This window comes from Pogonomyrmex barbatus, unplaced genomic scaffold, assembly GCF_055798465.1.
Source record: "Pogonomyrmex barbatus isolate J1 unplaced genomic scaffold, ASM5579846v1 scaffold5, whole genome shotgun sequence".
NCBI lineage: Eukaryota > Metazoa > Arthropoda > Insecta > Hymenoptera > Formicidae > Pogonomyrmex > Pogonomyrmex barbatus.
The window spans coordinates 1816072-1888160 of record NW_028297149.1 but is presented as its reverse complement, the minus strand read 5'-3'; the positions used below and the strand labels follow the sequence as shown (position 1 = coordinate 1888160).

General features: G+C 41.7%; 4 protein-coding genes, 1 non-coding gene and 3 pseudogenes across 5 annotated transcripts; 4 read left to right on the top strand and 4 right to left on the bottom strand.

Annotated features, from left to right (window-relative positions):
- Positions 1–1043: 1043 nt before the first annotated feature.
- On the bottom strand, positions 1044–1115 carry TRNAT-AGU (transfer RNA threonine (anticodon AGU)). Its single transcript has one exon. It is a non-coding gene; the product is annotated as a tRNA-Thr (tRNA).
- A 24744-nt stretch (positions 1116–25859) lies between these two features.
- Positions 25860–26614, bottom strand: LOC148935267 (uncharacterized; annotated as a pseudogene).
- Positions 26615–34098: 7484 nt separating this feature from the next.
- On the bottom strand, positions 34099–35340 carry LOC148935266 (uncharacterized). Its single transcript, XM_089081717.1, has one exon. It carries the CDS (start codon positions 34926–34928, stop codon positions 34104–34106), a length of 825 nt encoding a protein of 274 aa, XP_088937843.1. The 5' UTR covers positions 34929–35340; the 3' UTR covers positions 34099–34103.
- A 726-nt stretch (positions 35341–36066) lies between these two features.
- Positions 36067–39769, top strand: LOC148935265 (uncharacterized; annotated as a pseudogene).
- Positions 39770–40422: 653 nt separating this feature from the next.
- On the top strand, positions 40423–41130 carry LOC148935264 (uncharacterized; annotated as a pseudogene).
- Positions 41131–41267: 137 nt separating this feature from the next.
- Positions 41268–42898, bottom strand: LOC148935263 (uncharacterized). The gene has a single exon (XM_089082220.1). It carries the CDS (start codon positions 42843–42845, stop codon positions 42333–42335), a length of 513 nt encoding a protein of 170 aa, XP_088938346.1. The 5' UTR covers positions 42846–42898; the 3' UTR covers positions 41268–42332.
- Positions 42899–44576: 1678 nt separating this feature from the next.
- Positions 44577–47361, top strand: LOC148935262 (uncharacterized). Its single transcript, XM_089082219.1, has one exon. The coding sequence runs from the start codon at positions 44577–44579 to the stop codon at positions 45393–45395; it is 819 nt and encodes a 272-aa protein (XP_088938345.1). The 3' UTR covers positions 45396–47361.
- A 1596-nt stretch (positions 47362–48957) lies between these two features.
- Positions 48958–49654, top strand: LOC148935261 (uncharacterized). The gene is made up of 2 exons (XM_089082221.1): positions 48958–49019; positions 49090–49654. Exons 1-2 carry the CDS (start codon positions 48958–48960, stop codon positions 49652–49654), a joined length of 627 nt encoding a protein of 208 aa, XP_088938347.1.
- Positions 49655–72089: the final 22435 nt, after the last annotated feature.

The following is a 72089-nucleotide window of genomic DNA, read 5'->3' as shown; positions in this document are numbered from 1 at the left end:
TCAATATCGCCACTTCTTTGACCGCGAATTTCTCCCAATCGATAAAATCTTGCAAATCGACGAAGATTGGTACGTTCGACATCGTTGCGAGACGAGAACACTCGATACATTCGCGCTCCGTTCTTTTTTATACGTTTCGTTTTCGCTAAGAATGATACCGATACTACGCTCTAAGAAAAACCGACATCGTGCTTTCCTGTTATGTGAGATTACGTATAACGTTCGTCAACGGATTGTACTCTATCATTTTATCATGAATGATGAGACAATAGGCCATGGTGTCAGCTGGAACGTTTTGTTTGCATTCGAATTCTATACGAACGTCAATGGTGGCGCTCTTAATCGATTTGTTCTGATGGGAGCAATCGATGACCACAAGCGGACTGTATTGCAGAAATTTGATAATAGTTCAGGAACACAGTTTACGCATCCGTAATACATCTTTCGAAATTTCAAGTACATATCATACAGCGAATTTGTTATGCTCGAAATCTAGGTTCATATTGTTGTAGGGACAGAGAATTCGGGGGCTCGAGCCATGCTTGATGCAATCTCTCCTGTCGTGCTCCAGGAGGATTATTTGTATATTTGCCAATGGCGTTGGAGGGTGTCGCCGCTGCAGTCCGACCTGCATCCATCGAGTGAGAGACCAACATCGCTCTGGAGTACCGGTCGTGGGGATTCGAAAGAATACATGTATATATGTATATTGTAGTATATATATATATATATATGTATCATTGTATTGTTGACGTGTTATTCTAAACACGTTATTTGCGATAAATATCATCACATGCCTCGGTAGTCGAAAGGATAAGATGCCTGCCCGGTAAGCAGGAGATCCAGGTTCGATTCCTGGCTGAGGTGGTATTTTTTCGCAAAATAATTACGAGTTTTCACGGCTGGTTCGTGGTCGGGCCCCGCCGTGACGCACACTCTCCCTTCTTATTTGGGATCTCAAATAAGAAGAGAGGGTGTGCGTCACGGCGGGGCCCGACCACGAACCAGTCGTGAAAACTCGTAATTATTTTGCGAAAAAATACCACCTCAGCCAGGAATCGAACCTGGATCTCCTGCTTACTGGGCAGGCATCTTATCCTTTCGACTACCGAGGCATGTGATGATATTTATCGCAAATAACGTGTTTAGAATAACACGTCAACAATACAATGATACATATATATATATATATATATATATACTACAATATACATATATACATGTATTCTTTCGAATCCCCACGACCGGTACTCCAGAGCGATGTTGGTCTCTCACTCGATGGATGCAGGTCGGACTGCAGCGGCGACACCCTCCAACGCCATTGGCAAATATACAAATAATCCTCCTGGAGCATGACAGGAGAGATTGCATCAAGCATGGCTCGAGCCCCCGAATAAGAAGGGAGGGTGTGCGTCACGGCGGGGCCCGACCACGAACCAGTCGTGAAAACATTCGGAATTCAAATAGAGTTTTACATTGTTCAGCTTGCAGTACTCGAATCTAGAAACGTCCTCCGTCGGTACGTTTTTCCTTCTGATTTGTAATGCAAAAATCGCGATTTTTCCTTTCACCGTCCACGAATGCTTGGTCATACTTTGTAGGGGAAACTCATACAGGTCCCAAGAACGAAAGCCCATGCTCAGATCGTTCGCTCTCCAACATTCGTAGGAACGACAGCTTGTGACGTTTAGTATCACATGCCATATCAACATTCGTCATAGTACTCTCAACATCGTGATCTTCGGTTTCTGATGCGTTACGACGCAATTATTATCTTTACGAGCACGTATTAGAATGAGTTCGAGTCGCGCGTTTATCACTATGCGTTTATAATCTTTATAAATGGCAACGTGGACAGATTCTACTGCTGTATGTAGGTGCTGTACGGATTGTAGGTGTGAGTCCTCACGATACGATCGTCAAAAATTAGTGCATTTCCGATACTTAAAATGTCGGTTGCCATATCGGTTCTTCACGACGAAACCTAAAGATCTTTAAGCGATGTTCGCGATGTTTAACTCGTTCACATTTCTCTCGCGTATCTTTCTCATCGCGTCATCGTTTGACAACCGCGATAGGATCGTGGACATACCGTTTGCATCTCCTCTTCACGTGTACGATTCGTTCAGGATGAGCATTTTTCGCCTGCGCACATCTCTTTACTATTTTCGTTATCGCATGTGGAGTCGCACCGTTATCTTCTCTCCGCGAAAGTCGATCTGTTGTCCGCCTTGATACGCAATTTGGAACGTGATATTGGTAATGTTCCGTGATAATTGGGAAGTAAATGATCGACGTCCGATCGTTCGACAGCTTATATCCCGAATGAACGTTCGAAGCGAACTCGTGTATCGTGAATCGGTTTGTCATTGCTATACACACCCGTGGTGATGTTACATTTCATCCGAATGATGTTCACGCGCATGATGTTCATGGATCAGACATGTACCATTTGTTCTGTCGTAACACGCATGAGAATCCCAGGAGCAAACCGATCTTGTTTGATTTCGAGAAGTTAAGAGTTCGCATATGCACACCTGATCTCGTTTCTCATGGTATTCTTATTGGCGCGAATAATCAGGCGTGCTTCTCTCGCTCTTGTCGTAAATGACATCGCATTTGTCATCGTCACTCGCCTTCCTCGTTACCGTCGACTTCTCTTGCTCTCATCAGTCTTTCCTCTTTGAGAGATAGCGGCATTCAGATATCTGTCTATCGCGCTATTGTGCCGCTCCGGAGGCAACTCGGGAGTGTGTATCGGAAGAGGGGAAAGGGGGCCACAACCACATGTTAATTATCAAATAAAACACTTTATTTAACCGACTTGGATGTTCGCTAATTTCGAGTCACCTACCACTGTCATATCACACTTCCTTACGATCCTACGCGTCGATACTCGTGCATCCGCGCCTCTGATTCTAAGCCCGTACCTGATACTCTCATCGCTCTTTTATTTTATTTTATCCGCTGTTACGCGGCCTCGCGCGTTCTCGAAACGTTGCGTCAGCGTTTCGACACGTGTTGTCGGAGTCAGCGTCCTTGCTGAATTGCACATCGGTTGCAATCGCGCATTATTCTTTATTATTTTTAATTCATATTTTAATTACATATTTTAATTCTCGGGTTAGTCAGAATCCTTGGGATTCTGACTAGTCGGCGATGTCGCGAGGTCAAGTTACTTTATTTAGATTGCCTCGCAACATCCCTTCCTCCTCTTGGAAAAAGAAAACGAAGAGGAGTTTTCTTTTAGTTTAGCGCTTATACTAGTCATACAATAATATTTCACGATGCTTATGTTAATCTTATAGTTAAGTTTTACATGAGATGCTATTTTGTTTTTTACATCTATTTTACATTTGTTTTACATTTGCTCTTAGTACATCATTACTTCGTCGCAAATCTTTGGTGCTATGATGGGGGGTTCTTTATTACATTTCTCTTTTTCCTTACAATTACAATTATTATAATGGTAATGATTACAATTACTATTAATCCGCTAAAGCTAATACAAAATGGCTATTTCTGAACGTATACATATTTTCGTCTACCTGTTTGTTTACTTTCAATATGCTCTAGCGAGTTCGAGTGGATTTTTTATTATCGGTTATAACTTAATATTTTTTATCGGTTAGTTAATTCCGCTATCGCGCGGCGTGAGCGTTAAGTAAATTAAAGTCTGGTAATTATATCTGTATGTATCTCGTCGACAGTTGTCGCTTCGTTACTAATGTTACTTCGGGCGTTGTTAATTTTTAATTTTTAATTTTTAATTTTTATTTTTCCTGTGTCGCTTAGCTCTAATTGTTGTTCCGGTGACTTATCGACTAGATACTTATTTTTTGGTTTGCTATCATCGAATATAGCCACGCTTGTGGTTCCGTTAATGTTATCCACAAGGGTGTATTGAACGCTATGCATCGCTGTTCGCAGTTAAGTTGACCCGGCGTTTACATAGATTTGCACCTCGCATGGTGCGTTCGTGTTAATATGATAGACAGGGAAATCTCGTTCGCATGTATACAGCTGTCCGTCTTGTATACATGTTTGTAGTTCGTTTTCGTCTGGCAATATGTAATGATGATTTTTTATCTATCGCTACTACCGAGTGATGAACTTTTATGAATGTAAAAGTATTGTAGTTGCGTACTGGTAATGATATTCTTATTCGTTTAAATGTTGGAAACGCGATTACTGGGAAACGAATAATCGTGTAAATGTCCGGTTTATTACAATATGCGCTTATTGTTATATATTTTTGGATCATATACCAGTTTTCCACCCGTATTGTAAATGGAAAATGTAGACCTTCAATCACTTGAGCTGCTTCTCGCAACTCTGTTATCTGATCTTATGATCGTTTCCAACGGTAAAGCCGTGAACTATCCCGTTTTCAGTGATAAATAATCGATTGTGTTTTCTACGTCCTTTGTAAGGTCTGTCATTATTGTCCGTAGTATTAATAAGTTTTCGTCCATGTCCTCGCGTTGCATATATTTCGCAAGCTGCAATTCCATCCGTGCCGTGACATTCCGCAGTATTTTCGTTGTGACTAACCGTTTTTTCCAATGCATCCATGTGCCCTATTATGGCATTAATAATTTTGATCTGAGTTTTCGTTGCGTGTTAAGGTCTGTTGGTCTTTTTGCAGCATTTGTATTTCATTGAGATGCTCCTCGTCCTCGGCATCCATGATCGCCCCCCTCGGCAAAAAAAAAAGAAAAAAAACTTTCGAGACAATAATAAGACTGTGCACAATCACGGATAACGTCAGACTGAATTAAATAATTTACTATGCACTCCGCAGAAAAAAACGCACGGGTAAGATTCGCCGAAAAGCAATCCGAATCCCGGTGCTCCTCGCAGGACGCCCCGCGCGCAGATAACACGATTCCCGGCGCACGGATGACAAAGAACCGTTTCGTTTCGAAGAACTTAGATCGAGATTATAATAAACCATGCCGTACTACATGCAAAGAAAAATGCATAAGCAACACACACAAAAAAGGGAGAGATAATGAAATACGCTTACCTTAATGTTATGACGACACCCGACTCACCCCCCTCAATATTCGTAATAATATTAAAGAAGGCCCCGACCGATCAACCGTCGGGGCATCGACACGGCGATCCGTCCGCGATCCCACCGTCATGAAAATCCCGTCAAACAACGGACGCAGCAAAACAGAGATCCCGCGGCTTCACGTGCGCGCTGCGTGGACAAACACGCACACGATTAGGTTACCGCCGCCGGCCCCGCTATCGACCGCGCCACCGAACATCCTCGCGAAATTTCCGAACGCGTTCGGTGAATTATCGCGAGGATTCCGGCAAGGGCATCCCCCGGAACTACCCCGACCCGAGTTCGGCCGACCCGTACCCGACGACTCCCGACCGACGGCCGGCTCGGGTATATTAGGCGACTTCGATAGATAATCGAGACCTATCTCCGGCGAGACAGTAGAAAGTCCAGTACTGCTCTCGATACTCCCAGTCATCTCCAAAAGCGATCTAAGGTGCTACCTATCGTGCCAGGAGCTTCTGGCCGATCGCTCCTTTCATCCACAAGCGCACAAGCTGTTCACAGATTGAGGAGCTTCTCAATCTGGGCTCCGAAAAGTAAGCCCTTGTGCACACCTTCCACCGCTGACGATCGAGAAGCAGGGAGCTTCCTGCATTCTAAACATCATAGCACGAATCCCTGACAAACCATACACAGCTGATCCGTCACAACAAACCGGCCGAAAACCCTGTGCACCGTCGCGCCCACGCCGCGCCTACCGTGAACGCGCCGAATTCGCGGAACCGACCGCGAGCCGAGCGATTATACGATACACAGAAACCGCGCTTCTCTTCACCGTATCAACGGCGAAATTCAGAAAGATACTTGTAAATATTGTACATACAAAAACCTCAGACAGTCAGTCAGAACTGTAAATATAGACTTAGATATATATAAAATAAAGAGGCTCACGATATTTTATTTCTCTTACCAATCCTGACCATATCTGATCGACGCTATCCTGCGAAATCCGATCTACACGAAATAGAGACGTTTTATGGCGCCCGAACAGGGATTCGAACCCTGAACCCTCAGATAATGTTACGGTGGCAACACTTCCATGTCGTACTCCGGAAGTGTCACAAACGATGACCAAAATCCAATCCAGCGGGAATCGCCGGCTAACCAATGGCTCTCGTCTAGAGCACCGTGCCCCGTGCCCCGTGAAATACACATTTCGTCATACACCATTCATGTCGCACGCGCAGAGTCCTAACGCGACACGAAGCCAATAGGCGCGACACAGAATAGGCATATAGCAATGGGTACAGCCATACAACGCGTACGGAACATGACGATAACAATCTGAATAACCGTCCAGTGCGAAAGCTATTGGTGAACTGGCGTGCACCAGAAGCAGAAAAATTAAATAGAATAAGGAAGTATAATATGAGTCCCGAACTTTTCAGGATAATGGCCATACAATGGCATTTATGCAGCGCCGAGGTGAACGCTGCACCGCCATACGTGCTGAAAAAATTTCGAAAACACGCTAGGCATCTATTTTGAAGAAACAGGATCGATGAACCAAATGCAAACGACCTGGAAATTAATAATCAAACTGGACATCAACGCGCTAGAAAAAAGAGCGCAATAGATGGAAAATTACCTGGATCAAACCAGCGAGCGATACAAGAGCATCATCGGACCCCTTTACGTGTAAAAATATAATGCAAATAATACAAAAAGACAATGCAAAATTAACACAGTTGTTAACGCGACTGAGAACTATCTACTACACTAGAGACTGAGAACTATCTACTACACTAGAGACAGCAAACGAGGACTGATAAGCGCGATAAGCAAAACATTATTCGGCATGCGAGGGGGAGTTCACCTCCTTAGTGTGTCATGAGTGCGTGCGTGCCTCATGGATGGTGTCTCAGCACGTGGCCAAGGAAACTGATCGTGGATCGAGGCGAGATACCTTCGCGACCCCCTGGGGATCCGGGGCGGCAGGTTGTTCGCGTGCTCGCCGCAATTAGTATGTTTTCCATTTCTATTTACTAACCTTATTATTATTATATATATATAATTTTTGCTTTTACTAATGCTTCTACTAATTTTCCTCGCGAGTGTTTCGTCATGCGCATCCGTATTCTAATTTTCAATAAATAGTTTGAGTCGGTTCGCGTATACAGTTACGACTCTTCGTTTTAGTTTGATTCTATAATTCACGTCCGAAATTTTTTCGATTATTTGGTACGGACCTATCCATGGTGCTTCTAATTTCTTTGACCGTCCTCGGATGTGTTCCTTCGCCAGTTTCTGTGGCTCGGAGTCGTTCCTTCAATTCTTGCGTGTAGTTATCGTACATGTAGTATGATTTCGGCAGTGCCGTCAATGCCGTAGGTAGGCCTGCTTGGTGCCCGTACAATAGTTTGAACGGCGTACAATCCGTCGCAGTATGCGGTGTCGTGTTGTAAGTAAACATCGCGCATGGAATCCATTCATCCCAATTAGTTTGATCTTCATCTATGTAATGTTTCAAATATTCGGCTAAATTCTATGTGATCTCTCTAGAGCTTCATTACTTTCTGGATGGTATGCGGTAGTTTGAATTTTCGTTATTTTTAAGAGGGTGCACATCCTCAAACATCTCACTGAAATTCGTACCTTGTTAACATTTTCTCTGGTATTCCGAAGATTCGGATTACCGGATTACGGATTAGATTATGGTATTCGCAGATTATCTTTGTGATAAATTTTTTGGCGATTGTTTTTGCTTCCTGGTCCGGTATCGGTATTGCTTTGCTGAACTTTGTTAAATCCTGAAATGTTAACAGGTACTTATTTCCTTGCGTGGTGACCGTGAATGGTCCCACCATGTCCAGGGCACATTTTTCGAACTGTTTCTTTGCCGTTTCTGTTAGTACTAGCGGCATCTTAGTTTTTCTGCTTAACTTGTTCTTCTGGCAATATTCACATTTTGCGATGTAATCTTCCATCTTTTGTTAATCCGTGCTAGTTGTGTGTTAATTTTATTCTGTTTATTGTGCGTGTAGCATCTTGATGTCCTCCGAGGGGGGCATTATGATATTCGTATATTATCTGCTCGTTTTCCTCCTTGCTGTATTCGCGCTCTTCCTTGTTGCGCTCGATGCTATTTATCTGTGTGTCGCGCGCGATCGGATTTCTGCTAAGCGCGTCAGCATTTGTATTGCATTTGCCGGCCTTATGCACTATTTCATAATCATATTCCTCCAATTTGAGTCTCCATCTAATTAATCGCTCGGATTTATTATGCTAAATAACCAAATCAATGGCTTGTGATCTGTAATTATTTGGAATTTTGTATAGATACGGTCGAAAATGTTTGACTGTCTATACTATGGTTAACAATTCTTTTTCCGTCGTATTGTAATTCTGTTCCGCTTTGTTTAGAATTCTGCTCGCGTAAGCAATTGGTCAGTTTTGGCCCTGGTCCTTGCGATAATATCGCTCCGATGGCATAACCGGATGCGTCTGTTGTTAGTATAAATTGTTTTGTAAAGTCGGGGTAACTCAGAACTAACGCGGTCGTCAGCCTCTCTTTTAATCCTTCAAATGTGTTTTGTTGTTCTGCCGTTCAGTTAAATTTTTCGTTTTTTCTAGTTAGCTTTGTTAGTGGTTTTGCGATCTTTGAAAAATTGTCAATAAATCTCCTATAATACTCAGCCAATCCTATGAAGGATTGTACATCCCTCACTTTCTTGGGTACTGGAAAGTTTGTTACAGCCGTTTTTTGGATGGATCCGATTATACCATTTTCCAAAATAATGTGATCTAAATGTCACCTCTTTTTTTAGAAATTCACATTTGCTCGGCTGTTGTTTGAAATTATAGTTTCTCAATTTTTGGAACACTTCGATTAATCGCTTATTATGCTCCTTTAAGTTTGGTCCGTAAACGACGATGTCGTCTAAATATACAAGATATCTTATGCCCTGTTCCCGCTAACACCGAATTCATTAATCGCTGAAATGTGGCGGGCGCATTTTTTAATCCAAAAGGCATTCGATTAAATTCGTAATGCCCGTACAGCGTGGAGAAAGCCGTTTTGCTTTTATCTTTATCATGCATTACTATTTGATGGTAACCCGACGCGAGGTCTAGCGTCGAGAAGTATTTCCCGAGCTAGTCGAAGATGTCCGTGATATTCGATAACGGAAACGAGTCTCCTATCGTTAAATTATTTAGTTTCCGGAAATCTACGACAATGCGTAGTTTAGGTATTCCGGACGCATCGGTCTTCTTCGGGACCAATATTGGGGGTTCCACTACTAATCGGGGGCTCGAGCCATGCTTGATGCAATCTCTCCTATCGTGCTCCAGGAGGATTATTTGTATATTTGCCAATGGCGTTGGAGAGTGTCGCCGCTGCAGTCCGACCTGCATCCATCGAGAGAATAGGACCATCATCTCTCTGGAGTACCGGTCGTGGGGATTCGAAAGAATACATGTATATATGTATATTGTAATATATATATATATATATATGTATCATTGTATTGTTGACGTGTTATTCTAAACACGTTATTTGCGATAAATATCATCACATGCCTCGGTAGTCGAAAGAATAAGATGCCTGCCCGGTAAGCAGGAGATCCAGATTCGATTCCTGGCTGAGGTGGTATTTTTTCGCAAAATAATTACGAGTTTTCACGACTGGTTCGTGATCGGGTCCCGCCGTGACGCACACCCTCCCTTCTTATTTGGGTCTTCTTCGGGACGATCAATATTGGCGCGTTCCACTGACTTGTGCTTGGTCGAATAATTTTTTCCTCGAGCATTTTCGTTATCTGCTTGTTCACCTCTGCCTTATGCTTCTCGGGCAGGCGATACGATCGGACATTGACCGGTGCGCTATCCGTGCGCGTGGTGATCTCATGTTGCACCGCGGTCATGTGCGAGAGTGAGTCATCTTCCAAATGAAATATATCACCAATGAAATATATTATATAATTATTACATATTTGCTCCAACGTTTCTTTCTCTTCAATGTTAAGGTGATCTATGCGTAATTGTCTCGCACTCGTTTTCTTCTTTCGCTTATAGTCTCGGTATCTTTTTTCATATATTTTTTTAATATTGAGCATTTCAGCGCTCTGTGTCTCTATCTCTTCTAAGTTTACCATTGGTGTGCTTATTTTAACGGGTTCTTCTGTTGTATTTATTATACTTATCGGACAGGTGAATTCCTTGGGGTCCACCAGACAGCATTCGATAAATACTCCTCACTTCGGTTGCTCTTGCCTTATTACACCCACTTGATTTCTATTGGTTAATGCTTCAATTATTGTTTAGCTGGTTTCAGCAGTACCTTTTGTATGGTTGCAATTTTAGATTTGTTTTGGCGATACTTAGTATCTTTTTTCCGTGATCGCATCTTGTCTTTTGTTTGGCTAGGAAATTAATTCCGAGTATTCCTTCGTAATCCATAGGGAAATCATCTCTCACCACGTATACTGAGTGGCGAATTTCTTCTTTTCCTAATTTTATTGTTTCACCTATAATTTCATCTTTCCTAGCGTGTGGATCTTATGTCCCGTCACGTCGGTTAACGCAATGCGTTTCTCAAGCATCGGAGTTTCACTTTTGAAATTTCCGATTTTAATTAAGGTGAGGGTAACACCGGTTTCTAGCAGAAAAATTGCCTTACCCTTTTTTACTTCTTTTATTGGTAGTGTTATCAATTCTAGCCCGTTGCACGTTTTTCCTCGCGTTACTTGTGCAACTTGATACTTCCTGGCCGTGCACGTAACCCTGGCCTTCGGTCTGTCGCTTTCTTTACCGCTACTGCTGCTTAACGCTGAGTCAGCGCTCTCTCTTCGCGATTTATCTCGCTTTGTCATTGTATTTTTGTCATTGTATTTATTTGCATTTTATTCACATTATTATTTGCATTACTATTTTTGAATTGACGGTGCCTTTTTCGGTTTTACCGTAAAATATCCAGCATTCTGCACGATTATGTGCTATCCTGCTTTCTAGCAATGCGTACAGTATTTACTCATTGTGTTTATACGCAGCTGTCTGGTTGCGGTATAGGGAATCGATTCGTGTATTTATTCGTTCGGCAATCTCGGTCATAGCCCCGTTTTTCCGCATTTGTGACATTGCGGCAGTCTATTCTCGCGGGCGAATAGATGGGGTATATTCGCTTTCAAACGTCCGAAATTCCCCGTTGTTCCTTAAATTTTTCCTCCGCGCTCGCGCCGGTTATGGCGTCTTGTAATGTCGTGTGATGTTGCGCACTAGTCATTTTATATCGTCTTGCAATCCTAGCTGAAAGTTATATAAAGCATGTTGTTGTATAGTTTCTAAGATCGCTCTCTTCGATTCTGTTTTGCCTTGACACCCTTCGAGCATAGATTCATGTAACTCCATGGCTATTTTATCTGTGCGTAATCCGAACGCTCTTATTGATTCTCCCAGCTTTTGTTTCAATGTATTGAATTCTAGCTGCAAATGTGTGGTGCTCTTTTTGCTGAGATAGCACACTTCCAACTCTCTCGCTTTAATTGTGCAAAGTCGCGTTTGAAAATCGGTCATGGCTCTTCCTTTTAATTTTGTGCATAATATTGTTTCTAATAGCGTGCTTTCCTCTCTTGGATTTGTGTTTTTTATGGCATACGTTGCCGTGCTTAGGAATTCTGGCAGTTTGTGCGAAGCTCCGTCGAATTCCAGAATCATGTCGCGAGCTTCTTTTAATCGCATATACGTTCACGGGATCTCGCGAGTTCCGGACGTCGTTCATCGCCCGTATACAGTTTCTCTCGGTTCATTAATTCCCGCGTCTGTATCCCGATTATAATTTATCATTTCTAGCTGGCTCATACGGTTCTGTAACGCATTCCTTCCAGTATTTCGGTGAGCATCATGTCTCGCGAATGATGCAAGGTTTTTGGATCGGTTTTCCAGTGTGGCTGATTTAAAGTGGCTCTCATTTACTTTGCTTCGTCCACTAACTCTATATCGGTTACATGTCGCTCTTTTGCAATCGGTCGTGCGGCGTGCCTGATGGCTGATTTGCCATTTCTATCTGGCTTGCGTCTCGTGAAGCGATATGGAATTCAGTCGGATCGAATACGCTACTGTCGTAGGATGTCAGCGAAAATTCTCTGCGGTTGCTTGCGTTCATATCGTCACTTACGTCGGATCTTGCGTCTGTCGGGCGTAGTAAGTCGTCGCGTCTCTCGTTACTCGGCAATAAACTGTTATCAATGTCGCTGAGCGAGAATACGCGTTCAATTACAATATTCGGATGTAACTTTGTTTGGCTCTCTAAGTTATCGTTGGAATAATAGTCGTTTAAGTTACGACGCATGTTATCACGTGGATATCTCTCGTATTTTCCGTCTGTGCGAGACTCGAAGGCCTCGGACTAACAATAAATGAGCGGCGGCCTGTATCGCTATGTAACGCGTTTCTCTCGACGGATGTTCTATTGATGTCTTCATTCGACATCTATATTACCGCTTTGCTTAATATCTATTGCGCTTGCTTTTAATTTTCTATGACTTACATTATGGTCGCAATTTGCATGCTGTAGTGTTACTCGCCTATAGGCGGTAGGTCGGCGCCTTCTCCGGTGTCGCTGATATGCTCGCTGGCTGCTCTACCGGGTGTCCCTGCTGGGTGGCGCGACTGGCTCTCAATTCGTGTCCTCTTTTCCTTTCAGATTCCAGGACGTCTCGAGAGGGTTGTAATGGCTGCGTCTTCTTCCAGTTCCGGCATTCAGGCTCACTGCTGCCACTAATTTATTATGCCTAATTTATTTCCGGGCGCAACTCGGGAGTGCGTGTCGGAAGAGAAGAAGGAGGGCCACAACCACACGTTAATTATCAAAATACTTTATTTAATCAACTTGAGTGTTCGCTAATTTCGAGTCACCCACCACTGTTGTATCACATTTCCTTACGATCCTACGCGGTACTCGTATGTCCGCGGTTCTGATTCTAAACTCGCGCTTGATACTCTCGTCGCTCTTTTATCGGTGCGTCAGCGTTTCGACACGTGTTGTCGAAGTCAGCGTCCTTGCCGAATCGCACATCGGTTGCAATCGCGCATTATTTCTTTATTATTTTTAATTCATATTTTAATTACATATTTTTATTCTCGGAAAGTTCGTAGAATCGACGTTCAGTATCATATGTTATACGTCTCGAAGTTCGTGAGATCTAACTTGTAATCATCGTTCAAATCTAAAGCGGGAAAGTGTCACGTCGTGAAAATGCTACTTTTTCCGGTGAACGTGAGGTTCAGTGATATCATGAGCGATCCTAAGAGAAATCGCAGACACAACTGATCGCAGATGCACTGATCGTACGTCTAATACAAACCACGATTGTACGTTATATTTATGTTGCTTCCGAGATACCTCTCTTTGCAATCGAAGATTTTCGAAAAAATCCGTCGAAGTAAATCACGTCGTTGCCTCTCTTCGCGTAGGTGACCCAGTGAGTACTTAAACCCGTCGCGTCATCGAGAGTCACGATACCGTTCTCATTACGCTTTCGACGGATTACGGATAAACATACCTGAAGAAGGATATTCGCATACGACGTGCCGGTTCACTGCTCGTCGTGATACTGAAGAGCGGTTGAGTGATTCTAACATCTCCTTCCACGATTTTTTTTTCATCCTTCTTGTCACGCCACTGCCACGTTTGTAAGGTGCTAGGTGCAATCTGTAATCCTCCATTGCGCGATTATGACGCAATCAGTTGACGCCGAGCGACCTTATCATCATTCACCGCCTTTGCGACGCTCCATCGAAAAAACCGAGCGCGTTTAAAATCGGAGAAATGGGCAAGAAGCCCCAGTGTTTCGCCGTTGGAAGTATCCTTTTCGTTCTCCTTTTCCTCTTTCTCATACTCATGTCCAACTTTGTTTTTGCCTTCATAGCTGCCCATACGACGATTGCAGCGGCTTTCTCGCTAAAGATGGAATCTTTGGCCGTTATACGTTCACGCGGCGAGAATTCGATCGACGGCGCCAATTGCTTTGCGAGATGGGTATCGAGTCCACAAAATTGATACCCGAAAATACGCAGTTCGAAGGGAAGCGCATTTATCACCACGTCGAATAATCCCGCGTTGCTTCGCATCCTGCTGAGCATTCCCTACAGTTTTTGATGATAGACGCTGGACCATCGCTGTGCGTTCGTTGCTGTGGACGATTATAATGTTCCAGACACACGCGACAACGTTGCATCTCGAGGTCCGCTATCGAGTAGTTTGTTTCACAGTAGCTCCACGTATCTATCGAAATCACGCATGAGAACAATCTTCGGGATAAATTGTAACTATTCAACGGAAATCTAGAATATCGCATTTGTTCGTCAATTGAGGAAACATCGATCACTGTGCATGATCGAATCGTTATGGAGTATATAGAGCGACTATCGTGTTTCCTTGAAGCAAGCATATGCGAGACGGGAATAAATACGATTCGTTCGACGGTCGCCGGCTATAGGAATGTCTAATCTTGATCGTAAAACTCAACGAGTCTCGGGCGACGCGGTCGGGAATGCACGCAGACACGGTTCTTTATTATCGAACACGATATGTTGCATTATTTGCGACTCTTTCAATTGCGATAAAACGAACGTGTTGATAAGCATGCTCGAAAGCCCGCGTGCGCTTCGAGAATGTGTACGTCTACTTGAAATCTCTATAACAATCGAAGTATCGATACCTGACAGAGTTGCTCGAGTCGATGGACGAGATCGGCTATCACGCGTTCTCTAACAATAGTGATGTCATACCACCGAGACGCTTCCCGATGCGATATTCATGTTGGACGACGTGGTTTGCGACAAGCAGGATGCGATCAGGGAGTACTTCGCTATGAGTCGAACAGCTGACTGTTTCTATCTCTGTCAGAAATACGCTAAAATTCCAAAGCACCTGATACGCGACAACACGAATCTTTTGATTCTGTTTAGGCATGATGGCACCAATCTGACAAGGAGATGATCCCGATTGTAAAATTCCAATTGGAATGAACCAGCCTATTCGAAGCAGGTTGGGTGTAGTAACACGGTAAAATGATTTATGTATGGGCTTTGATTTCTGAGAAAATTGCAAATAAAGTTTAAAAAATTTTCAATTTTTAATTTTTAGTTTTTTGTTTGGTTACGCATCAAAGCTGGTATCCAAACGCGAAATTTCAATGTAAATCATAATATAAATCAATTATGTTTTCCTTTAGATACTCATAGTATGAAATATATTTGTAAAAATAATAATTCATTTACAAAATGTTCATGGTGTACGTTCTACTTGTGTTTTAAATGGTTCTACATTGATTTTCATCCACAAAATTGTATGGCAATGTCACACATATACAAAGTTTTATAATAAATAATTCAAATTTTTTAAACTCTTGTTATTTATTATTATTCATAACGAAAATTGTGCAACGATTAATATTTTAGCATAAAAAAATTAATTAAAAAAAATTAATTGTATTAAAAAATGTAACGTTTACTTAAAAAAAAAAACTTAACACTGCCCAGATTCGAATTCACGTCGGACGAAAAAAGTATCGCTCAGGTTGCTCAGCTACGTCACTTTCTTGTTTATCGGTGCATGCTTCCAGTATTTACTCCACAGCTGATCGGGTGCCCAACTTTACTTGCAATTTTTTCAGAAACCAAAGCCCATTTACAATTTAAACTATTTTACCGTTACCAACACCCTCCTTCGAATAGGTTATGGTTCATCCCATTTGGAATTTTATAATCGGGATCATCTCCTTGTGAAATATGTCTATAACGAACACTGATATGAACACACGATATGTCGTACAAGGATTTTTGCGTCTTGTGTCGCGCGTGTTGGCAGTGCATACGGTTTCATAATTATCAATAAAAATAGCAATAAATACAGACGAAGATTTAACAATTTCGCTGTAATATAAAATGGTCAGTTGTACGTCAACGTTACGACGATGATGGATATCGCCCAACGAGAAAGAACGCCGCGAGAGATCGCAAAGACCCAGCACTCTGTACACTATATCCAGGCTTTATAATATACAAAAGCACAGAGCGAAAATTGGTAAGATAGAGGAAGAAATTGCGCTGGAGATACGACTCAAACTGATCGTTCAGCCGTTGAAACGAATCGAGAATACCGCGCGAAACGACCGAGAGAATCGACTCGAGCGTATCTATCGGCGCTGAGAGGAAACGCGAGACCGACGACGAGCCGCCGATGAGACCGACGAAATCTTTTAATGAACCTCAATTAGGATCACGGCGACGAGACCCGCGACTAGGAACGAATCGGAGGAATCGACCTCGAACGCGCAACGGGAACCATTAGATTGCAGGCATGTGAGCACTTCTAAGCGGAGACAGACAAAGCGAGATCGATTACGTTTACGGTATGTACTTCGACGAGAGCGATGCTCGGCGACAAGCAATTCAACATGGACGCCGATAGCAGCATAATCGTAGGCGACACGCAATATACGAATATTCCGAAACTTATAATTTGAAGATAAACAAGTTAATCTTCAAAAGACTTTCCGACGTCATATATACGGAGAATGACAAGCAAACGTACAAGAGTATACTGTTGATTACGAACGCCCATCGATGTGATCACAACGCATTTATGCCCATTCTAGGAAACGAAAGTTTTAAGTACAAGCATATCATCGCGCCGCTTTTGCTCGATAAAGATAAAATAGGTGCTAGTACTGGACTGGGTAAGGCAACGAGGAGAAGGATCAATGCTATATCGCGGGCCACAACGGAATCGAATACGTTCACTGGGACGATCCCAATGAGCTAGTCGACCGCTTTCGGTTGCTCGACATCTCTCATTAAGCGGGCAAACGCTCAGGACAACGAGATTCCGTCGAAAAGCTTCGCGCGCTTGACGCAATCGATATTCCCGTTTTCGTGCTCGTTTGAACATTATGTTGATGAACAAATTCAGAAGACCGTTACAGTTGTTCAGCGGAGACGATAGAGTACACTCGCGATCGTTGATCGAGTCCATGCGTCGTTACGTGGGTAACAACACGCTCTGTCTGATCACTACAAGGCGAGGGAAAGAATGATACGGCATCTAACCGCATTGAGGATCGACACCGACGCCGCGAGAAAGAGTTACGTAGATACGTTTCGAGACGCGGAGACATCAACATCGACGAGGATCTCCGAGATGAAGAGAGAGTTATGCGGACGAACTCTCGGTGAATATCGAATGTTGCTATCGGAGACGAACGAAAGAATAGCTAAGTCGATCGGCGAATTAGAAGAATCTATGGCACGTGTAGCCAGATTGTTTTTACAGTACGAAGTTACCGAGATTACAAACGAAATAACTAGATTATCACGCATAGTAGATTCGTTATTCAGAACGATTTGATCGAGCGCGATGTTCGTGAACAAGTTCGGAAAATCTCTGAAAAAGTAGTGCAGCATCGACGATCGTCTGACGAACGAGTCGCTTCAAACATACGTCTGCCGCAACGCATTCTGCTTGAACCCGAATGATTATGACGTCAATAGGCGTAAAATATGACACCTGGACGCCGACGCGACAACCAAAGGTTACGTCGACGATGTAAGGAGAGAAGAGTTAAAATCTTTAATAAACGAACTACAAAACAGCTGGAAAGTATGAACAAACGGATTCGGAATATTTTTCTATAGTATTACGACGTAACAACGGAGGTAGATGTTCTGCAACAAGTCGAAAAAAAGAAAGAGGTTTTGCTCATTGATCGACAAACGGATACAGGAGATGAAAGACGCAATAGAATAAGCGCTCGACGAGCGCTCTCGAGAGATGCGACAAACTGCGAGCGAAAGATTTGAGCGAGATCAGAAAGGTCGTTGAAATGATTGGTGACGTTCAGGAGAAACGAACCTAGAGGAATCCTTATGGAACGACCTTAACGCGTCATCGACGAGCTGCGAGAGGATCTCGAGAGACATGGAGAATCTCGCGCGTAACATGATCGACCGAGGATCGTGAGAGAATTGACGGACAAAGCGATAATGAGAGACACGTTGGACAGAACGATAGCCTCGTTGAACATAGATAAAATGATGACTAAGAAAAGGATAGACAAGTTAGTACTAATCACACTCAAGACGCAAGACATGATATCCTGAAATGCAATTAATGTTTGGAAGAAGGAATAAGAGCGTATACGCAATACGACGAACAAAACTAGCGCGAATCGCATCTCCGCGTAAATCGATCGCGAGCGAATGCGTGAACATTGAGATGAACATTGAGAAGAGGAAACTCGTCAGAAAGCCTCACACGGCCGCGCGAGGGAACTTTTCGCGTCGTCGCGTCATGATGCATGGTTACGACAACCTATGGCAGGTCAATGTAGTCGAAATGCGTTCGTACGCGTAACACAACAAGGGTTACAACTACATGTTGATGGTTATTGACGTGTATGTGTGGGTGATACTGCTGAAAAGTAAAAAAAGGAAGCGAGGTAGCCGCAGCGTTGTCCACATTTCGCGACAATGCTTGATATCCACGAAACCTGCAAACGGACAAGGGCAAGGAGTTCTATAATGCCGCTGTAAAAACAGTTACGAAGAAGTACAATATACGTCATTATATTTGACATTCGGTGATGAAAGCGATCGTGGAACGATTCAATCACACGCTTAAGAACGACATGTGGAGACTCTTTACGCTCAACGGATCGTATAGATGACTCTTTTACCGCGTTTAATCTCGGAGTATAACAATCGCATGCATCAAATGATTGAAATGCGACTGGACATATACCATGGAAAGGAGAGACTCCTTTCCACGGTATACAGCTATGTAAAAATCGCAACTCCGGCGAAGTTCAAGGTGAATGATCCAGTGCGCGTCAGTAAATTCAAAACGATATTCGAGAAGGGTCAAAAAAGATGTTGTAAGAATGTTTCGTTCGGGTGCGACATAACCGCGTTGATCGATTCGGGTAGCGACCTAACATTAATGCGCGAACGGGGTTACGCTAAAATAGGCGCGCCGCTTGTACAAGGCGATGAAACTCGATTTCGCGGTATTGGCTCGGGATTAGGCAGAACACTCGATAAGTTCTGCAGCGAAATAGGGATAGATGGCCATTCGTATCCAGTGACAATACACGTAGTAGCGGATCCATCTACTGATATCGCACGTTAATAATCTGTTAATCGAATTTCTTGGACACTGTAGAGACGAATATTAAGAAAGGTAAAATCACAATTTCAAAGCTCGAAGACGATATTATGCGATTCTAAATTGCCGGAAATTTTTATGATTGATGACGTGCGTGAAGCGAACGAAACTGATGTAGCGTGTGTTGTTAGTGACGAATATAAATGGGATGTAGAACGAATGATGGAAAATTATAAACCGGTTTCGACGTGCACGGTCGATGTAAGCATGAAATTAATTTTGAAAGACGATGAACCTGTATATCAGCGGCCTAGACGATTCTCTGCATCGGAGAAAGAAGTTGTGAATGCTCAAATTGACGAATGGCTGCGCGATGGCATAATCCGGCCATCTCTTTCGGAATACGCTAGCCCGATAGTTTTAGTAAAAAAGAAAAATGGATCGATTAGACTGTACGTTGATTATAAGTTGATCAATAAGAAGATTTTTAAGGATCGTTATCCTTAATAGAGGATCAGTTAGACGAACTGCGGGGAGCAGAGATTTTTAGCACACTCGATTTGAGAAACGAGTTTTTCCATGTTGCATTGGAGGAAAACAGCCGAAAATAAACAGCGTTTGTTACATCCGATGGGCAGTATGAATTTCTGAGAGTTCCATTCGGATTATGTAATTCTCTATTGGTGTTTCAGAAGTTCATACGCGCGGTCTTCAAAGAGTTGATCGCGGCTAAAATCGTGCTGATATATATGGATGATCATACCAGTAAGTATACTAGGCTGGTTCTAACCCAGGAACTCCGAACGGGGTGCGGATGTGCGGAGTAACTCGGGGACGCGGGGGTAGAGGAGAGGGGGTAACTGGTAGGCACGGGGAAGGGGGAATGCTTTGTCGATGGTCCTTTGGAATGTACTTTTGAGGGGGAAGGGGGAAGAGGGTCTTTTATCTAGGAAGAGCTGCTAGAAAAGATATTTTTTGTAGAAAATGACGTAGGAAAAAAAAAGGAAAAAAAAAGCGCCGATATTCCAGCTGCTATGTACCTAAACAAATTGCTATTTGGAAGATTTATAATGATGTTCCGATTTAGAAAAAATGAATGACGACTGTACGTGTCACAGCATGTTAAGAGAAGCGCCAATAATCCGGCTGCTATAAACAAATATACATGTTGCAATGAGTTAATTTCGAACAATCTCGAAAAATCCGTTATTTAATGAAAATAATGTACCTAAACAAATTGCGATTCGGAAGATTTATAATGATGTCCCGACTTAGAAAAAATAGCATTGACGACTGTATGTGTCGTAGCATGATAAGAAAAGTGCCGATATTCCGGCTGTAATAAACAAATGTACGTGTCGCAACGTGTTAGTTTCGAATAATCTCAAAAAATCCGTTATTTAATGAAAATAATGTACCTAAACAAATTCGGAAGATTTATAATGATGTCCCGATTTAGAAAAAATAGCATTGACGATTATACGTGTCACAGCATAGTAAGAGAAGCGCCAATAATTCGGCTGCTAAACAAATGTACATGTTGTAACGAGTTAATTTCGAACAATCTCAAAAAATCCATTATTCAATAAAAATAAGTCGGTAAATGGACACTTCTTCTCTCTTAATTTTTTCCTAATAATAAATATTGAAACATGCTCGTTCCTGTTTGGTCCAAGTTTTCACGTAAGAGCCAAATAAATTTTGACAGTGACACGGAACGGAAACTATAAAACTGAATACGATTTTTTATCGATGTTACATCGATAAATAACACCGATAAATTCCATCATAAATACCAAGTTTCTTTTTTGTTGAAAAAAACTATTTCCGGATATCGATTGATATTATTCCAACTGTTACTTTCAAGTTATGCTGTCTTTAAAAAAAGTCATCAAATCTTTTCTATCGAATCTTCTTATCGGAGAAAAAATTGGGGGTAAAAGAAACGGGAAAACTTGGGCTGCTACAAAAAATCAAAATTGTGACTCGGAAAACCTATGACCATGCTTCGAGTTCGACAAAGGGACAACGAAATTATACATGATATATATAGTAGATCCATGGACACGAAATCATCACAGTAGATCTCGGAAGTCTCGAAACGAATATCGATCGCGATACTGTGTGAAATATAAACGAATATCGATCGCGATACTGTGTGAAAAAGTAGTTGACGGTGCGAATATTGAATGTAAATATAGACATGGATAAATATAGACATGGAAGACATCGCGAATATAATGGACGTGAGGGGAGATGAAGAAGAAGAAATTGAGAATGTTGGAAATATTGACATTGACATTGATATTGAAGATGATGAGCACGCGTTATCTGACGACAGTGATTGCATAAGTGATCAGAGTGAGGAGCTAACAGATTATGCAAAGAAAATTGTTACGCGTCTGAACTCCTTGTACTGAATAATAATAGAAAACATTGCACAATTCAATTTTATTATTCGACGGGTGGTGCTCTAATTGTATGTGCCGAATGTATAGTTCGTCTGACGGACACTGACATTGGAATAATGTATGCCGTTAGGAAGCATAAGATAAATACTCTTGATGCGTTAAACAGTCGATTTTGCTCCAATTGCAGTCAGTCCGTATATATAAAAATGTCATGTAACATGTGCCCAATTTGCACCGCGTAAAAAAGATATTGTGGACAAATCACGTGCAAGTGCAAGTGCTTCGTGGGAATACGTAGTATAAAAAATGGAACATCTCGAGCGAGTGGAACGCGAGCTGCTAGAACAATGCAGTCAGGTCGCTACTTTGGTGGAGTGTTTCGCGTTGCTGCAACGATGCGACGAGTGCATCGAACAACTCGAAGAACTTAGTCGTGTTAAGTGTCCTCGACTCACTGTTGCAAATAGACAATCTATGGTGGCGAGGATCACACGACTCGCGGGTGCAAAGGTACAATTAAAAAGACGTTTCGTACATGGGTGGCGAGTACGCGAGCACCAGACAATGGATCTCTCGTTTGGCGCGAGATTGATACGGCGTTTGAAAGCTGTATATTGACTGGTGCGGTGATCAACGTGAACTATATCGAGCCGCGACGATTTTTGAAAGATGCCGGTAGTGTAGTGCTCGAAGAGTGCGAGACATTGTAGAAAGACACGATAATGTAAAAGTGAATACCGCGTTCAACGGCGAGTTTGTGACGAGTGATAAACGCGCCAATAAAAGTATAAACACTAAAAATAGTGAACTCTTTCGAGTGTCAAATGTGGATGAGTGGTACAAGCAGCACATCATCGAACCTACATGGCATCGCTCGAAGAATTTCAAGGACGCGACAGTGGATGGGCGCTATCACGTATATTAAATTTAACAATTAATGTTAATAAATATAATCCCATGCACGCCGGGTATTACATCGAGTTACCGCAGGAAATTATGTTAAAGAGAGCGGTAATTAACGTGCAGTCAACGGACAATGCGTATTTCGCATGATCAGTGGTCGCGGCCTTGCATCCGGTCGAAAGGCATACAAATCGGGAATCATCGTACCCACATTATATGACGGTGTTAAATCTCCAAGACGTTACGTTTCCGATGACGTTGAATCAAATTAAAAAGTTCGAACATCTCAACGAAATCTCTATCAACGTTTACAGTGTCAAGGAAAAGGAGATTCTCCCAATACATCTGACAACAAAGAAGATGAAAAAACATGCAAATTTATTGTACATGCAGGATCCGCGCGACGATAATGGACACTTCGCGTACATCAAAAACTTATCCCGTCTTGTGAGCTCGCAACTAAGTAAAAAAGAACACAAGAAATACTTTTGTGATCGGTACGTATGCACATTTTTTAACAAAAAAATATGTAAAATATGTAAAATATTTTATAATTGTTAATTTAAATGCTAAAAATACTAAAAAATTATGTTTTCCGTTTGCAGATGTTTACATTATTTTAAGTCATCCGAGAAATTGGAATCGCATACGGTGGATTGCGAACGGATGAACGATTGCGCCATCCGACTGCCGAATGAGGACGACAAGTGGCTCGACTTCAAGAACTACTGCAACAAAGAACGACTTCCATTCATCGTCTACGCAGATCTTGAGTGCATACTGCGAAGGATGGAACCGCAAAGAGAAAACACGTCGTACACATATCAACAGCAGCACAAGGTATTTAGCGTAGGATATTATGTGCGATGCTCGTACGACAATGCGTTATCGGCGTATCAATTTTGTTGCGGCGAAGACTGCGTTGCATAGTTCGTTCGGCAACTCGAAAATTTGGTGCATCAAATAAAAATTTTTTTTATCCGCGAATGTCCCTATGGAAACATTATCGAGAGATCAGTGGGAGACATACCGTAGCGCGACGCATTGTCACATTTGTGAGAAATCATTTGCGTCGTACGACACGCGGGTACGTGATCATTGCCACCTTACCGGTCGTTACCGCGGACCCGCACATTCGAATTGCAATCTAAACTATAAAAAATCATATTGCATTCTTGTAGTCTTTCACAATTTATCCGGTTATGACGCGCACTTTGTTATCACAGAAATAGCTACGGCGTACGAAGGCAAAATTGCTGCCGATAACAAAGGAAAAACACATTTCATTCACTAAACGTGTCAAAGATAGATCAGATTCGCAAAATTGTGTACAATTACGATTCATCGATTTGTACAAATTTTTGAGTACTAGTCTCGATAAATTGACATCTTTTTTAAGTAGAGAGAAATTTTCAATTTCTCTCTACTTAAAAAAGATGTCAATTTATCGAGACATTCCGAATTTTCCACGTTATCGAACGAAGATTTTGATTTGTTGACGTAAAGGTGTCTTTCCTTATGAATCGCGCGAGTAGTGATACTAGGCCGGTTCTAACCCAGGAGCTCCGAGCGGGTATGCGGGGTAACTCGGTGACGCGGGGGTAAAGAAGAGGGGGTAACTGGTAGGCATGGGGAAGGGGGAATGCTTTGTCGATGATCCTTTGGAATGTACTTTTGAGAGGGAAGGAGGGAGGGGGTCTTTTTTTGTCTAGGAAGAGCTGCTAGAAAAGATACTTTTTTGTAGAAATTGACGTAGGAAAGAAAGGAAAAAAAAACGCCGTTATTCCGCCGGCTGCAATAAATGTACGTGCAACATGTTCATTTCGAACAATCTCGAAAAATCCGTTATTCAATGAAAATAATGTATTAGTCGGTAAATGGACACTTTTCCTTAATTTTCTTCTTGTTTTTTTTTAGCAATAAATACTGAATATGCTCATTTCTATTTGATCAAGTTCTCACGTAGGAAACAATAAAATTTGATGGCGACGGAAAATGGGAAACTACAAAAAAGTGAACTATAGAAAAATGAAATGAATTCAATAAGAAAAAAAGATATTACCCTCTTTATTGATGTTTTTTATTGATTATACCAATAAATAATATCTTATTATAACTGAAATATTATTTTATTTTAAGATGGGAAATAGGGAAATTTGTTTTGATTGAAATCATATTTTTAAACGTGAAAACGTTTTTATTTACATTTTTGTTACATCGTCTTTTTTTCATACATACTAAAAACTAAAGCTAACAATTCGCAATCGACGAGTTGAAGCCTATCGAAGATATCGCTATCGCGTATCACGTATGGTACCTCCTCGGGATTTGTTATAATAGACGCAATGGAGAATCGCGTATACTTCGATCGTTTCAACGAGTCTGTCTAGTTGAGTGAATCGTTATATCAATACATTCGGCGAGATTAAACATACGGCGTAGCGTCGATTCGATCATCATAATGCGTACGTTTGAAGATTCAAGACGTACGAGTGTAACGTTGTTCATCATACAAACTCGGACTGTTAACGGTCCGACGCTTATAAAATTGTCTGTGTAATTGTTTCGTAATTTGTAGATATTCCATTGCTGCTCATGGAGTCCTTTCCATGTTTCGAGAGACAATATCAGCACTTGTCCTCGATGATCTCCTAGGGCGATCTCTACGTAGCTCGGTGGACCAACATTAATTCCAATTTCCAGAAACTTGAAGCCCGTAGCCGTCAGGTTGTAACGTCTGCTCATCAAGCGCACCGAGCGAGGCTCCATCGAAATGCTGTGTAACAGCAATTAAGTACATAATATTGCATAATGTTGCAAAAAGAAAAAAAGAAAATGTCGAACTTACACGTTACGTTCCTTCTTCGTTTCACCATCGTACAGTGCACTGCTTTCTTTGGCGGAGTACATTGCGTGTGGATCGTTCGTACAAACGAATGATGAAGAAGCGGAGTACGTTGCGTATGGTTCGTTTATACAAGCGAATGACGGAGGACTGATCGCACCCGCGTAAATTTTGACACGGCAGAGCGTTAATCCCCCCTTCTTCTCATTTGAAAGATGGAGTGGACAAAAAATCCAATGACCTCGCTGAACGACAATACTCTATTATGATAGTATTTCATTGAATAGACATGTTAGTGACCAAGAAAAAGACAAAGAATCGTACAATTGCAGATCGAGAATGAGTTTACTGTTATAAATTGTTTTATTATAAACTATTATAAACTGAAAGAAAAAAAGATTGCGTCATTATCAATTAATTATAAAATTTTTATTTCAAGAAAAAAAAAGCTAATCAGCTATAAAAATATGTAAAGAGAAAAAAAGAAAAATGTGAATAAAAAATTTCACGCTTCAATCATAACGCAATTTCTTTGTCATCGATGAGTCGATCGAACGTTACATTGAAAAAAAATGTATAGGATCGTTGGAATATTAAGTAATCATCAATGTAATAGCGGAGAAAAGGAATAAAAGAAAATATATTACATGTTATATATGTTTATTTAAGATTATCTGCCCACCAATTAAACAATTTAAATACATTTTGTAACGCGCAATTGGTATAATGATATCCACATCGTATAGAATTATCAGCATTTAGATTATTTAAAGAATCTATGTCTTCGTAATCCGCATCCAGGGTCTCGATGTACACGCGCTCTCGCTCATCGTCCAGAAGCAAATTCCGCAATCATTTTCGTTTTTCGTGTCCCTTGACATATATGACAGCATCATCGCCGTCATCGTCGTCGTTATCTTCTTTCGTGCACAGCTTTCGTAATCAAACTTTTAGCTTCGCTGTACGGAATCGTTCCGTCGTTCCATCGCAGTCTATGATGATGACGTATCACCCAGCGTGCGCGAGATTTGTCGGCACTTGCCAGGAAATGCCACGGTATAGGGCTTGCGAAAATGTAATGAGAGAGAACGGTCCGTTCTTTGAGAGCAGCAAACTCTTTTACGACAAACTGTCCTTCAACGAGGAAACCTTGCAGGTCTACGAACGTTGGCACAGACATGACTGTCGAGAAGAAGACTGCGATCGATTTCGATGTATAGATTTTATTGTCTCTCATATACCAGCGATGCTCTTAGGTGATCTTGCGTACAACATTGGTCAACGAGTTGTACTGAACCACGCGATCGTGTATAATGAGACAGTACGCGGTGGTATTCATCGGTACGTTCTCCTTAGTCTCAAATTCCAATCTCACATCCACGGTTGCGCTCTTGACTGATTCGTTTTGTCGAGAACAATCGATGATGACGAATGGACCGTAACGTAGAAAAGACGTGAGGGTAAGACTTGGCTCGAGATACTCGTATCCGTAGTAGTTTTTGCAGAAACGCGCGTATGTTTCGTACAACACAAATCATCTGTTTTTTTCGAAATCCAGATTCATATCATCGTACGGACATAACATTCTGAGTTCAGATAGAGTTTTACGTTGGTCAAGTTGCAGTCGTCGAATCGGCTCGTGTCCTCGGTCATGATGTTCTTTCGGCCTGTTTGCAAAGCGAAGATGACATATCGCGGCTTCTCCAGCTGAGTAGCGGTCTTGATGGTCCACGAATACTTGGTTGTACGCTGTAACAGCGGAAATTCGCACAGATCCCACGAGCGAAAAGCCATGCTCAAGTATCGTCCGCTCTCCAAAGTGCGCAGCATCGATAGTTTTGTTATCTCGTTCAATAACACGTGCGGCATTCGCCATTGTATCTTGAATAAGTCGATCACGGGATCCAATGCCGAATTTCCCATCAGGCAATCGTTGTCATTGCGCGATTGTATTAAGATCAACTCATGACGAGCGTTGATTACCACGCGTCTGTAATCCTCGCAGAATCCCAATAGTACGTAGAGAGGTATGCAAAAGTTAAAATATCCATCCGCGTTGGTACACGCATCCCAGCTAGCATTTCTCAGAATCACGCTTCTCTCGGATGACGTTGTTACGTAGTATTTGAGCGCGCTAGTTATGCCCACGTTTCTATTGCGATCAATCTCCACGCCATCGAGCTCGAATCTCATCGAACATGAACGCCACAAAATTATTTCCCAACATCACATCAGATCCGTCGACAACATTTTTCTTCGTTAATTTTCCCTCGATATATAGAAAGCTTTCGTACGGCAATGTGTACAGATCCTGTTGCTGTATGGGTATTCTTATCTCATCACTGTACCCAAACGTTGTATTGGCGAACGGTTATACGTATGAGTTTCAATCTTGAAGATGCGATCATCGAAGATTGGCTCGTCTTCGATGTTTAGGATGTCAGTCATCTCACAAGTTGCGCACCGCGAATCCTAAAGCTTGTAAAAATTTAACGTTCGATACGTTGAGTTTCTTTCTCTTTTTGATGCAACCGGATGAGCGAGTATTGTCGATTGGTGTTTTCTTTATAAAAGATGCGTTATCTCTCTGAGCGTGCTTCGCTTCGTTCAACACGAGCATCCCAAATGTCGCGCTCGCGTTATCGCCGTCGCCGTCGTACGTGCAATCTGATAGTGATCTCTTCTCCTCTGAAATCGAGCAATCGTCCGTTCTGGTCAACAATGCGTATCGTTAGCTCCGTAATGCTCCGTACGATGACTGGCAAGTAAATGATTTGCATCGGCCTTTCCGATATCTTATATCCTCGTGGCACGCTCGGCGAAAATTCATGTATCGTGTGCACACTTTTGTCGTTGTTATACGCGCCCGCGGTCACATTGCACTCTACACGGATAATGTTTATATTCATTATGTTGATTGACATGTCCGATTTATACCACTTTCGCGGTTGCAATATACGCTTTGACGAGAAACCAAGCAGCGATCCAATGTTATTGGGCTTGTTAAAGTTTATTCTGTAATCACATTTAATCTCACACCTCATCGTGTTGTAATTTGCGCGGAACACTATCGGGTATTCACCAATGTCATCATCGCCGCGCGCGGTGTCACCGGCGTTACCATCGGATGTGTCACGTTGCGGATGTTTTCATAAAATCTCACGTTTCAAAAATTCATTTATGGCTTGCAGTTCGTACGATCCCTCGGGAATCGTAATTTCTGCGTCGTCTTTGTCAAAATAAAATTTGTTGTTCGAAACGTTTACATTCGGTATCGTGTGATAAGTCTCCAAAATTGTTAGACCAAGCTCGTAGTCATCGTCGTTCAAATCTATGGCTGGAAAGTTTGCCGTGAGAACGCTGCTCTTCCCGCTTAACGTAAGCGTCAGCGACATAATGGAAAAGCGTTCAATGAATACTGAAACGTCGCGGCATTTTGTCAGACTTTATAAATTCATGCGCGTCGACCGTTTGGAGAAACCACAAACACAGCTGTCCGCAGACGCTCTGATCATACGTCTGATAGGACGTTCGATTGTACTCTATCATAACATTGTCTCCGAAATATCGTACCAGTTCCTTCGGCGGTCGAAGATTACCGAAACTGTCGAAATATATAACACGATCGTTTCTCTTTGCGTATGCTACCCAAAGAGTGCCGAGACCCATCGTGTCATCCAGATTTACGATACCGCTCTCTTTTCGACGCGCGCCGCTAATTGGTAATGCGTCACGCATGAAAACGCCTCTATGGCCTCTAAGTATGGTATGCGCATACGCTTCGCCAGCTGGTCCAATTGTACGTTGGTAGTTACACCCGTAAGTATTTTTATTGTCTCCTTGACGTTTTTTTTTTCTTTTTTTCTTTTTTCACTGTTACACCTCGTCCGCCTTTGTACGGAGCGAGATATAGTCCCCGTTCGTATTTGTACGGAGCGAGATACAATCCCTGTCCGCGCGTTTCCATTGCGCGATTGTGACGTTGTAGTTCCTCGAGCAGACGTTGTATGGCTTTCTTGTCGTTTACCGCTTTCGCCACGCTGGCCGCTCCGCCAATCATGGAACCGAGCGCGCCCAACATTGGCAGAATCGGTAATATGCCGTCTCGTTTCGCCGTTGGAAGTATTCGTTTTTTTTTTTGTTTTCGCTTTCATACTCATGCCGATCTTGGTCTTGGCTTTCATCGCTGCCCAAACAGCTGTAGCGGCAGCTTTTTCGCCCAAATTCGAATCTCTCGCAATGACGCGTCCTAGGACTTTATCGGCGAGTATCTTATCCGCCGCGTGTCTATCGGTGAGATCGTTGCTCCGAGAATACGCAATGTCGTATTCACGGCACGCCGCGTCTAGTGGATTTATGCCCGTTTCACCTCTGGCTAATCGCTTTTTCAGCCGAGTACCCGGACCGCAAAACTGATAGCCAGGAATATGTAACTCGAAAGGAAGCGCATTTATCGCTCGATTGAGCAGTCCTCCAACGCAGCCTTTGTTCGTTGCTGCTGACATATGTTACAATCCTTTATCTTCGATGCGGGGCCGTCTATATGCGTGCGTTGCCACGATTGATTATAATGCTCGACGCAGCGATAGATTTGAACCTCCAAATCCACCTTTATATGCTCGGGAAGTTTGTTCCACACGTGGTCGATATAGTCGCCACATATGCATAACAATATGATCTTCGGTATATATTGCAACTGTTCAGCGCGCAAATCCCAAATATCAAATAGATGCGATAGCGCGAGATACATTTTTGCTACTAAGCGAATCGCGGTTTCGCGCGCCTATAAATAGGCGTTCAATCAAAGCCTAGATAACACAGTGTGAACATGAAATTCGTGCGGTACCCGCAGACGATACACGTCGTGAACTACGACGAGAAAGTGCAAATGATGGGAGACATCGCGACAAAGCGCAAGCATGGTGAAATACTACCGAGTACTATACGCGCGATTATTTGCGGTCCATCGAATTGCGGTAAAACCAACGTTCTCATAAGTTTGCTCGAGAGTCCGCACGATATACGTTTCGAGAACGTGTACGTGTATTCGAAGTCATTGCAACAACCAAAATATCGATATCGCGAAACTTTGTTGGCATCGATCGACGAAATCGGCTATTTTACGTTTTCCAACAACAGTGACGTCATCCCACCGACCAGCGAGGCACGTCCGAATTCGATCTTCGTCTTCGACGACATTGCATGTGATAAGCAAGATGTGATAAGAGAGTATTTCTCGATGGGTCGCCACTCGAACGTCGACTGCTTCTATCTCTGTCAGACGTATGCGAAGATACCTAAACATCTGATACGCGACAATGCGAACTTGCTGATTTTATTTAAACAGGATGGTACCAACTTGAAACATGTTTACAACGATCATGTGAATACTGACATGTCGTATGATGAATTCTGTGCGTTATGCCGCGATTGTTGGCGGCGCGAGTATGGATTCCTAGTGATAGACAAAGACAGTCCGCTTGTCAACGGGCGGTACAGAAAAGAATTTAACACGTTCGCGGTACCATAATGTGATTAGTCGATGTTGGTACGTCAATTAGGCAACATGAATAACATCAAAGATCGCGAGAAAATAGCAAAACAGATTGCGAAAACGAGCGATTCGCAAAAAATCGCGTTTTGAAAACTGATAAAATAGATGAAGATGTAGCGTTGGAGAGACGCTTCAAACCCATCGTCGAACCTCTAAAACAGATCGTCGAGGAAACACATCCAATTAAAAAAGTAGCCAATGTTGCAAAGGATATCAGTATTAAGAAAAAAAAGAAACGTGAAGACAGCGATGACGATGACGATACTACTACTACTACTACTACTACTAACAGGGATTCGTATTGGACGGATGTTGGATGGTTGAAATTATCGCCGCAATCTAAAAAGCGTACAAAACAATTGAATACCGCGTCAGATTCATTCACGTTCGATTCTACATCGATAGAACCATCAAAAGAACTACCGAAAATACCGCTATTCGTGCGAAATGAAAATATTTTTGAAACAAAAGATGTTAGTGAACCGTCACTCGAAACAACCATCAAACAGAATCTACAAACGCATGGAAGTCGTGAGACGCTTCATGGTTAGCTAGGACCATTGGGACGAAAGTACGTGGACCTTCTTCTCGGTGACGACATAGATAAAGCGATCGATAATGTGTACGGTATCTATTTCGACAAAAGTGGTACAATGCTCGGTGACAAAAAGTTTGACGTTGACAAAAATGACTCCATAATCATAGACAATGTGAGATACAATGGTACACCAGGATTATACGAATTGATCTTCAAGAGACTTTCCGATGAAGCTATATTTACCGAAGATGACAAACAAATAATATATAATATAAAAATATACTATTAACAACGTATAAAAGTATACTATTAACAACGAATGCTTATAGACGTGGTCACAACGCCCACAATCCCATCATGGGCAACAAGGGATACAAGTACATTAATATCATCGCTCCGTTCGTATCTACATATAAAAGAAGCAATAAAAAGGGTGCAGGCATGAATAATATATCATCTACCATGAAGTTAAATGACAACAAGATCGATTACGTGCATTGGGACGATCCCAACCAACTGGTGGATCGACTTCGATTATTCGATGCTTCGCACCGAGCTGGTCACAACGCTCACGACAGCGAGATGCTGTCGATCATCGAGGAACTTCGCGAAGCCGGCATTATTATAAATTAAATCGCGTGTCGACGAAACGAGCCAGTCGATTGACGTCAGTGAGGAAAAAACTTTAATGTAATATATCTTATTTACACGCATTAATATCAAACATCGTCGAAACATGAGATCGTCAAAATCCGATGGATGTGAAAAAAATATTAACTCCGTAAGGCGACGACTCGTCGAGGAATTGCACGCTCCAGCCAGAAGAAATTTTCCACGAAGACGTGTCATAATTCGGGGGTACGACGATCTGTGGCAAGCTGATATCATCGACATGCGCCCATATTCGAATTTCAACAGAGGTCATCATTACATACTCACCGTTATCGATGCGTTGAGCAAATATGCCTGGGCCGTACCACTCAAAAGCAAGATCGGAAGCGAGACGGCTAACGCTATCGCCGAGATAATTTGAGAGAGCGGAAGATGCCCGAGAAATTTGCAAACAGATAACGGGGAAGGAGTTTTACAATGCCGACGTGCAGAAACTCTTGAAAAAACATAGCGTTAATCATTATTCCACGTATTCGATATTGAAGGCATCGATCATCGAACGGTTCAATCGCACACTTAAAAACGACATGTGGAAGATGTTTACACTTATGGTACTTACAAGTGGGTCGACGCGCTGCCACGTCTCGTGTTAGATTACAACGTGCGCAAACATCGCACTATTGGCATGCGACCCATTGACGTAACTCCCGCGATCGCTAAAAAACTCTTGGGCACGGTGTACAGCGCGATAAATATCGCAGGTCCAGCAAAATTCAAAGTAGGTGAATCGGTTCGCGTGAGCAAGTACAAGACAGTTTTCGAAAAAGATTACACGCCAAATTGGACCATCGAGGTGTTTAAGATCGTTAAAGTGCAGCGTACTAATCCCGTAACCTATCTACTCGAAGATTATCGCGGAGAATTCGTTACTGGAGCACGAGTTGCATCGCGCGACTCATCCGGACGTGTATCTCGTGGAGAAAGTACTGCGTAGGAAAGGAGATAAGGTTTACGTCAAGTGGCTGGGATTTGATGGGTCACACAATTCTTGGATACAATAATGTGATTTAATTCATTTATTGTAAACAAATATAAAAATATTTATATAAAAAATTTTAAATTCATTCATTTTATTGTAAAAACAAATAAAAAAAATATTTATATGAAAATATATACAATAAGTCTTATTTTTTCTTCTATTACATTTTCGTAAAGAAACTACACAGATGGACTAACTACGATGAACTTAAGATAATATATAAAATGTATAAAACTATGGGAAATACGTACATATAAACTACAAGTACATATAAATTACAAGTACATATAAACTACAAGTACATATAAACTATAAGAAATACATACATATGTATATGCATACGTACATATGTGCATAAACTACAAGTATGTATATACATACGTACACACGTACATAAAAACATTCGTACATATGTACATAAATACATACATACGTACATATGTATATGCATACGTACATATATATGTACGTACATTACATACTGTACATATGTACATACGTACATATGTACATACATACATACATACATACGTACATAAATACATACGTACATATGTACATACATACATAAATACATACGTACATATGTACATAAACTACAAGTATGTATATACATACGTATACACGTACATAAATACATACGTACATATGTACATACATACATAAATACATACATACGTACATATGTACATAAACTACAAGTATGTATATACATACGTACACACGTACATAAATACATACGTACATATGTACATACATACATAAATACATACATACGTACATATGTACATAAACTACAAGTATGTATATATATATATATATATATATATATATATATATATATATATATATACATATGTATACACGTACATAAATACATACATACATATATATGTACGTACATTACATACTGTACATTACATACGTACATATGTACATATGTATATATAACCTATAAAAAATACGTACATATGTACATATATATGTATAAAACTATATATAAAAAATACATGTATATTACAAAGGTATTCGCCAATGTCCCCATGGTAACGTTTCCATCGAATCCGGTATGATGTATCGTTTGTCATCGTATGGACTCAGAGCAATTTTTGACTCGGATACCGTATATACTTGGTGTAACTTGGATCTTATACATGACTGGCGACGAGTCATTTCGATCTCTTCGTTCAAACACCGTGTATAATCATCGAACGTTATTGTTCGCGCTACGACGTTATTTTTTACACCTTTCGCCTTTTTGGTGTCCTTTTTACCATCCACTCTCATCGCATACATTTTCGCTCTGAGTCCGACAAATTCCGTCATAATCGCACCGTTATTTTTGTCCTTCATTAGGCCGGGTACTTTTTTATTCACGAGAGACATACCATATGCGTTGTCTGCCGGATAATCGTTCGTATCGAATCTAGCGATATCGCGTTTCATCGTCTCGTACACATCATCACATTCAATGTGATATACAAGATTGTCTGTGTCGGTGTACATGATTTTACATTTGTCGCGATACAGTGGTAACATATATTCGTGGTGAAATTCGTACAAGCAGATTTTTGATATATCGAGTATACACATACCCACATAAATCGGCTTATTGAATTTTACCTCGAGTTTACGCAGTTCGACGGCGATTAAATTTTCCGCAAAGACGCTGCGGGTGTGGAAATTTAGTTTCGCGATCATTGCCTCCGCACCGTATCGTCCGCCCCATTTCGTTATCAATTTTACATCCACGTGATTCCGGACATTTTCCATCGTTTTATCGAATACCGCGTTGTTCATTAATTTATATAAATTTTTTTCGAAATCGTTTTTCGCGCACATTCTAAGCTATGTATTAAGTTCGATGTAATCGCGGAACCAGGTGGATTGAGCGAATTATAGTACGCGGTGTATCTTTGCGATACGAAGACCGTGGCACGTACATTGCTGCAGATTATGATAGTGGATGACATATCGCTTTTAGTCATATAGCGTCGCGAGAAGTTTATTCTGCCGCGTGCCGGATGGTTTATCGCGCGTCGGACAGAAAGGTAAGTCAGTGTGTCAGTCGTGCAGATGATGCGGATATTCGAGATCAACCTCGAGAATATAACCCGTAGGCGAATCCGGAGCGATCGCGCTCGCATCAAAGTTCGCGATGTCTTCAACCCATCGAAATTTGGCATAGGGCAGCGGTTGACACATCGCCCATCCGTATAAATTGTTCACGTCGTAAATCAAATACGACAACGGTTTCGACGGGTCGTACGAACGCATGTACTTGTTATTGGCCTGCGTGTTGGAACATTGACTAAGGCTGCCGCCTGTACCGCGCTCGATAAATATAACCATATCGATGTCGATGATCAAATTTTACACGCGTATGTTTCAGCATGGCGTCTCACGTGAAACCTGGCAATGTGTAGTAATGAGCGGGATCAAGACTGTAACTTTTGATACCACTTTCACGAAAATTTTCAAAAACGTCGGCCAATAACAACACACATAACAAGACATCAGTCTTTAAATATAGATCGCTATATTCGTCTAAGGTTTCAATAGAGAACCGCTGCCAGATGTTCACGGCGTGCGCGTAATCATTCTTCGACACTGTGTTACCGGTCAACGACTTATAAAATGATTCGCGCGGTGGTAGGCGCGTGTCCTGCAGCTTGTCCGCGCGAGTAGTGATACTAGGCCGGTTCTAACCCAGGAGCTCCGAGCGGGGAGCGGGTGTGCGGGGTAACTCGGGGCCGCGGGGGTAAAGGAGAGGGAGTAACTGGTAGGCATGGGGAAGGGGGAATGCTTTGTCGATGATCCTTTGGAACGTAAAATGTACTTTTGAGGGGGAAGGGGGGAGGGGATCTTTTTTTGTCTAGGAAGAGCTGTTAGAAAAAATATTTTTTTGTAGAAATTGACGGAGGAAAAAAAGAAAAAAAAAACGCCGATATTCCGGCTGCTATGTACCTAAACAAATTGTTATTTGGAAGATTTATAATAATGTCCCGATTTAGAAAAAATATTGACGACTGTACGTGTCACAGCATGTTAAGAGAAGCGCCAATAATCCGGCTGCTATAAACAAATGTACGTGTCACAACGTGTTAGTTTCGAACAATCTCGAAAAATTCATTATTCAATAAAAAATAAGTCGGTAAATGGACACTTCTTCTCTCTTAATTTTTTCCTAATAATAAATATTGAAACATGTTCGTTCCTGTTTGGTCAAGTCCAAGTTTTCACGTAAGAGCCAAATAAATTTTGACAGTGACACGGAACGGAAACTATAAAACTGAATACGATTTTTTATCGATGTTACACCGATAAATAATATTCCATCATAAATACCAAGTTTCTTTCTTTTTATGTTGAAAAAAACTATTTCCGGATATATCGATTGATATTATTTCAACTGTTACTTTCAAGTTATGCTGTCTTTAAAAAAAAGTCATCAAATCTTTTCTATCGAATCTTCTTATCGGAGAAAAATTGAGGGTAAAAAAAAACGGGAAAATTTGGGCTGCTATAAAAATCCAAATTGTGACTCGGAAAATCTATGACCATGCTTCGAGTTTGACAAAGGGACAGCGAAATTACAGACGATATACAGTAGATCATTGGGTATGCGAGATCACAGTAGATTTTCGGAAGTCTCGAAGTGAATATCGACTGCGATACTGTGTGTAAGAAAAATAGTTGACGATGAATAATGTGTTAAATATAGAAAATGTGTTTAATATAAACATGGAGAACCTCAGGAATATAGTGGACGAAGAGTTTGGAGATGAACTAGAAATGGAGACTAACAATATTGACAATATTAACATTGACATTGAAGACGAAGATGAACATGCGTTGTCTGACAACAGTGCATAAGTGATATGAGTGATGAACTTATGGATTATTCAGAAAAAATTGTTACGCGTTCGGAACTCCTTGCGTTGAATAATAATAAAAAGTATTGTTCAATACAATTTTATTATTCGACAGATGGTGCTCTAATTATATGTGCCGAATGCATGGTTCGTCTGGCGGACACTGACATTGGAGTATTGTATGCCGTTAGGAAGCATGAGATAAATACTCTTGATGTGTTAAACGGTCGATTTTGCTCCAATTGCCAACAGTCCGTCTGTGTGATAATGCCATGCAATATGTGCCCAATTCGCACCGCGTAAAAAAAAGACGATATTGTGGACAAATCACGTGCAAATGCAAGTGCAAGTGCTTCGTGGGACGCAGTATAAAAAAATGAAACATCTCGAGCGAGTGGAACGCGAGCTGCTAGAACAACGCAGCCAGGTCGCTACTTTGGTGGAGTGTTTCCCGTGGCTGCAACAATGCGACGAGTGTATCGAACAACTCGAAAAACTTAGTCGTGTTAAGTGTCCTCGACTCACCGTTGCAAATAGACAATCTGTGGTGGCGAGGATCGCACGACTCGCGGGTGCAAAGGTACAATTAGAAAGACGTTTCGTGCACGTTAGTGGCGAGTACGCGAGCACCAGTAGAGACAATGGATCTCTCGTTTGGCGCGAGATTGATACGGCGTTTGAAAGCCGTATATTGACTGGTACGGTGATCAACGTGAACTATATCGAGCCGCGACGATTTTTGGAAGATGCCGGTAGTGCTCGAACGAGTGCGAGACATTATAGAAAGACACGATAATGTAAAAGTGAACACCGCGTTCAACGGCGAGTTTGTGACGGGCGATAAACGCGCCAATAAAAGTAAACACTAAAAATAGTGAACTCTTTCGAGTGTCAAATGTGGATGAGAGGTACGAGCAGCACGTCACCGAATCTACGTTGGCATCGCTCGAAGAATTTCAAGAACGCGACAGTGAATGGGCGCTATCACGTATATTAAATTTAACAATTAATGTTAATAAATATAATCCCATGCACGCGGGGTGTTACATCGAGTTACCGCGGGAAATTATGTTAAAGAGAGCGGTAATTAACGTGCAGTCAACGGACAATGCATGTTTCGCATGGTCAGTGGTCGCGACCTTGCATCCGGTCGAAAGGCATACAAATCGGGAATCATCGTACCCACATTATACAACGGTATTAAATCTCCAAGACATTACGTTTCCGATGACATTGAATCAAATTAAAAAGTTCGAACATCTCAACGAAATCTCTATCAACGTCTACAGTATCAAGGAAAAGGAGATTCTCCCAATACATCTGACAACAAAGAAGATGGAGAAACATGCAAATTTGTTGTATGCAGGATCCGCGCGACGATAATGGACACTTCGCGTACATCAAAAACTTATCCCGTCTTATGAGCTCGCAACTAAGTAAAAAAGAACACAAGAAATACTTTTGTGATCGGTACGTATGCACATTTTTTAACAAAATATGTAAAATATGTAAAATATTTTATAATTGTTAATTTAAATGCTAAAAATACTAAAAAATTATGTTTTCCGTTTGCAGATGTTTACATTATTTTAAGTCATCCGAGAAATTGGAATCGCATACGGTGGATTGCGAACGGATGAACGATTGCGCCATCCGATTGCCGAATGAGGACGACAAGTGGCTCGACTTCAAGAACTACTGCAACAAAGAACGACTTCCATTCATCGTCTACGCAGATCTTGAGTGCATACTGCGAAGGATGGAGCCGCAAAGAGAAAACACGTCGTACACATATCAACAGCAGCACAAGGTATTTAGCATAGGATATTATGTGCGATGTTCGTACGACAATGCGTTATCGGCGTATCAATTTCGTCGCGGCGAAGACTGCGTTGCATGGTTCGTTCGGCAACTCGAAAATTTGGTGCATCAAATAAAAATTTTTTGTTATCCGCGAATATCCCTATGGAAACATTATCGAGAGATCAGTGGGAGACATACCGTAGCGCGACGCGTTGTCACATTTGTGAGAAATCATTTGCGTCGTACGACACGCGGGTACGTGATCATTGCCACCTTACCGGTCGTTACCGCGGACCCGCAAATTCGAATTGCAATCTAAACTATAAAAAATCATATTGCATTCCTGTAGTCTTTCACAATTTATCCGGTTATGACGCGCACTTTGTTATCACAAAAATAGTTACGGCGTACGAAGGCAAAATTGACGTGCTGCCGATAACAAAGGAAAAATACATTTCATTCACTAAACATGTCAAAGATAGATCAGATTCGCAAAATTGTGTACAATTACGATTCATCAATTCGTACAAATTTTTGAGTACCAGTCTCGATAAATTGACATCTTTTTTAAGTAGAGAGAAATTGAAAATTTTACATTCCGAATTTTCCACGTTATCGAACGAGAATTTTGATTTGTTGACGCGTAAAGGTGTCTTTCCTTATGAATACGTGGATCGCGCGGACAAGCTGCAGGACACGCGCCTACCATCGCGCGAATCATTTTATAAGTCGTTGACCGGTAACACAGTGTCGAAGAATGATTACGCGCACGCCGTGAACATCTGGCAGCGGTTCTCTATTGAAATCTTAGGCGAATATAGCGATCTATATTTAAAGACTGATGTCTTGTTATGTGTGTTGTTATTGGCCGACGTTTTTGAAAATTTCCGTGAAAGAGGTATCAAAAGTTACAGTCTTGATCCCGCTCATTACTACACATTGCCAGGTTTCACGTGAGACGCCATGCTGTAACATACGCATGTAAAATTTGAATTGCTCCGACATCGATATGGTTATGTTTATCGAGCGCGGTATACGCGGCGGCCTCAGTCAATGTTCCAACAGATACACGCAGGCCAATAACAAGTACATGCGTTCGTACGACCCGTCGAAACCGTCGTCGTATTTGATGTACTACGACGTGAACAATTTATACGGATGGGCGATGTGTCAACCGCTGCCCTATGCCAAATTTCGATGGGTTGAAGACATCGCGAACTTTGATGCGAGCGCGATCACTCCGGATTCGCCTACGGGTTATATTCTCGAGGTCGATCTTGAGTATCCGCATCATCTGCACGACCGACACACCGACTTACCTTTCTGTTCGACGCGCGATAAACCACCCGGCACGCGGCAGAATAAACTTCTCGCGACGCTATATGACAAAAAGCGATATGTCATCCACTATCGTAACCTGCAGCAATGTACGCGCCACGGTCTTCGTATCGCAAAGATACGCGTACTACAATTCGCTCAATCCACCTGGCTCCGCGATTACATCGAACTTAATACACAGCTTAGAATGTGCGCGAAAAACGATTTCGAAAAAAATGTATACATATTTATACAAATTTATACAAATTAATGAACAACGCGGTATTCGGTAAAACGATGGAAAATGTCCTGAATTACGTGGATGTAAAATTGATAACGAAATGGGACGATACGGTGCGGAGGCAATAATCGCGAAACCAAATTTCCACAGCCGCAGCGTCTTTGCGGAAAATTTAATCGCCATCGAACTGCGTAAACTCGAGGTAAAATTCAACAAGCCGATTTATGTGGGTATGTGTATACTCGATATATCAAAAATCTGCTTGTACGAATTTCACCACGAATATATGTTACCACTGTATCGCGACAAATGTAAAATCATGTACACCGACACAGACAATCTTGTATATCACATTGAATGTGATGATGTGTACGAGACGATGAAACGCGATATCGCTAGATTCGATACGAACGATTATCCGGCAGACAACGCATATGGTATGTCTCTCGTGAATAAAAAAGTACCCGGCCTAATGAAGGACAAAAATAACGGTGCGATTATGACGGAATTTGTCGGACTCAGAGCGAAAATGTATGCGATGAGAGTGGATGGTAAAAAGGACACCAAAAAGGCGAAAGGTGTAAAAAATAACGTCGTAGCGCGAACAATAACGTTCGATGATTATACACGGTGTTTGAACGAAGAGATCGAAATGACTCGTCGCCAATCATGTATAAGATCCAAGTTACACTAAATATATACGGTATCCGAGTCAAAAATTGTTCTGAGTCCATACGATGACAAACGATACATCATACCAGATTCGACGGAAACGTTATCATGGGGACATTGACGAATATCTTTGTAATATACAAGTATTTTTTTTTATATAGTTTTATATATATATATATGTACATATGCACGTATTTCTTATAGTTTATATATACGTATGTACATATGTACAGTATGTAATGTACGTATGTATATATGTATGTATGCATATACATATGTACGTATGTATATACATACTTGTAGTTTATGTACATATGTATGTATGTATGTACGTATGTATTTATGTACGTGTGTACGCAGTACTTTCTCCACGAGATACACATCCGGACGAGTCGCGCGATGCAACTTGTGCTCGTAGAACGCTCCAGCAACGAATTCTCCGCGATAGTCTTCGAATAGATAAGTTACGGGATTAGTACGCAGCACTATAACGATCTTAAACACCTCGGTGGTCCAATTTGGCGTGTAACCTTTTTCGAAAACTGTCTTGTACTTGCTCACGCGTACCGATTCGCCTACTTTGAATTTTGCTGGACCTATGATCTTTATCGCGCTGTACACCGTGCCCAAGAGTTTTTTAGCAATCGCGGGAATTACGTCAATGGGTCGCATGCCAATAGTACGATGTTTGCGCGCGTTGTAATCTAACACGAGGCGCGGCAGCGCGTCGACCCACTTGTAAGTACCATTAAATATAAACATCTTCCACATGTCGTTTTTAAGTGTGCGATTGAACCGTTCGATGATCGATGCCTTCAATATCGAATACGTGGAATAATGATTAACGCTATGTTTTTTCAAGAGTTTCTGCACGTCGGCATTGTAAAACTCCTTCCCCGTTATCTGTTTGCAAATTTCTCGGGCATCTTCCGCTCTCTCGAATTATCTCGGCGATAGCGTTAGCCGTCTCGCTTCCGATCTTGCTTTTGAGTGGTACGGCCCAGGCATATTTGCTCAACGCATCGATAACGGTGAGTATGTAATGATGACCTCTGTTGAAATTCGAATATGGGCGCATGTCGACGATATCAGCTTGCCACAGATCGTCGTACCCCCGAATTATGATACGTCTTCGTGGAAAATTTCTTCTGGCTGGAGCGTGCAATTCCTCGACGAGTCGTCGCCTTACGGAGTTAATATTTTTTTCACATCCATCGGATTTTGACGATCTCATGTTTCGATGATGTTTGATATTAATGCGTGTAAATAAGATATATTACAATTAAAGTTTTTTCCTCACTGACGTCAATCGACTGGCTCGTTTCGTCGACACGCGATTTAATTTATAATAATGCCGGCTTCGCGAAGTTCCTCGATGATCGACAGCATCTCGCTGTCGTGAGCGTTGTGACCAGCTCGGTGCGAAGCATCGAATAATCGAAGTCGATCCACCAGTTGGTTGGGATCGTCCCAATGCACGTAATCGATCTTGTTGTCATTTAACTTCATGGTAGATGATATATTATTCATGCCTGCATCCCTTTTATTGCTTCTTTTATATGTAGATACGAACGGAGCGATGATATTAATGTACTTGTATCCCTTGTTGCCCATGATGGGATTGTGGGCGCTGTGACCACGTCTATAAGCATTCGTTGTTAATAGTATACCTTTATACGTTGTTAATATTATACTTTTATATATTATTTGTTTGTCATCTTCGGTAAATATAGCTTCATCGGAAAGTCTCTTGAAGATCAATTCGTATAATCCTGGTGTACCATTATATTTCACATTGTCTATGATTATGGAGTCATTTTTGTCAACGTCAAACTTTTTGTCACCGAGCATTGTATCACTTTTGTCGAAATAGATACCGCACACATTATCGATCGCTTTATCTATGTCGTCACCGAGAAGAAGGCCCACGTACTTTCGTCCCAATGGTCCTAGCTAACCATTAAGCGTCTCACGACTTTCATGCGTTTGCAGATTCTGTTTGATGGTTGTTTCGAGTGACGGTTCACTAACGTCTTTCGTTTCAAAAATATTTTCATTTTGCACGAATAGCGGTATTTTCGATAGTTCTTTTGATGGTTCTATCGATGTAGAATCAAACGTGAATGAATCTGACGCGTTATTCAATTGTTTTGTACGCTTTTTAGATTGCGGCGATAATTTCAACCATCCAACATCCGTCCAATACGAATTCCTGTTAGTAGTAGTAGTAGTAGTAGTAGTAGTAGTAGTAGTAGTATCGTCATCGTCATCGCTGTCTTCACGTTTCTTTTTTTTCTTAATACTGATATCCTTTGCAACATTGGCTACTTTTTTAATTGGATGTGTTTCCTCGACGATCTGTTTTAGAGGTTCGACGATGGGTTTGAAGCGTCTCTCCAACGCTACATCTTCATCTATTTTAATAGTTTTCAAAACGCGATTTTTTGTGAATCGAATCGCTCGTTTTCGCAATCTGTTTTGCTATTTTCTTGCGATCTTTGATGTTATTCATGTTGCCTAATTGACGTATCAACATCGACTAACCACATTATGGTACCGCGAACGTGTTAAATTCTTTTCTGTACCGCCCGTTCACAAGCGGACTGTCTTTGTCTATCACTAGGAATCCATACTCGCGCCGCCAACAATCGCGACATAACGCACAGAATTCATCATACGACATGTCAGTATTCACATGATCGTTGTAAATAACATGTTTCAAGTTGGTACCATTCTGTTTAAATAAAATCAGCAAGTTCGCATTGTCGCGTATCAGATGTTTAGGTATCTTCGCATACGTCTGACAGAGATAGAAGCAGTCGACGTTCGAGTGACGACCCATCGTGAAATACTCTCTCATCACATCTTGCTTATCACATGCAATGTCGTCGAAAACGGAGATCGAATTGGGATCGAATTGTGCCTCGTTCGGTGGAATGACGTCACTGTTGTTGGAAAACGTAAAATAGTCGATTTCGTCGATCGATGCCAACAAAGTTTCGAGATATCGATATTTTGGTTGTTGCAATGACTTCGAATACACGTACACGTTCTCGAAACGTACACCGTGCGGACTCTCGAGCAAACTTATGAGAACGTTGATTTTACCGCAATTCGATGGACCGCAAATAATCGCGCGTATAGTACTCGGTAGTATTTCACCATGCTTACGCTTTGTCGCGATGTCTCCCATCATTTGCGCTTTCTCGTCGTAGTTCACGACGTGTATCGTCTGCAGGTACCGCACGAATTTCATGTTCACACTGCGTTATCTAGGCTTTGATTGAACGCCTATTTATAGGCGCGCGAAACCGCGATTCGCTTAGTAGCAAAAATGTATCTCACGCTATCGCATCTATTTGATATTTGGGATTTGCGCGCTGAACAGTTGCAATATATACCGAAGATCATATTGTTACATATATGTGGTGACTATATCGACCACGTGTGGGACAAACTTCCGGAGCATATAAAAGCGGATTTGGAGGTTCAAATCTATCGTCGCTGCATCGAGCATTATAATCAATCGTGGCAACGCACGCATATAGACGGCCCCGCACCGAAGATAAAGGATTGTAACATATGTCAGCAGCAACGAACAAAGGCTGCGTTGGAGGACTGCTCAATCGAGCGATAAATGCGCTACCTTTCGAGTTACATATTCCTGGCTATCAGTTTTGCGGTCCGGGTACTCGGCTGAAAAAGCGATTAGCCAGAGGTGAAACGGGCATAAATCTACTAGACGCGGCGTGCCGTGAATACGACATTGCGTATTCTCGGAGCAACGATCTCACCGATAGACACGCGGCGGATAAGATACTCGCCGATAAAGCCCTAGGACGCGTCATTGCGAGAGATTCGAATTTGGGCGAAAAAGCTGCCGCTACAACTGTTTGGGCAGCGATGAAAGCCAAGACCAAGATCGGCATGAGTATGAAAGCGAAAACAAAAAAAAAACGAATACTTCCAACGGCGAAACGAGACGGCATATTACCGATTCTGCCAATGTTGGGCGCGCTCGGTTCCATGATTGGCGGAGCGGCCAGCGTGGCGGAAGCGGTAAACGACAAGAAAGCCATACAACGTCTGCTCGAGGAACTACAACGTCACAATCGCGCAATGGAAACGCGCGGACAGGGATTGTATCTTGCTCCGTACAAATACGAACGGGGACTATATCTCGCTCCGTACAAAGGCGGACGAGGTGTAACAGCGAAAAAAAAAAAAAGAAAAAAAAACGTCAAAGAGACAATAAAAATACTTACGGGTGTAACTACCAACGTACAATTGGACCAGCTGGCGAAGCGTATGCGCATACCATACTTAGAGGCCATAGAGGCGTTTTCATGCGTGACGCATTACCAATTAGCGGCGCGCGTCGAAAAGAGAGCGGTGTCGTAAATCTGGATGACACGATGGGTCTCGGCACTCTTTGGGTAGCATACGCAAAGAGAAACGATCGTGTTATATATTTCGACAGTTTCGGTAATCTTCGACCGCCGAAGGAACTGGTACGATATTTCGGAGACAATGTTATGATAGAGTACAATCGAACGTCCTATCAGACGTATGAACATAGCGTCTGCGGACAGCTGTGTTTGTGGTTTCTCCAAACGGTCGACGCGCATGAATTTATAAAGTCTGACAAAATGCCGCGACGTTTCAGTATTCATTGAACGCTTTTCCATTATGTCGCTGACGCTTACGTTAAGCGGGAAGAGCAGCGTTCTCACGGCAAACTACTTTCCAGCCATAGATTTGAACGACGATGACTACGAGCTTGGTCTAACAATTTTGGAGACTTATCACACGATACCGAATGTAAACGTTTCGAACAACAAATTTTATTTTGACAAAGACGACGCAGAAATTACGATTCCCGAGGGATCGTACGAACTGCAAGCCATAAATGAATTTTTGAAACGTGAGATTTTATGAAAACATCCGCAACGTGACACATCCGATGGTAACGCCGGTGACACCGCGCGCGGCGATGATGACATTGGTGAATACCCGATAGTGTTCCGCGCAAATTACAACACGATGAGGTGTGAGATTAAATGTGATTACAGAATAAACTTTAACAAGCCCAATAACATTGGATCGCTGCTTGGTTTCTCGTCAAAGCGTATATTGCAACCGCGAAAGTGGTATAAATCGAACATGTCAATCAACATAATGAATATAAACATTATCCGTGTAGAGTGCAATGTGACCGCGGGCGCGTATAACAACGACAAAAGTGTGCACACGATACATGAATTTTCGCCGAGCGTGCCACGAGGATATAAGATATCGGAAAGGCCGATGCAAATCATTTACTTGCCAGTCATCGTATGGAGCATTACGGAGCTAACGATACGCATTGTTGACCAGAACGGACGATTGCTCGATTTCAGAGGAGAAGAGATCACTATCAGATTGCACGTACGACGGCGACGGCGATAACGCGAGCGCGACATTTGGGATGCTCGTGTTGAACGAAGCGAAGCACGCTCAGAGAGATAACGCATCTTTTATAAAGAAAACACCAATCGACAATACTCGCTCATCCGGTTGCATCAAAAAGAGAAAGAAACTCAACGTATCGAACGTTAAATTTTTACAAGCTTTAGGATTCGCGGTGCGCAACTTGTGAGATGACTGACATCCTAAACATCGAAGACGAGCCAATCTTCGATGATCGCATCTTCAAGATTGAAACTCATACGTATAACCGTTCGCCAATACAACGTTTGGGTACAGTGATGAGATAAGAATACCCATACAGCAACAGGATCTGTACACATTGCCGTACGAAAGCTTTCTATATATCGAGGGAAAATTAACGAAGAAAAATGTTGTCGACGGATCTGATGTGATGTTGGGAAATAATTTTGTGGCGTTCATGTTCGATGAGATTCGAGCTCGATGGCGTGGAGATTGATCGCAATAGAAACGTGGGCATAACTAGCGCGCTCAAATACTACGTAACAACGTCATCCGAGAGAAGCGTGATTCTGAGAAATGCTAGCTGGGATGCGTGTACCAACGCGGATGGATATTTTAACTTTTGCATACCTCTCTACGTACTATTGGGATTCTGCGAGGATTACAGACGCGTGGTAATCAACGCTCGTCATGAGTTGATCTTAATACAATCGCGCAATGACAACGATTGCCTGATGGGAAATTCGGCATTGGATCCCGTGATCGACTTATTCAAGATACAATGGCGAATGCCGCACGTGTTATTGAACGAGATAACAAAACTATCGATGCTGCGCACTTTGGAGAGCGGACGATACTTGAGCATGGCTTTTCGCTCGTGGGATCTGTGCGAATTTCCGCTGTTACAGCGTACAACCAAGTATTCGTGGACCATCAAGACCGCTACTCAGCTGGAGAAGCCGCGATATGTCATCTTCGCTTTGCAAACAGGCCGAAAGAACATCATGACCGAGGACACGAGCCGATTCGACGACTGCAACTTGACCAACGTAAAACTCTATCTGAACTCAGAATGTTATGTCCGTACGATGATATGAATCTGGATTTCGAAAAAAACAGATGGTTTGTGTTGTACGAAACATACGCGCGTTTCTGCAAAAACTACTACGGATACGAGTATCTCGAGCCAAGTCTTACCCTCACGTCTTTTCTACGTTACGGTCCATTCGTCATCATCGATTGTTCTCGACAAAACGAATCAGTCAAGAGCGCAACCGTGGATGTGAGATTGGAATTTGAGACTAAGGAGAACGTACCGATGAATACCACCGCGTACTGTCTCATTATACACGATCGCGTGGTTCAGTACAACTCGTTGACCAATGTTGTACGCAAGATCACCTAAGAGCATCGCTGGTATATGAGAGACAATAAAATCTATACATCGAAATCGATCGCAGTCTTCTTCTCGACAGTCATGTCTGTGCCAACGTTCGTAGACCTGCAAGGTTTCCTCGTTGAAGGACAGTTTGTCGTAAAAGAGTTTGCTGCTCTCAAAGAACGGACCGTTCTCTCTCATTACATTTTCGCAAGCCCTATACCGTGGCATTTCCTGGCAAGTGCCGACAAATCTCGCGCACGCTGGGTGATACGTCATCATCATAGACTGCGATGGAACGACGGAACGATTCCGTACAGCGAAGCTAAAAGTTTGATTACGAAAGCTGTGCATGGTATGAAAGAAGATAACGACGACGACGACGATGATGATGCTGTCATATATGTCAAGGGACACGAAAAACGAAAATGATTGCGGAATTTGCTTCTGGACGATGAGAGCGCGTGTACATCGAAACCCTGGATGTGGATTATGAAGACATAGATTCTTTAAGTAATCTAAATGCTGATAATTCTATACGATTTGGATATCATTATACCAATTGCGCGTTACAAAATGTATTTAAATTGTTTAATTGGTGGGCAGATGATCTTAAATAAACATATATAACATATAATATATTTTCTTTTGTTCCTTTTCCCCGCTGTTACATTGATGATTACCTAATATTCTAACGATCCTATACATTTTTTCAATATAACGTTCGATCGACTCATCGATGACAAAGAAATTGCGTTATGATTGAAGCGTGAAACTTTTTATTCACATTTTCTTTTTTTCTCTTTACATATTTTTTATAGCTGATTAGGTTTTTTCTTGAAATAAAAATTTTATAATTAATTGATAATGACGCAATCTTTTTCTCCTTCAGTTTATAATCACTATAACAGTAAACTCGTTCTCGATGTGCTATCTGCAATTGTACGATTCTTTGTCTTTTTCTTGACCACTATAACACGCCTATTCAATGAAATACTATCATAATAGAGTATTGTCATTCAGCGAGGTCATTGGATTTTTTGTCCACTCTATCTTTCAAAAGAGAGGAAGGGGAGATTGACGCTCTGCCGTGTCAAAATTTACGCAGGTGCGATTAGTCCTCCGTCATTCGTTTGTACAAACGATCCACACGTAATGTACTCCGCCAAAGGAAGCAGTGCACTGTACGATGGTGAAACGAAGAAGGAACGTAACGCGTAAGTTCGACATTTTCTTTTTTTCTTTTTGCAACATTACGCAATATGTTACTTAATTTCTGTTACACAGCATTTCGATGGAGCCTCGCGCGGTGCGCTTGATGAGCAGACGTTACAACCTGACGGCTACGGGCTTTAAGTTTCTGGAAATTGGAATTAATGTTGGTCCACCGAACTACGTGGAGATCGTCCTAGGAGATCATCGAGGACAAGAGCTGATACTGTCTCTCGAAACATGGAAAGGACTCCATGAACAGCAATGGAATATCTACAAATTGCTACGAAACAATTACAAAGACAATTTTATAAGCATCGGACCGTTAACAGTCCGAGTTTGTATGATGAACAACGTTACACTCGTATGTCTTGAATCTTCAAACGTACGCATTATGATGGTCGAATCGACGCTACGCCGTATGTTTAATCTCGCCGAATGTATTAATATAACGTTCAATCAACTAGACAGACTCGTTGATACGATCGATGAAAAGTATACGCGATTCTCCAACATTGCGTCTATTATAACAAAGGAGGTACCATACGTGACACGCGATAGCGATATCTTCGATAGGCATCAACTCGTCAATTGCGAATTGTTAGCTTTAGTTTTTAGTATGTATGAAAAAAAGACATAAAAGATATAATAAAAATGTGAATAAAAACGTTTTCACGTTTAAAAATATAATTTCAATCAAAACAAATTTCCCTATATCTTAAAATAAAATAATATTTCAGTTATAATAAGATATTATTTATTGGTATAATCAATAAAAAACATCAATAAAAAAAGGGTAATATCTTTTTTCTTATTGAATTCATTTCATTTTCTATAATTCACTTTTTTGTAGTTTCCCATTTTCCACGTCGTCATAAAAATTTATTGTTTCCTACTATGAGAACTTGATCAAATAGAAATGAGCACATTCAGTATTTATTATTAAAAAACAAGAAAAAAATTAAGGAAAAGTGTCCATTTATCGACTAATACATTATTTTCATTGAATAACGGATTTTTCGGATTTCGAGATTTTCGAAATGAACATGTTGCGACATGTACATTTATTATAGCCAGAATAACGGCGCTTTTTTTTTCCTTTTTTTCCTACGTCAATTTCTACAAAAAATATCTTTTCTAGCAGCTCTTCCTAGACAAAAAAAGACCCCCTCTCCCCCCCTTCCCACTTAAAAGTACATTCCAAAGGACCATCGACAAAGCATTTCCCCTTCCCCGTGCCTACCAGTTACCCCCTCTCCTTTACCCCCACGTCCCCGAGTACCCCGCACACCCGCACCTCGCTCGGAGCTCCTGGGTTAGAACCGGCCTAGTATATCTATTCATACCATCGATTGATCATGCGAACGGCCTACTGAGCCTCGAGCTGGTATTGCGTATGGTGAGCGAATGTGGATTGTTGATAAATTGGGAAAAGTGTCGTTTTCCGCAGGAAGAGGTGGAATATCTGGGGTACATAGTGAAGAAAGGACGTATTCGTCCATCGGAAAATAAAACCAATGCTGTAATGAAGTTTTCGGAACCCACGAAAGTCAAGCAAGTTCAGAGTTTTCTGGGCTTGACGGGGTATTTTATACCCGTAAATTTATACCCGAATATTCTCTGATTGCACGGCTCTTAACAAATCTACTGAAAGAGAATGTAGAATTTCAATTTGCTGCGAAGGAGGCGGGAGACGTTTCAATAATTGAAAGCGATATTAAGTAGTCAGCCTGTTTTGCGACTGTATAATGTAAGAGCGTATACGGAGTTGCATACGGATGCATATGTATATGGATACGGCTCGATTTTGTTACAGTGAGATAGCGAGGACGGTGCGCTGCATCCAGTGTACTATGCGAGCGGCAAAACTTCACCTGCGGAAACGCGGTGCACCAGCTACGAGCTCGAGTGCTGGAATAGTGAAATCCCTGAAAAAATTTAGAGTGTATTTATTAGAGATACAATTTAAAATTGTGACGGATTGTCAAGCGTTTGTTATGACAATGAATAAAAGAGACTTGTGCGAGATGGGCGTTGTTGGTGAGGGAGTTCCGATACGAGATTGAGCATCGACCAGGCAGAAGTATGATGCATGTGGATGCTCTCAGCCGTAATCCCCTCCCCGTGTGTATGCTGTTGGACGAGGAGGAGAACGGTTTCATCGCGCGGTTGAGAAAGGCTTAGCAAGAAGATCCGGAACTGGAGAATATCTTCGATTCTGCGGAGCGCCGACGGGTGGATGGGTTTGTTGTGAAGAACAGCCTTCTGTTTAAGGAATGCGAAGGCAGTGACTTACGTCTAATCGTTCCGAAAGCGATGCAATCGCAGATAATTAGGAGAGCACATGAGAACGGTCATTTTGCTGTAGGCAAGACGGAGGCTCTCGTGAGGAAGGATTATTGACTCAGGGACCTGCGTTCCAAAGTTGAAAGGATTGTTCGCAGCTGTGTAAGTTGCATACTATCAGAGAGAAAACAGGGCAAGCAAGAGGGTTTGTTGAATTCTACTGCGAAGGGAGATTTACCGTTAGATGTATACCACATTGACCATTTGGGATCATTGCCCTCAACAAGGAAGAATTATAATCACATTTTGATGGTAATTGACGCATTTACAAAATTCGTGTGGCTTTATACTACAAGGATAACTAACACGGCCAAAGTATTGGATCGATTGCAAAAGCAGGCATTTTCGGGAGTCCGCGACGAATTGTTTCGGATCAAGAGACAGCGTTTACGTCGCATGACTTCGAGAATTATTGTAAAGAAGAGAACATCGAGTACTAGTGACCACCGGCGTTCCGAAAGCGAACGGACAGATCGAGCGGATGAATCGTACGATCGTCTCATTATTAACGAAGTTGTCTGCGTCGAACCCGGGAGAATGGCATAAATATTTGGACGCGGCACAGAAGTATCTCAATGCGAAGCACTCGTACGTCGCCATTTCATTTGATATTTGGAACACACATGAGACTTAAGAGTAATCCGGAGATAAGAGAAATAATCGAAAACGAATGGATAATGATGTTCCAGGAAGAACGCGACGAAATTAGAAGACAGTAAGTAAATATTATTCAGCAGGAAAGTTCAGCAGGACAATAGGAGAAGCTTCAATAAAAACGGGAAGGATGCGAAACGTTATAATCGAGACGAACTAGTTGCGATCAAGAGGACGCAACAGAAGCCGGGATTGAAATTTTCGAGGAAATATCTTGGACCATATCAGATCACGAAGGTCCTACGTGGTCCTAATGCTCGATATATCATCGAAAAGGTCGGCGAACATGAGGGATTTAGACAGACCGTAGCCGAGCATATGAAGCTTTGGATTCCCTATGATGACGAGTTTTCCGACGAAGAAAATGCAACGAGTGCATCCGAAGACGGATGCTTAATCAGAATGGCCGATTGTGAGGTTTAGATTCTGGAAACATCAAGAGCGCGCTGTCACGGGATAAATGTACAGCTGACATGCCTCGACCGCGTGCGTTTTGCGTGTCGGGCAACTGCCGAAATACGGTTCAGACAGTGAGTCGTCGACCGGTCGCCGAAGCCGATAAGTAACAGTAGTATAGTAGTTCGTTTGTAACGCCCGATAATGTGTTCGTTTGAATGAATGTAACATTAGAATACATGATACCACACACACACACACACACACACACACACACACACACACACACACACACACACACACACACACACACACACACACACACGCACGCACGCACGCACGCACGCACGCACGCACGCACGCACGCACGCACGCACGCGCACACACACACACACACACACACACACACACACACACACATTTATTACAGCGATATCTCATAATGACCCCACGGTAAAGTATTAATGGAATCGGGTATCACATATCGTTTATTGTCGTACAGACTCAAAGCTACTTTCAGTTCGGACACGGTGTAGACTTTGTGCAGCATCGAATATATGCATGCCTAACGTCTCGATCGCTGCGACGATTCGTTCAAACATTGCGTGAAGTCCTCGAACATTGTCGTTCTCGCGACGGTATTCCTCTTGATGCCTTTTATCGCTCTTTCCCAGAATCCTCAGAGGATACATCTCTTCGCTCTATTATGAATTTCATGATCGCTCTGTTCTTCTCGTCTTTCATCAAATCTTCTTGTTCACGCGTGGTATATATCGTACGCCGTCGAAGTAATCGCTCGTATCAAATCTCGCGATCTCCCGTTTCATGTTTTCGTAAACGTTCTCGCACTTCAGAAGATATATCAAGCTATCGGTGTCCGTGTCTATCTCTAGAATTTATATACTGATGTAGATTGGTTTGTTGAACTTAACTCAAGTCTGCACAACTCGACGACCATAAGATTCTCGTCGAAGACGCTCCTACTGTGAAAGTTCGGTTTCGCGATCATCCTCTTTGTCGTATCTCCTGTCCCATCGCGTCACGAATCTCACGTCTACGTCATCGCGTACGTTCTCTATAATTTTATCGAAAATCGAAAATGTTGTTTATCAACTTGTTCAGATTCCTCTCGAATTCGTTGTTTGTATGAGTTCTTCGTTCCGTATTAAATTCGATGTACGCAACCAAGGAGACTGCGCGAATTGCAAAGCGTAATAGTCCTCGTCAAGCGTAAACCATGCCATACGCACTGCTGAAGATTACGATAGTGTGTCACGTAATGCGACTTGTAGAACGTGACGAGCTTATTGTTCCGCTTTTTCAGAGGTTTTTCGCGCGTCGCACAGAACGGAAGATCCGCATGACCATCGTGAAGATATCGATACTCAAGATCCATCTCCAGGATGTGAAACTGAATCAGGCGGCATCGACATAACATCGAGATTTTCAATGTCCTCGATCCACCGAAATTCGTACGGTAAAGACTTGCACATCGCCCAGCCATAGAGATTGTTCATGTCGTACGTCGATAGTCGAGACGAGTCGTACAACAATTTGTACTTGTTACATCGACCGCCAGGAGGATCCCAATCCACCGATCACTAGAAGAGATTCCAACTCACCAATCGGCAGGAGGATCCCACGATCCCCTTCTTTAGGATATAGGAGTCCTCCTTGTTTATCTGCTCATTTAATAACTATGAGATCAAAATATTGAATAACGAGCAAGTTAAATTACCAACCTAGAACTTCTCAGCACTACATGACAATAGTAAACAAGTTCCAACCTAAGAACACCGAATTCCATACGTACAAGTCAAAACAAGAAAGATGTTTTAAGGTAATTTTGGAAAATATGCACTTCTCTATTGACATCGATGAGCCCAAAGAGCTAAAATTTGTAGCAAAGGACACGTGATTACCAATATCTGGAATATTAGGCAGAGAAATACCAAAAAACCCCTTTCTATGTTCTTTGTTGATAACAAAAGAAATACCAAAAAACCCTTTTCTATGTTCTTTGTTGATAACTTTGATTAGAGCAACAAACAAATTTACGAAATTAAAACTCTTTTATAATGCAAAGTCACTTTTGGACCATCACATCGTAGACGGGAAATTCCTCAATGTATTAATTGCCAACGTTACGGGCTAAGAGACATTAAGAGTTTCTATTATCGGAACGTTGCGGCTTTCTCTTATTACGAATTTTATGACTATTTTTTTTCGGATAATTATTTTGGCAAGAGAAAAGGAAAAAACACATACATATTTTTATTTTTTTAAATACATATTTTTGCATATTATATATCTTTATTTTTTAAACAAATTAAACATATTTTTCATTTAAACGTGAAACTTTTTATTCACATTTTTTTACACACTAAAGATTAAAGCTAACAGCTCTCAATCGACGAATTGACGTCTATCGAAGATATCGCGTATTGCATTCGATACTTCCTCTGTTACAACAAACGCGATGTTGGAGAATCGCGTATACTTGGCATTGATCGTATCGACGAATCTGACAAGTCGATCAAACGTCATATTGATACATTCGTAGATTCAGATCAAATATTCGACGTAATGTCGATTCGATCATCGTTATACGTTCAAAGATTTAAGATGTACGAGTGTAACGTCGTTCATCAGGCAAACTCTGATAGTTAACGATCCGACGCTTATAAAATTGTCTTTGTAATCGTTTCGTAGCAATTTATAAATATTCCATCGCTGCTCGTAGTGTCCCTTCCACGTTTCGAGAGATAGTATCAGTTTCTGTCCCCGATGATCTCCCAGAGCGATCTCCACGTTGATTCCAATTTCCAAAAATTTGTAACTCGTGGCTGTCAGAGTGTAACGTCTACTCAGTAGGCGCACCGCGCGACGCTCTACCAAAATGCTGTGGAAATTAAATATATAATTGCACAATATTGGAAAAAAATAGAAAAAAATAAAATGCAGTTGAAACTTATGCGTTACGTTCCTTTTTTGTTTCGTCATCGTACGGTGCACTGCTTCCTTTGGCAGAGTACATTGCGTGTTGATCGTTCGTATAAACGAATGATGGAACGGAGTATTTTTCGTGCAAATCATTCGATGGAGGACTGATCGCATCCGCGTAAATTTTGACATGGCAAACCATTAATTCCCTCCCCCTCCTTCCTCTCTCCCTCTTTCTAGGAATTTCATTGTGATCAAATTTCATGATCATTGTTATTAATTTCATGTGTAGCGACATGTTCACAAAGGATCGCGATGACATGTTTAAATTTTTTCCAGGAAAAGCCACGATAAGATAACTTTTTCTAGAAGTCGACGTACGTGTCGCGACGTGTTAAGAGAGAAGCGCCGATACTCCGGCTGCTATAAACAAATTGTGATTCGGAAGACCTATGATGATGATGATGATGATGATGATGATGATGATGATGATGATACTCCGATTTAGACAAAGAAGCAGCATTGATGATTGTACGTATCGCGGCATGTTAAGAGAAGCGCCGATAATCCGGCTGCTATAAACAAATAGATAAACAAAGTGCCACTCGGTTGCAAACGTATGACGACGCTCCGGTTTAGACAGAGGGATAAAAGAAACTGCAGATGATATATAATAGGCATTGGGCGCGCGGGATCACAGTAGATGTTTTGGAAGTCTAATGAATCAATCGAATATAAGAGAAAAATGGAACACCTAGACTGAAACATTAGAGCGAGTGAAACGCGAGCTGCTGGAGCAGTGCAGCCAGGTCGCTATCTTGATAGAGTGTTTCGCGTGGCTGCAATGTGACGAGTGCAATCTCGAGTGTTCCTCGAACAACTCGAGGAACTCGAGGAACTTAGCCATGTTAAGCGTTCTCGACTCACCAAATAGACAATCTGTAGTGGCGACTTGCGGATGCAAAGGTACAGTTAGAAAGATGTTTCGTGCACATTGGTGGCGAGTACGCGAGCATCAGTAGAGACAATGGATCTCTCGTTTGGCGTGAGATTGATTGGCGTTTGAAAACCGTATATTGACTGATGCGGTGATTAACGTGGACTATATCGAACCGCGATGATTTTTGGAAGATTCTGATGTAGTGCTCGAACGAGTGCGAGACATTGTATAAAGAAACAATAGTGTGAAAGTGAACACCGTTCAACGGCAAGTTTGTGACGGACGATAAATGCCAATAAAAATATAAACACGAAAAACTATAAACTCTTTCGAGTCAAATTTGTACGAATGGTACGAGCAACACATCATCGAACCCACGTTGGCGTCACTGAGTTCCAAGAATGCGACAATGGATGGGCGCTGTCGCGAATTCTTAATCTGACTGTAAACGTGAACAAATATAATCCCATGCACGCAGGATGTTACATTGAGTTACCGCGGGAAATTATGTTAAAACGAGCGATGATCAATGATCCGGAGACAATGCGTGGTCGGTGATCGCGGCTCTGCATCCGACCGAAAAGGATACAAATCAGAAATCGTCGTACCCGCATTACATGTCGGTTCTGAATCTCCAAGATTCCAAGATTACGTTTCCGATGACGTTGAATCAAATTAAAAGGTTCGAACATCTCAATGACATCAACGTCTACGGTATCTACGGAGAGAGAAAAGGAAATTCTTCCTTATACGGCTGAGAAATAAGAAAATGGAGAAGCACGCAAATCTGCTGTACGTGCAGAATCCGTACGACGACAACAGGGCATTTTGCGTACATCAAGAACCTGTCCCGCCTCGTGAGTTCGCAAATAAACAAAGAAAAATTCAAGAAATACTTTTGCGACCGGTACATATACACATTTTAACAAATTTCATTATTTCAACAAAAATTTCATTATTTCTCTTATAAATTGTTCATTTAATACTAAAAAAATCATGTTTTCCTTTTTTTGCAGATGTCTACATTACTTCAGTTCATTTGAAAAATTGGTCATATGTAATAGATTGCGAACGACTGCGCCATCTGATTGCTAAGCGAAGATGACAAGTGGCTCTCATTCAAGAACCACACAAATAAGGAATGACTTCCTTTCGTATACGCAGACTTGGAATGCGTACTACGGCGAACAGAACCGACAGAGAAGAAAGACGCATCATATACCTATCGGCAATACAAACTATTTAGCATCGGATACTACGTGCGATGCTCGTACGATGTCGCGTTATCAGCGTATCGATTTCGTCGCGGCGGAGACTGCATTGCATTTTGGCAACTCGAAGACTTGGCGCATCGAGCAAAAATTTTATCCGCGAATGTCCCCAATGAAATGGAAGCGTTATTGAAAGAACAGTGAGAGGCATATCGTAGCGCGACGCGTTGTCACATTTGTGAAAAACCATTTGCGTCGAACGACACGTGGATACGCAATCATTGTCACTTTACCGGTCGTTACCGTAGTCCCGCGCATTCAAATTGTAATCTAAATTATAAGATTCATATTGCATTTCAGTAGTATTTCACAATTTATCCGGTTATGACGCACACTTTGTCATCATGGAAATAGCTACAGTGTTCGAAGGCAGAATCGACGTGCTGCCGATAACAAAAGAAAAATACATTTCGTTTACAAAACATGTTAAAGATACTGCCGAGAAATTAGATTCATGAAATTGCGTACAACTGCAGTTCATCAATTCGTACAAATTTTTAAATACCTCGATAAATTGGCATCTTTTCTAATGAAAAAGAAATTAAAAATTTTATGTTCCGAATTTTCCACGTTATCAAACGAAGATTTTGTTGACTTGTTGACGCATAAAGATGTCTTTTCTTATAAATACGTGGATCGCGCGGACAAGTTGCAGGACACGCGCCTGTTGTGCCGCTTCGGGCGCAACTCGGGAGTGCATGTCGGAAGAGGAGAAGAGGGTCACAACTACACTTTGATTGTCGAATAAATTACTTTATTTAATCGACTTGGGTATTCGTTATTTCTGAGTCACCCACAACTGTCATACACTATCACACTTTTTTAATGTCTACGCGGTATTTGTACGTCCGCGCCTTTGATTCTGAGCCGCACCTGATTACTCTCGTCGCTCTTTTATCCGCTGTTACGCAACCCTGGCGCGTAGGCAGCGTCCTCGCGTCGAAACGTTGTTTGGTGCGTCAGCGTTTAGACACATGTTGTCAGAGTCAGCGTCCTTGCCGAATTGCACATCAGTGCAATTGGCGCGAGCGCGCATTATTTCTTATTATTTTAGTTTCATATTTTAATTGCTTAATTCATAATTCTCGGGTTAGTCAGGATCCTTGGGACGAGGTCGGGTTGCTTTATTTAGGTTGCCTCCCTCCCCCTTGAAAAAAGAAAACGAGGGGGAATTTTCTTTTAGCTTAGCGCTTATACTAATAGTACAATAGTATTTCGAGACGCAGTACGCAATGCTTATGCTAATCTTATAGTTAAGTTTTACATGGGTTGCTATTTTATTTTTACATCTATTTTTACATTTGGTGTTACATTTGTTCTTAGTGCATCATTGCTTCGTCGAAAACCTTTGGTGTTATGATGGGGGATTCTTTATTGCAGTTTTTCTTTTTTTTACAATTACAATTATTATAACGGTAATGATTATAATTACTATTAATCCGCTAAAGCTAATCGGATATACAAAATGGCTATTTCTGAATGTATACATATTTTCGTCTACCTGTTTGTTTACTTTCAATATGCTCTAGCGAGTTCGAGTGGATTCTTTATTATCGGTTGTAATTTAATGTTTTTTATCGGTTGATTAATTCTGCTGTCGCGCGGCGTGAGTGTTAAATTGAAGTCTGATAACTGTGCCTGTATATATTTCGTTCGCCGTTGTCGCTGAGTTACTAATGTTATCTCGGGCGTTGTTAGTTTTTCGTTAATGTTTATTTTCCGTTAATGTTTTTTCACGTCGCTTAACTCTAATTGTTGCTCCGGTGACTTATCGCACTACTTATTTTTTTATTTGTTGTCATCAAATATAGTCACGCTTGTGATTCTGTTAATGTCATCCACAGGGATAATGTATTAAACGCTACGCATCGCTGTTCGCAGTTATTGAGTTGGCCCGGCGCGTTTACATAGACTTGCACCTCGCATGGCGTGCGTTTGTGTTAATATGATAGACAGGAAAATCTCGTTCGCATGTGTACAGTTGTCCGTCTTGTATACATGTCTACAGTTCGTTTTCGTCTGGTAATATGTAGTGATGATTTTTCTTATCTATCGCTACTAACAGGTGGTGAATTTTTACAAATGTGAAAGTATCATGGTTGCGTATCGATAATGATACAGTTTTTATTAGTTTAAATGTTGGAAACGCGATTATCGGAAAACGAATAATCGTGTAAATATCCGGTTTATAATATGCGCTTATCGTTATATATTTTTGGATCGTACGCCAGTTTTCTATCCGTATTGTAAACGGAAAATGTAAACTTTTGGTCAATTAAGTCGCGGCTTCTCGCAGCTCTGTTACGATCTTTTCCAACAGTAATAGCCGCACGTATAATATCCCGTCTTTGGTCAGTGACAAATAGTCGATTATATTTTCTACATCTTTTGTCAGATCCGTCATTATTGTCAATATTAAAAAGTTTTCGTCCATGTCCTCGCGTTGTGTATACTTCGCAAGCTGCAACTCCATCCGTGCCATGACATTCCGCAGTATAGTTTTGTTATGACCAACCGTTTTTTCCAATGCATCCATGTGCCCGATTGTGGCGTTGATAATTTTGATCTGAGTTTTTGTCGCGTACTGTAAGGTCTGTTGGTTTTCTTGCAGCATTTGTATTTGTTCATTGAGATGCTCTTCGTCCTCGGCATTAATGGTACCGAATAACGTTTGCTTATTGTGCCAATCGCGTTTATCAGTTCTCGTTTGCTGTCTCTAGTGTAATAGTTCTCAGTCGCGTTAACAACTGTGTTAATTTTGCATTGTCTTTTTGTATTATTTGCATTATGTTTTTACATGTAAACTGGATGGGTCTGATGATGCTTTTGCATCGCTCGCTGATTTGATCTAAGTAATTTTCCATCTGTTGCGCTCTTTTTTCTAGCGCGTTGATGTCCGGTTCGATTACTAATTTCCAGATCGTTTGCATCTGATTCATCGACCCTGTTTCTTCGAAATAGATGCCTGGCATGAAATCTTTTCAGCACGAATGGCGATGCGGCTTCACTCGGCACTGCACAAGTGCCATTGTACGGTCATTATCCTGAAAGTTCGGGATTCATATTACACTTCCTTATTCTATTTAATATTTCTTATGCTGTTTGGTGCACGCCAGTTCACCAGTAGCTTTCGCGCTGTAATAGCTGCACCAATAGCTTTCCGAACTGTTATTCAACCGAATTATTATCGCCATGTTTCGTACGCGCTGTAACGGCTGTACCTGTTTCTATACGCCTACCCTGTGCGCGTCGTGTGACCGCGCCTATTGGCTTCGTGTCGTGTTACGACTCCACGCGTGCGAGATGAATGGTGTGATTCGACGAAATGTGTATTCCACAGGGCAAGGTGCACGTACCTCTCCGACGGGAGCCATGGGTTAGCCGGCGATTCGCGTTATCTGTACTCCTCCGCGCGAGGAGCGTCCTACGAGGAGCATTGGGATTCGGATTGCTTTTCAGTGAATCCTACTCGTGCAGTTTTCTCTGCAGACTGCATATAATAAATTGTTTGATTCAGTCTGTCGTAGTCCGTAGCTGCGCACAGTTTCATCTAGCAGTAGTTCAAAAGTTTTTTAAGTATGTTGTGCCATGTGTGTGCAGGAGTATACTCCTGTCGTGTGTCACGAGTGCGTGCCTCTTGGCTGATGGCCCAGCAAGTGGCGGACGAAACGAGATCATCGGGCTGGGTTGAAACGAGGTACTCCGCGAGCATCCTCTGCAGGTCGCGGGGTAACTCTGTGCCGCTACTGGGCGGCGAGTTGTGCGCGCAATTGGTATGTGTTTATTTTCTACTTACTAATCCTATTATATCTATGCTTTTATTAATGCTTCTTCTAATTTTCCTCGCGAGTGTTTCGTCGTGCGCGTCCGTTTTTCTAATTTTCAATAAATAGTTTGAGTCGGTTCGCGTGTCACGATTTTTCGCTTTCGTTTGATTCTATAATTTATGTCCGAAATTTTTTCGATTACTTGGTAGATCTGTCCATGGTGTTTCTAATTTCATTGACCGTCTTCGATGCACTGCTTCGTCGTGCAGGAGGACTTTATCATCTACTTTGAAAGTTTTGCTGTTAGTATTTTTGTCGGCATAGTTTTTCGCTTTTTGTTTCGCCTCACGGATGTGTTCCTTCGCCAGTTTCTGTGTGGCTCGGAGTCGTTCCTTTAGTTCTTGTGCGTAATTATCGTACATGTAGTACAGTTTCGGCGGCGTCGTCAGTGCCGTAGGTAGGCTTGCTCGATGCCCGTACATTAGTTCGAACGGCGTATAACCCGGTGTCATATTGTATGTAAACATCGCATAAATCGCGTGGAATCCATTTATCTCAATTAAGTCCATTCATCTCAATTTGGTCTCCATCTATATAATGTCTCAAATATTCAGCTAGAATCCTAAGTGATCTCTCTAGAACTCTGTTACTTTCTGGATGGTATGCGGTAGTTTGAATTTTCGTTATTTTCAAAAGGGTGCATACATTCTTGAACATCTCGCTGATAAAATTCGTATCTTGATCCGTTAATATTTTCTCTTGGTGGTGCATTTTTTGAATGGTTTCTCTGCCATTTCTGTTAGTACTAGAGGTTTAGTTTTTCTGCTTAACTTTGTTCTTCTGGCAATACTCGCATTTGGCGATGTGATCTTCCATTTTTTGTTAATCCGTGCCAGTTGTGTGTTAATTTTATTCCGTTTATTGTACGTGTAGCACCTTGATGTCCTCCGAGAGGGACATTATGATATTCGTATATTATCTGCTCTTTTTCCTCCTTGCTGTATTCGCGCTCTTCCTTGTTGCGCTCGACGATATTTATCTGTGTGTCGCGCGCGATCGGATTTCTGCTAAGCGCGTCAGCATTTGTATTGCCTTTGCCTTATGCACTATTTCATAATCGTATTTCTCCAATTTAAGTCTCCAGCTAATTAATTGCGAGCCCGGATCTGTTATGCTAAATAACCAGATCAATGGCTTGTGATCTGTAATTATTTGGAATTTTGTATAGATACAGTTGAAAATGTTTGACAGTCTATATTATGGCTAGCAATTCTTTTTCCGTCATATTGTAATTCTGTTCTGCTTATTTAGAATTTTGCTCGCGTAATCAATTGATCGGTCTTGACCCACTGGCCCTTGCGATAGTACCGCTTCGATGGCATAACCGTCTGTTGTTAATATAAATTGTTTTGTAAAGTCGAGGTAACTCAGAACTAACGCAGTCGTCAGCCTCTCTTTTAATGCTTCGAATGTGTTTTGTTCTGCCGTTCAGTTAAATTTTTCGTCTTTTTTAGCTTTGTCAGTGGTTTTGCAATCTTTGAAAAATTGTCAATAAATCTCCTGTAGTACTCAGCTAATCCTATGAAGGACTGCACGTCTTTTACTTTTTTGGGTACCGGGAAGTTTGTGACGGCCATTATTTTTGATGGATCCAGAATTATACCGTTCTTCGAAATAATGTGATCTAAATATGTCACCTCTTTTCTTAGAAACTCGCACTTGTTTGGTTGTAATTTCAGGTTATAATTTCTCAATTTTTGGAATATTTCGATTAATCGCTTATTATGCTCCTTTAAGTTTGGTTCATAAACGATGATATCGTCTAAATATACAAGGCATTTTATCCTGCCCTGTATTCCTTGTATTCACCGAATTCATTAATCGTCGAAACGTGGGCGTATTTTTTAAATCGAAAGGCATTCGATTAAACTCGTAATGTTCGTACAGCGTGGAGAAAGCTGGTTTTGTTTTTATCTTTGTCGTGCATTGCTATTTGATGGTAATCCGACACGAGAAGCGTCGAGAAAGCGTCAAGAAGTATTTCGCATTCCCGAGCTGGTCGAGGATGTCCGTGATATTCGGTAACGGAAACAAGTTTTCTATCGTTAAATTATTTAGTTTCCGGAAATCTACGACAATGTGTAGTTTAGGTATTCCTGACGCATCGGCCTTCTTCGGGACGACAAATATTGGCGCGTTCCACTGACTTGTGCTTGGTCGAATAATTTTTTCCTCGAATATTTTTGTTATCTGTTTATTCACCTCCGCCTTGTGCTTTTCGGGCAAGCGGTACGATCGGATATTGACAGGTGCGCTATCCGCACGCGTGGTGATCTCATGTTGCACTGCGGTCGTGTGCGAGAGTGAGTCACCTTCCAAATGAAATATATCGCAATAATCATTACATATTTGTTCCAACGTTTCTTTTTCTTCAATGTTGAAGTGATCTGTGCGTAATTGTTCTCGCACTCGTTTTCTCCTTTCGCCTATAGTCTCGGTAGTATCTTTTTTCATCGTGTTTAATATTTCAGCGGTCTGTGTTTCTATCTCTTCTAAATTTATCATTGGTGTGCTTATTTCAACGGGTTCTTCCGTCGTATTTATTATATTTATCGAACAGGTGAATTCTTTGGAATTCACCAGGCAGCATCCGATAAATACTCTTGGCTTCGGTTACTCTTGCCTTATTATCCCTACTTGATTTCTATTGATAAATGCTTCAATTATTGTTTCGCTACATGGTTTCAGCAGTACCTTTTAATATGGTTGCAATTTCAGATTTGTTTTGCTGATATTCAGAATTTTTTTCCCGTGGCATCTTGCCTTTTGTTTGGCTAGGAAATCAATTCCAAGTATTCCTTTAGAATCCATAGGGAAAACATCTCTAACCACGTATACTGAATGATGAATTTCTTCTTTTCCTAATTTTATTATTAATTTCATCTTTCCTAGCGTGTGGATCTTATGTCTCGTCACGCCGATTAACGCATTTTTCACGCACTGGAGTTTCGTTTTTGAAATTTCCGATTTTCATTAAGGTGAGGGAGCGCCGGTATCTAGCAGAAAAGTTGCTTTCTCTTTTTTTGCTTCTTTTTTGATAGTGTTATCAATTCTAACCCGTTTCTAGCGCTTCTCCTCGCGTTACTTGTGTAACTGTGATACTTTCCGGCCGTAGCCCTGGCCTTCGGTCTGTCGCTTTCATCACCGCTACTGCTGCTTGACGCTGAGTCAGTGCTCTCTTTTCGCGGTTTATCTCGCATCTTTATCATTGTATTTATTCGCGTCTTATGCGCATTATTATTTTTGACTTGGCGAGTGGTTCCTTTTTCGGTTTTGCCGTGAAATATCCAGCACAATTCTGCACAATTATGTTCTGCTTTCTTGCAGTGCGTGCAGTATTTATTCATTGTGTTTATACGCGACTGCCTGTCTGGTTGTGATAGGGGGAATCGACTCGTATATTTATATTTTGGCAATCTCGGCCGTAGTGTCTTGTTTTTCCGCATTTGTGACATTGCGGCAATCTACTTTCGCGGACGAGTGAGTAGAGTATATTTGCTTTCGGATGCCCGAAATTCCTCATTGGTCCCTTAAATTTTTCCTCCGCACTCGCGCCGACTATGGCATCTTGCAATGTCGTGTAATGTTGCACATGCACTAACAATTTTATATCGTCTTGTCCTAATTAAAAGTTATATAAGGCTTATTGTTATATAATTTCTAAGATCGCTCTCTTCTGTTTTGCCTTGTCGTCCTTCGATCATAGATTCATACAATTCCATGGCTAATTTATCTGTGCGTAATCCGAATGCTCTTGTCGATTCTCCCGGCTTTTGTTTCAGTGTATTGAATTCCAACTGCAAATGTGTGGTGCTCTTTTTGCTGAGGTAGCACATTTCCACTGCAAAGTTGCGTATATCTCGCGTTTGGAAATCGGTGATGGCTCTTCCTTTTAATTTTGTGCATAATATTGCTTCTAATAGCGTGCTTTTCTCTCTTGGATTTGTGTTTTTCAAGGCATACGTTGCCACGCTTAGGAATTCCGGTAGCTTGTGCGAAGCTCCGTCGAATTCCAGAATCATGTCGCGAATTTCTTTTAGTCTCATGTACGTGTTCACGGGATTTCGCGACTTCCGAACGTCATTCATTGTACGCCCGTATATCGTCTCTCTCGGTTCATTAACTTCCGCGTCAGTATCCCGATTGTAATTTGTCATTTCTAGCTGATTCATACGGTTCTATAGCGCTTGCATACTTTTCAGTATTTCGATTAGCACCATGTCTCGCGAATCACGCGAGGTTTCTGGATCGGTTTTCCAGTATGGCTGATTTAAAGTGATTCTCATTTGCTTTACTTCGTGAACTAACTCTATATCGGTTACTCATTGCTCTTCTGCGATCGGTTGTAACGGCGTGGCTGATTTGCCATTTCTATCTAGCTTGAGTCTCACGAAGCGGTATGGAATTCGATCGGATCGAATACGCTGCTGTCAGCGAAAATTCTCCGCGGTTGCTTGCGTTCGTATCGTTACGTCAGATCTTCGGGTTTGTCGGGTGTAGTAAGTCATCGTCGCGTCTCTCGTTACTCGGTAGTAAACTGTTATCAATGTCGAGAACACGCGTTCAATTATAATATTCAGATGTAACTCCGTTTGATTCTCTAAGCTATCGTCGGAATAGTCGTTTAAGTTACAACACACAGTATCACGTGGATCGCTCGTGTTTTCCGTCTGTGCGGGGCTCGGGGGGCTCGGACTAACAATAAATGCACGGTGGCCTGTATTGCTATGTAACACGACGTGTTTCTCTCGACGAATATTCAATTGATATCTTCGACATCTATTTTATCGCTTTGCTTAATATTTATTGCGCTCGCTTTTAATTTTCTATGACTTACATTACGGTCGTGATTTGCATGCTGTAGCCTTTGCTCGCTTATTGCGGTAGGTCGGCGGCTTCTCCAGTGTCGCTGATACGCTCGCTGGCTGCTCTACCGAGTGTCCCTGTTGGATGACGCGTCTGACTCTCAATTTTGTGTCCTCTTTTCCTTTCAGATTCTCAGCAGGGTTGTGATGGTTGCTTCCTCGTGTTCCGGCACTTTGCATCCCACCGCTGCCATAAATTTGTTGTGCCACTCCGGGCGCAACTCGGGAGCGTGTCGAAAGAGGGGAAGGAAACCACAACTACACTTTGATTGTCGAATAAACTACTTTATTTAACCGATTTGTTCGTTATTTCCGAGTCACCCACAACTGTCATACACTATCACACTTTTTTAATGTCTACGCGGTATTTGTACGTCCGCGCCTCTGATTCTGAGCCGCACCTGATTACTCTCGTCGCTCTTTTATCGGTTCGCTGTTACGCAGCCCCGGCGCGTAGGCAGCGTCCTCGCGTCGAAACGTTTGGTGTGGCAGTATTTTGACATATGTTGTCAGAGTCAGCGTCCTTGCCGAATTGTACATCGGTTGCAATCGGCGCGGGCGCGCATTATTTTTTATTATTTTAATTTCATATTTTAATTGCTAAATTCATAAGTCTCGGGTTAGTCAGGATCCTTGAGATTCTGGCTAATCAGCGGTATTATGAGATCAGGTTGTTTTATTTAGATTGCCTCGCAACACGCCTACCATCGCGCGAATCATTCTAGCTCATTGACCGCTGATACGATGTCGGAGAACGATTACGCGCACGCTGCGAACATCTGGCAGTTGTTCTCTATTGAAACCTTAGGCGAATACAGCAATCTGTATTTAAAAACCGATGTCTTGTTATTGGCCGACGTTTTTGAAAATTTCCACAAAAGTTGTATCAAAAGTTACAGACTCGATCCCGTTCATTACTATACATTGTCAGGTTTCATTTGAAATGCCTTGTTGAAACATACGCGTGTAAAATTTGAGTTGCTCACCGACATCGATATGGTTATGTTTATCGAACGTGGTATATGCGGTGGCCTCAGTCAATGTTCCGGCAGATACGCGCAAGTCAATAACAAGTAATACGTTCGTACGAAACCGTCGTCGTATTTGTATATGTATTACGACATGAACAATCTGTATGGATGGGCGATGTGTCAACCGCTGCCCTGTGCCAAATTTCGATGGATTGAAGACGTTGCGAACTTTGACGCGAGCGATCATTTCGAATTCGCCTATGGATTATATTCTCGAGGTCGATCTCGAATATCCGCATCATCTGCACGACTGACATACTGACCTACCTTTCGGTCCGACGCGCGAAAAACCACCCGGCACGCAGTAAGATAAACTTCTCGCAATGTTATATATGATAAGAAGCGGTACGTCATTCATTATCGCAACTTACAGCACTATCACCTACAGTAATGTACGCGCCACGGTCTTCGTATCGCAAAGATACACCGCGTACTACAATTTGCTCAATCCGCCTGGCTCCGCGGATTACATTGAACTTAATACACACTTTAGAACATGAGCGAAAAACGATTTCGAAAAAAATTTGTACAAATTGATAAACAACGTGATATTCGATAAAACAATGGAAAATATTCGGAATCACGTGGATGTAAAATTGATAATGAAATGGGATGGATGGTATGACGCGGAGACAATCGCGAAATCAAATTTTCGCAGCCGCAGAGTCTTTGCGAAAAACTTAATCGCCGTGGAACTGCGTAAACTCGAGGTAAAATTCGACAAGCCGATTTATGTGAGTATGTGTATATTCGACATATCGAAAATCTGCTTGTACGAATTTCACCATGAGTATATGTCACTGCTATATCGCGACGAATGTAAGATCATACACCGACATGAACAGTCTCATACAGTGCGATGATATATACGAGACGATGAAACGCGAGACGTATCGCTAGATTCGATACGAGCGATTATTCGTTGGACAACGCATATGGGATGCTTCTCGTGAATAAAAAAATACCGGTCTAATGAAGGACGAAAATAATAGTGCAATAATGACAAAATTCGTCGGACTCAGAGCGAAGATGTACGCGGTGAGGATTGATTGTAAAAAGGACATCAAAAAGACGAAAGGTGTAAAGAGTAACGTCGTAGCGCAAATAATAACGTTCGACGATTACACGCGGTGCTTGAATGAAGAAATCGAAATGACTCATCGCCAGTCATGTATAAGATCCAAGTTATACCAAGTATATATGGTGTCCAAGTCAAAAATCGCTCTGAGTCCGTACAATGACAAATGATACATCGTACCAGATTCGACGGAGATGTTACCGTGGGGATTGGTGGATTCCGTTGTAATATACGTGTATATACAATGTACATAATTTTTATATATATATATATATATATATATATATATATACGTATGTACGTATGTACTTACGTATGTACGTATGTACGTATGTACATATGTATGTACAAATGTATGTACGTATTTCTTGTACTTTTGTACATTTTTTTATATATTTTTGTACGTATCGTACCCGTATTGTACATTTTTTATGCGTTTAATAATTCTTTATATTTAAACGTGTAGTTTTTACACTTTACGAAGATGTAATTGAAGGAATGGAATAATAAGTTTGTATACATTGTATATTTATTTTTAATATATTATAAAAATAAAAAATAAATCACAATGCTTTTGTTTATCCAAGAATTGTGTGATCCATCGAATCCCAATCACTTGATGTAAACCTTGTCTCCTTTTCTGCGCAGTACTTTCTCCACGAGATATACGTCCGAATGAGTCGCGCGATGCAACTCATGCTCGTAGAACGCTCTAGCGGCGGCTTTTCCGCGATAGTCTTCGAGCAGATAGGTTACGGGATTAGTATGCTGCACTTTAACAATCTTAAACACCTCGGTGGTCCAATTTGGTGTCCAATAATCCAATCTTTTTCGAAAACTGTCTTGTACTTGCTCACGCGTACCAAATCGCCTACTTTGAATTTTGCTGGATCTGCGATCTTTATCGCGCTGTACACCGTGTCCAAGAGTCTTTTGGCGATCGGGAGTTACATCAATGCGATGCTTGCGCGCGTTGTAATCTGACACGAGACGCGATAGCGCGTTGACCCACTTGTAAGTGTCGTTGAGCGTAAACATCTTCCACATGTCGTTCTTAAGCGTGCGATTGAATCGCTCGACGATCGATGCCTTCAACATCGTATACGTAGAATAATGATTAACGTTGTGCTTTTTCAAAAGTTTCTGCACATTAGCATTGTAAAACTCCTTCCTCATATCTGTTTGCAAGTTTCTCGGGCATCTTCCGCTCTCTCGAATTATCATAGCGTTAGCCGTCTCGCTTCCGACCTTGCTCTTGAGCGGCTCAAGCATACTTGCTCAACGCATCGATGACGGTGAGTATGTAATGATGACCTCTGTTAAAACTCGAGTACGGACGGATCTCAACGATATCAGCTTGACACAAATCGTCGTATCCTTGAATTATGACACGTCTTCGCGGAAAATTTCTTTTCGCCATAGCGTGCAATTCCTCAACGAGTCGTCGTCTCTCGGAGCTAACATTTTTTTCACGTCCACCAGATCTCATGTTTCGACAATGTTTAATAGTAAATAAGATATACGATTTAAAAATTATTTTTTTCTCACTGACGTCAATCGGCTGGCTCGTTTCGTCGATACGCGATTAATTCATAATAATGCCGGCTTCGCGAAGTTCCTCAATGATCGACAGCATCTCGTTGTCGTGAACATTGTTACCAGCTCGGTGCGAAACATCGAGCAATCGGAGTCGATCCAACTCGTCGGGATCGTCCCAATGCACGTAATCGATCTTGTTGTCATTTAATTTCATGGCGGATGGTATATTGCCAATACCTGTATCCTTTTTATCGTTTTTCTTATATGTAAATACGAGCGGAGAGATGATGTTAATGTACTTGTATCCCTTGTTGCCCATGATGGGATTATAGGCGTTGTGGCCACGTCTATAAGCATTCGTTGTTAACAGTATACTTTTATACGTTTGTTTATCATCTTCGGTGAATATAGCCTCATCGGGAAATCTCTTGAAGATCAATTCGTATAATCATATTGTACTATTGTATCTCACATTATTTATGATTATGGAGTCATCTTTGTCAACGTCAAACTTTGTTAAACTTTTTGTCACCGAGCATCGTACCACTTTTGTCGAAATAGACACCGTAATAAAAATAGACATTATCGATCGTTTTATCTATGTCGACACCGAGAAGAAGACCCAACTTTCGTTCCAACAGTCCTAGCTGACCATGAACTGGACACTCGCGGCTTCCTCTTTTGCGTTTGCAGAGTCTGTTTAATGGCTGTTTTCGGTGACAATTCACTGACGTCTTTTATCTCAAAAACATCTTCGTTTCGCACAAACGACGGTATTTTCGATGGTTCTTTAGATAGTTCTTTCAGCGGTAGCAGTTCTTTCGATAGTTTTTTCGTTGTAGATTTGTACGTGAATGAATCTGACGTGACATTCAATTGTTTTGTATGTTGCTTTTTAAGCGGCGTTAATTTCAACCATCCAACATCCATCCAATACGAATCCCTATTAGTTGTAGTGTTATCATCGTCATCATCGCTGTCTTCACGTTTCTTTTTCTTAATACCAATATCCTTTGCAACATTGGTTTCTTTTTTAATCGGCTGAGATTCCTTGATGTTTTCAACAATTTATGTTAGAGGTTCGACAATGAAGCGTCTCTCCAACGCTACATCTTCAGCTATTTTACTAGCGCGATATTTTTTGCGAATCGCTCGTTTTCGCAATTTGTTTCGCTATTTTGTTTTGCTGTTTTGTTTTCTCGCAATCTTTAATGTTATCCATGTTGCCTGCTTGATGTATCGGCATCGACTAATCGCGTTATGGTACCGCGGACATGTTAAATTCTTTTCTGTACTGCCCATTGATATGCGAACTGTCCTTATGTATCATTAGGAATCCGTATTTGCGCTGCCAACAATTGCGGCACAGAATTCATCGTACGACATGTCGGTATTCACGTGATCGTTGTAAATATGTTTCAGGTTGATACCATCCTGTTTGAATAGGACGGGCAGGTTCGCATTGTCGCGTATCAGATGTTTAGGTAGCCTCGTGTACGTCTAACAGAGATAGAAGCAATTGACATTTGAGTGACGGCCCATCGAGAAGTATTCTCTCACCGCATTGCTTATCGCATGCAACGTCATCGAAAACAAAGATCGAATTGGGATGTGCTTCGCTCGGTGAAATAACGTTACTGTTGTTGGAGAATGTAAAGTAGCCGATTTCGTCGATCGATGTCAACAAAGTTTCGAGATATTGATATTTTGGTTAGGTTGTTGCAGCGATTTCGAGTATACGTACACGTTCTCGAAATATACCATGCGGTCTCTCGAGCTTATGAAAACGTTGGTTTTATCGCAATTTGACGGACCGCAAATGATGGCGCGTATAGTACTCGGTAGCATTTCACCATGCTTGCGCTTTGTCGCGATGTCCCCCATCATTCGCGCTTTCTCGTCGCAGTTCGCGTCGCGTATCGTCAGTGGCTGTTGCACGAATTTCATGTTCGCACTGCGTTATTTAGGCTTCGATTGAACGCCTATTTATAGGTGCGCGAAACCGCGAATCGCTCAGTTACAAAAATGTATCTCGCACTATCGCATCCCTTCAATATTCGCGACTTGAGCGTTGAGCAGTTGTAATATATACCGAGGGTCGTACTGTTACGTGTGTGCGGCGACTATATCGACCACGTGTGGGACAAGCTTCCAGAGCATATAAAGACGGATTTGGAGGTTCGAA

What these genes read in the sequence shown, in the direction of transcription:
- LOC148935266 (XM_089081717.1), bottom strand. Translation starts at nt 34,928, where the DNA reads ATGTGCGCGAAAAACGATTTCGAAAAAAATTTATATAAATTAATGAAC.
- LOC148935263 (XM_089082220.1), bottom strand. Translation starts at nt 42,845, where the DNA reads ATGCTCGGTGACAAAAAGTTTGACGTTGACAAAAATGACTCCATAATC.
- LOC148935262 (XM_089082219.1), top strand. Translation starts at nt 44,577, where the DNA reads ATGTCAGCAGCAACGAACAAAGGCTGCGTTGGAGGACTGCTCAATCGA.
- LOC148935261 (XM_089082221.1), top strand. Translation starts at nt 48,958, where the DNA reads ATGTACTCCGCCAAAGGAAGCAGTGCACTGTACGATGGTGAAACGAAG. An exon ending in ACGAAGAAGGAACGTAACGC is followed by an intron (nt 49,020 to 49,089) that starts GTAAGTTCGACA and finishes TCTGTTACACAG; the next exon opens with CATTTCGATGGAGCCTCGCG.